Genomic DNA, 72089 nt, shown 5'->3' on the forward strand with positions numbered 1-72089 from the left:
CTTTTTTCATCTTTCCAGACTGAAACCCTCTACCCATAAACACGAACTCCCCATTCCTCTTCTCCCCAGCCCCTGGTAACCACCATTGTACTTTCTGTCTCTATGAGTTTGACTGCTTTAGGTACCTCATATAAGTGGAACCCTACAGTATTTGTTCTTTTGTGTCTTTTATTTCACTTAGCATAATGTCTTCAAGATTCACTCATATTGTAACATGTGTCAGAATTTTCTTTTTAAGGCTGAATAATATTCTATTTTATGTATCTACCTCATTTTGTTCTCCATGCATCTGTTGATGGGCATCTGGGTTGCTTCCAGCTTTTGGCTACTGTGAATAATGCTGCTATGAACATTAAATATTTTTGTTTCTTACCAAAAAAACAAAACAAAGAAAAACAAAAAACACAAATAAAAAATCTTCCAGGAAAATAAATTAAACGTTCAATAGTAAATCTTAGAAAGGTGTGCTTGCGCCACGCGCATGCATGTGTGTGTTGTGTGTGTACCTGGACATGAAAAATGCCATGATCTTGAAATGGTCATATATCTGCGAAGCATTTTCCAACTCCTTTGGAGTTAATCACTCCTATTCCTAGTCTTCCATAATTCTTTTCAGTTGCTTCTTTTAATCATATCACACATTATATTATGCTTGTTTACGTCCATTTACACCATCACCTTCTTCAGAACTGAAACTAGGTATTAGTCTTCTTCATGTCAGCCCTTGCCTATACCATGTAACTGGGCCCCAAACAGGTCATTAACCAACAATTGGAATAAATAAATACAACCCCCCACCCAAAAAAAGTCCAATCCTCAGTATTTTCAGAAAACCCTAGAAAATTATCTTCTGTATCTCATTAAGAAGATAACATTCAGTTGAGGATTTAAATATCTAACAACTTACATATATATAGTGTATATTTCAAAGGAGATATCAAATTTTGTGTACTATCATGTAACAATCATTTCTTAAAAGATTACTATTTGCCAAGCACTATGCTAAGCACTTTATTAATGTTATCTCATTCAGGACTCATAAACAATATTAAATATATGTTGTATTATTGCCATTTTATAAATAATGTGGTAGAGTTTAAGTACACAACTGGGCAGAAGGTGATGGCGACTGAAGTCCAGTCTGCCTGATGTTCAAATCTGTGTTCTTCACCCACATCTACTCTAGGTTTTGTTAGGGCTATACAAAGAAGCCTGTGTGTTCAGAGACTATGAGAAGTTAGGCAGGGAGTCAAATGTGTATTTCATGTTCATAAGCACCTTTGGTTTCCTTTAAGAATAACTGTATTTGTGGGAGAAATCACATTATAAACTGCAGTAAATCTGTTTGCTTACAGGTATTGTAATCTATGTAGTCTAGAGAAGAAAAATGGAATATCAAGAGGAGAAGATGGGTTCAATGAATAAGGATGGATTCAATGAAAATGTACAATTTTGGAGGCCAAAACTATTGACCAAAACAATTTTGGATACTTTTACGCAGCCCTTCTTCTGTTGTTGGTATGGAGTGGGATCTAGCACTTGGTGAAGAAGGGAGAGATGGACACCTTCATACATTCCTGATAGAAGTATAAACTACAACAACCCTTTGGATAAACAGTATGTAGTATGTACTGAAATAGGAAATATCATTGATAGAGTGGTTGCTATCAATGGGAATCTCTCTGTGGAAATAAAAGCATTCTACAATAAGGAAATGTGTATAAGGATGTTTACTGCAATGCTATTAGTTGTGATAAAAGCCTAGAACAATTTACACATTCATCAATAGGGAACAAATGGTACCATAGATGGGTATTTTCTGGATTCAGAATCTATTCTATGTATTCAGCTGTTAAAAGACTGAGTTAGATGCCAATCGACCTTGTCAGATATCCATAATACAGTTAGGTGAATAAAGCAATTGTAAAGTAGTATGTTAGAATTCTTGTAAAAAAAAAAAAAGCCCCCAAACCAAACTAGCTATGTTTTTATAAGTACCGATAAAGTTGGGGAGTGATACACAATCCAGGCAGTTAGCACTGATTACCCTCTGTGGAGTGGAAATTGGAGGTATAGGAGGAAACTTTATTCATTTGCTTTTGGATGGTGCCACTTGTTACAATAAGGACATATTGCTTTTACAGTGTAAAAGATTAATTGAGAAAACACATATTATTCAAATTATTTTTCATATACAAAGATGCTTAATCTTATAGTTTTAACTGTTTTAAGTTGTCATACAAAGAAAAGTCCCAGGGTAAGTCTTTTTTCTAATTCTTCTTTTTCCAGACTTGATTTGATCTGGTGCAGCTTCCATCGGCCTTCTCTTGGAACCAATATTTCTCACAGAAGCTTGACATATATGCTGCAATAAGCCCCACCAACATATCCGCATTTATACAAGCATTGCATCCCTGTGATACTTGTTGACCTTATGCACATTTCTGTTGGTTATCACTCTCAAGCATATCTATCTGTTTTAGAAAAAGCTCTTTGTGTGTAGTGATTCTGTTTCATTCATATTTTACCTGCAGCATCATGTTACTCTGTCAAGTGAAAGGTTTCTAGTCCTCACCTTATAGTTAACAATTCAGCAGATTTTTACACCATTGACCTTCTTGATCCATTCTTGGCTTCCATGACACCTGACTCTCTGCAGCACTCTAAAATCTGAAGCAGGAAGCAACACAATAAAGGGAATTAAGTGCTAATAAAATTTTGGGGAAGGGTGGAGGAGCAGGCTCTAGATGAAGAATAACTCCCAGGGCAAGAATAAACTGCCCCATCAGGGCAGCTGCTGCCTCTGAGGCTGCCCCTCTTACCTCTGACCCAGGGAAAAGGAAGCTGGACTCAGGAAGGAACTACTGCTTCTGCTGACCCTGCAACAATTAACTGTGTCTTGACATCCAGGAAGCTAGTACATGGGCACTGGAATGCTAGGCAAAATGTCTCAAATCTCTGTGCTCTTGTTTCAGCAGAAAAATAGCCAGAAGGTGCAAAAAGCTGGCCTCCATCTCAGTTCTAACTTTCCGCTATCACATGAGTGTATCTCACTAGTTGAACCTATTTCAAGAATAGAATCCTAGCTACAAGTGGACATTCATGTTTGTCTCTCCTGCCTGAATATAAGCCTGTTAGGGCAGAGACCATGTCTATTGGCTCATCACTATATAACCTACCACTGTGCCCAGCACACAGCAATAATTTAACATTTAACATTAATAAGGAAACAGTCCTGGAATCAGGCACTATTCTAAGCTCTTCATGTGTAATACTCATTTAATTCTCATAACAAACCTCAGATATAGGTATTATCATTCTCTCCAATTTACCAATGTAGAACAGGTACAAAGAGTTCAAGTAAGTTGCTAAGACCACATAAAGAAGAACAGGACTTGAACCCACCAGTTCAGATCCAAAGCCTGTACTCTTATTCAATACACTTTACTGCTTTAATATTTATTGAAAACATGCCCATTTAAATGTTTACTGAATTGAATTATGCAGAAAATTGATCATAAACATATTCATAATTATAGAACTCCTCTATAGTAAAGTTTAACATGTTTAACTATTGAGAAGATGGTATACATTGTTAATACTGTTTGTACTGGAAACTCGTGTTTTGTTTTGTTTTTTTTTTTAATCCTTGCCAAACCCATGAGATAATCTGTCCAAAGGTGAATATTATCAGTGATTCAAATAGGTTGAAGTAATATTCAAGGTCTTCACACCCCTTATACTCAGGAAAGCTTGAGAGCTAGAGAAATACGTTTGGATATATTTTGCTAATATCTCAGGAGAGCTGCATTAATCAATGTAAAAAGAGTAATGAACATTAGGCTACATATCTTTCCATTCCTAGCTTAAGTGTTAAATCATAGATAAGTCAATTACATTTTAAATGGTTGCTTTAATCACTCTTGGTTGTCATTTTATTGTGACTAGGAAGAGCAAAAATGCACAGAATGAAAAATTGGGTAACTTTCTCTCCATAGTTTAGCTCTATTACTGACGTGAGATGCTCTCACCTGTGTTTTCATTTTCATGTTTAACAATAAATTAACACTTGTTAACTGTTATAAAGTTGTTCTGAGTAGTGTATGATGTTTGTAAAGTTCTTTGAACTGTTTGAGAAAGGTATTGATAAATATCCAAGCACAAACCACTGAAATAGATTACCATATATTTAAATTCCTATAGATTTTAAGACTATACTATATGATTTTTGAAGCAATATTGAGAAGAGAAAAACAATTGATTCCAAAGGTGGTGACTTATATGGGCAGAGGTTTCTTAATCATACAGACTGGGAAACTGGAATACATCCAATTCTGGCTTCCTATTGAACTTTGGTAAATGGGCAGCCATTATCCCATAGGGGAGTGACTGGGAACTTCCTCAGCATGCTATACCTTCTAATTGGTTGTTTGCACACTGGGTTTCATATGCTTTCTGGTAAGAGAAGTGTCATTCTCGCTGTGGAGGAACCACTTCAGCCAAGGCTAACTTGCCCATGGATAAGACATCTTAGGCAAGCAAAAAATTGGAGTTTGTGTCAGTTTTAGGGCTGTCAGTTCATAACTAAAATGATGTGGAACACTATCCTGTGGCATGAATGTCAACCTCGACTATTTTTTTTTTAAACTCTAAGCCCCCCCTTTTGGTAAACATACAATTTTTGTATTCTCCTTTAACGGTAATTGACATTTAAAATAAATTTATTAATAAATAGAAATCAAAGGAAAGGTAAATTTAGAATATGCTTTTCAAACTACTTAAGCACTCCTATCTTCTGAGATTTTTCATGACTGAAGATACATCCCTCTTGGTAGCACAATCTTCTGTGAATGCTAGGCTACGTAGTCCAGAGAGCTATTCCCAGATGGGCTCTGATACATGGATTGCACCTGAAAACTTGGACTTCGTGCCTACGCCTCCACTACTGTTCCATTTGTCTCTCATTTATTTTCTAGACGACCTGGGCTGCTCTTTCATGGTAGTAACATCAATATGTCTTTTGTCGTGGTGCTTCCTAACAATTTTAACTCAAGTAGGTTTATTTATATCACATTTATTTGTTTCATTTAATGATTTTATCCCCATTACCTTGGCAATCGGTTAAAGCTTTGTTAGCAACTTCGCTACTGAGATTTTTCTCATTTGGCTCAGTTTGCTACATGCCACCGTAAATGATGCAGATGGAATTCATTTCCTGTATGTGAATGTGACAATTGTTTTGGTTTGGGTCTATCATTAATCAAAACTGATGAATAGACTACAGCAACTGAACGCTCTAGATTTTGACTTTATTTTTAGCTTTATACGTGTGCTTGTCAGATTTCCCCAAGGACGCGTTTGCTTTTTAAATGAGGTTCATTTCCTCATCTGCTTTTGCATCACTGGAGTATTCAGGAAGCAGAAGAGATTGGATTGGAATACGACACAGAATTTACTTCTACTAATAGAGGATCGGGTAGGATTAGAAAACCGACAAATCCCGGCATGTTTTCCACAGAGAATATTTTTATTTCTAACCAGGGGAACCTCAGGTCAGTCTCCAAAAGTTTTTGTTTTTCTTTTTAGCGCAGACGAGAGGCCATCGGAGAGCCAAAATGAGTGTCAGCACGCCCAAACCCATTGGCCTCCAAGAGACATTACTCTCCTTCCCGTCCACGAACAGCCACTACTACAATTCCCAGCAAGCATCGCGCAGTGCCGCAAAAAGAACAGGCCGTAGGCAGCGGCTCCGCCCTCCGCACAAAGCATGTTGGGAGTTGTGGTGAGTGAGACTTGACTACTTCTTCGTTCCGTTAGGTATTCCTGTTTGGGAGATGGTGATGCACTACCACAGCGGGTTCTCCAGTTTTGTAATAGCAGCGAAGCGTGAACGAGGATTGTGCCCTCCTGCCTGGCAGTGCAAACCACATTAGTTCCACAGAACTTGGTTCCGCCCCTGTCCACACCCGTTCCCTTGACAGCTGGCTATGCTCCGGGCGCCTACGAGGCCGAGAGTGCGCAGGCGCAACAGCCCGAGCCTCTTAGGGCAGGACTGGAAGGCGGGACAAGTGCTAGGGAGTCCTGGCTCCCGGGGCGCGCACGTAGGCACGCAGAAGCTGTCACGTGGGGTGCCGAGGATCGCAGTGCGCGTGGCCGCGACGGCTGGTGTGAGGTTGAGTCAGTTGTGAGATCCGAAGCTGCTGACCCAGCGGGAGGCCTACCGACCCGGCGACAGAACGGCAAGCGTCGGGGTGCGGGAGCTGTGCGCTGGCCCCATCACAGAGCTCGGGTGAGCCGGTGCCGCCGTCGTCCCCCGCCTCCAGCCAGCAAACCGCCGCCGCGGGCGCGCCCCCGCTCTGCGCTGTCTCCGATGGCGTCCGCCTCTGGGGCCATGGCGAAGCACGAGCAGATCCTGGTCCTGGACCCGCCCACAGACCTTAAATTCAAAGGTAGGCAAAAGGCAGCCCCAGACTGGGGTGGGGCGCGCGGAGGGCTAGATTTGGGGCGGCGGTGGGTGTGGAGGGCAGGTCGGAGGCCCGGGCCTTAGGTGAGCGTCCCCTCCCCCACGGCCCAGCCTCTCCTCGTCCCGCGGCGCCTGGCGCCGGCCCTCTGCCTGCCTTCTCCGCAGCCGGGCCCATTCCTTCCCTCGGCCGCTCGCGCCTCGGTGCGCGCGCCAGCCCGGGCGCGGCGGAGGGGCCCGGCCCTGGCGCCGCCGCCGCCGCCATCTTGCGGTCCCGCGGGGGCGCCTCTCGGTGCTGCCCGCGCTGCCGGCCGCGTCTGGCACATGTCCGTAGTCCTGGAGGCCGTGGGGCGTTGTCTGGGAGGGCGTGGGTGGGCGGTGACCTCAGAGCTCACGCTCTGGGCTGGGAGAGGGGGGCTCTCGGGCGGGCGCCAGTGCCGCGGTCTCCCGCGCGGGCTGTCAGAGGCGGCGCGGGGCGCGGCGAGGCGCGGCAGCCCCTGCACTCGGTTCCGAGAGGGAAGCACTCCTCGGCCGCCGGTGCCTCAGTCCGCCTTCTGCGGAGGGGCTGGGTGGAGCCCGCTCCCGGCCCACGCCGAGGCTTTGGCTCCCTGCCTTTTTGCCCAGTTTCCGAGTGGGCTGTGAGGTCCCGGAGCGCTAGGGAGGCGGGAAGCCCCTGGAGTCTCGGGTTCTGAGCTAGCGGGCTGTGCTGGCGGAGACCCAGGCGCGTGCGGGCAGAAAGCTCTGCGTCAGCCCGAGAAGTGCTAGCAAGTGAGCAGACGTCTTCCTGGCCCTCCGATAGGACGGTTCAGCTTACCTTCCGCGCGGAGCAGACCTGGTATTTGCTCCTTTAGTCCTTTCAGTAAGCTTTCTTTGCTGCGGAGTCTGAAGTGTTTGTGACTTTTGCCTTTTCACTTGCGGTTTTTCAACAAACGCCTGACAAGGGTGATAACGTGTCGCTCAGCACAATGATATTTTTCATAAGAAAAGTTGTAAATAGTTTTAGGAATTTTAAAATAGTGTATCCTGGCATTATGTTAGAGTAATATTATATAATTCCTTTATTTTGCAAGCTCTTTAGTGCATTTGCAAGTATCTTTGAATGGAAATGTAAGTGAGCTGCTTGTTAGGTAAGGATTGGTTTTAAGACAACTACGAAATACCTTGACGGGCACTGAGTGCATTTTACGCTTCAAGTTGGTGCGTGTGGCATGATTATACATAGTTTTAACTGAAAGGAAAAAAAAGCCTGTGGGTAGTCATGAAATTACCTAATTCAAATAGTCCTTATTTTAGATTGGAGGAATTTAATGTAAACCTTTATGGTGTGTATTCTTTCCAGAATTTAAGTATTTTGCTTTTACTTTTTGACAGGCTGAGTTTATAGAGGAAATTTCCTTTATTGGATAACCATGTGTGTTTTGCTGTTAGGGACTTAGAAGCCTTTTTAACTAGGTTTAGGCCAGAAAATATCCAAAGTTTGAAGCTTTTTCCCTAGAGAAGTTGTAATGTTGCCATAGTAAGAGACTAATAATAGTAGAGAAGCAAGTTAACCAAAAACATTATACAATGACTTATCCATATACTTTACTTATTTTATGTATTGAAGAATTATTAGCTATGCATATAGAATAGGCTGTTCTAGTGCTGTGGATGAAAGTAATTCACAATGCCCATTTTTAAAAGTTTGGACATCAATGACTACCTTTTCAAATTGACTGAAAAAGTGTTTCATTGAAAAGTTTATAGGGACACATTCAATTGGGTCATTTATTTAGCAGACACTTACTGAAAGCTTTGTGCTATCCCTGTGTTTATTAAGAGTATTTAAGCAATGAGTAATTCATTCAGCAGCTATCAGCTGAAGGAGACATCAAAGGCATATAGATGTTATGTCAGAGGCAAAACAAGTATGTATGAGGAAAGAAGCCCCTCCTTCTTGCCCTCTCTTTCCTTAAGGAAGCATTCTAGGAAAAAGCTTGTTTTCAATTGAGGAGCTGGGAAAGGGTTGGGCAAGCGAGTTAGTGGTTTGCTCTACTACAGATGTGAGAGAATGTATGGCTTATACTTAGATACCCAGTGCTTTGCTGTGTGTTTCTGTTTACAGGTGGGGTAATGGGGAGGATTGGGAAAGGAGGGATAGGATGAATTAGGTGTCACTTGGTGTTATTTGGTTTCTTCCTCCTTAATGTTGTTCTTTTAGTCAAAAGTAAATACTTAGCTTTGACTGAATCCTCTCTGTATTCCAGTGCGCAGTTTAATAGTAAGTAAGCAGATTAATTTAGAATTAACAGTCTCCTTATGCTTAGTTTGGTGATGATATAAAAACTCATTTAAAAGACTTGCCCTAAATCACCTATAATTTTTAATTGAAGTAAAAGTCTGTCAAAGGATAGTTTGCAAAATGTCATCTTTTAGTACGTTTTTTTGAATTATTTTGACTCAACATTTGACTGATAGGTTTCTCCAAGAGTGACTCATTTAGTCATTCTGAGATTGGGTGAGTTTTTCTGTTATATGCATAACACACTCATGATATGAATTATCAGCACTTAGCACAATTGTGGAGAGGCAGATATCAATTTAATTCATTTTCTGCATATGTCAATATTGTATTCAAAAAATTTGTTGTTTGTTTTATATAATTGTTAATATGTGTAAGTGCTTTCATAATGATGTAATGGATTCTAAAGTAGCTCTTTTTTTACATTAGTACAAAAAAAAAAAAAAGATGACGTAGGTATTTTCAAATTCTATTTAAACCCTGGCAATAATTTGACCTAGAATTAAGATTTGAAATTTGTTATTACATGTGAGAGACTATTTTTTGTCCGTAAAATTTCTTATTTTTTATTATATTACATTTTATTTTTCCTACTTATTTGTAATTTTGGAGGAAAGTTTAAAGAAGAAAGTCTAGAAAATACGAAAACAAATTGCAAATATATTCTTTCTCTTAATGATCAGAGAAAGAGGAAAATAGACCAAAACCATTGTTTTGAAGGTGGTCCATGACAATAACAAACCAATAAAGAAAATTAAGCTCTCTTAGGGACCAAGGGGCCTGTGATGTGTCCTCATTTTTTAATTAACAGCACATCACTAAGAAGAAGCACAAGTGAAGATCAGAATACCTCTACGCTTGGATATTTGGCATGTTTTTAGGTGTTTGAGATGACCTTCTATTTCACAGTGGCTACAGCAAAACCTTGGAGTGATTCTTCTTCCACCCTCCCCACCCCTAAGACATAGATGTCATCTTATTATTCCATTCCTTAAAAGCTTTCAAATAACTAGATTGCCTACTGGATAAAAGTCTGATTTTGATTTTTTTTTTTTTTTTTAGTATGCCATGCAAGCCCTTCTATGATGTGCTATCTCCTCTTGTAACACCTGTTAACTTGCACATAATCCATACTTTCTTCCCTGAGAAAGAAAAATCCTCATATCCAAGCTTGTTATGCTATTTTTTCTGGTTAAGGTAAAAATCCTCATGATCCATACTTAGACCATGTTCCATCAGCAATTTTCCCACTCATGTTTTCAACCACCGGCTTCTTCCTTTAAACATATAAATACACCTAAGTCATTCATTTCACAAGCAAACAAAATATTTCCTTGACTCCCAACTCCTTCTGGTGCATGTTCCTTCGTGATCTTCATTTCCTTTGCAATCAGTTTGGAAAAATAGTCAATGTTCACTGGCTCTCCTGCTCCTTACCTCCTGTAGCCACTGTACTACTGTCTTTGTCCTCACTACTTGTTGATTGCTAACTGCGCTGATCGTTTCCAGTTTTCATCTCACTTGACCTTTCTTTGGTACTTGACGTTATTGACACTTCCTTTTTTAACAAAACTAATTCTTTTGACTTCTATGATACAGTTGTCTTCTGATTTTCTTCTTTGCTCCCTTTATTGTCTGATTTGTGGTCTTCTTTTTCTTAAATGCTGGTGTTTCTGAGATTCTGATTTGGTTTCAATTTTATTTCTGTGAACTTTCCTTGTTCAGTCTCATTGTTTTGAGGGCTTCTCTTTCTCTTCCTTCCTCTCTCTGCACGTTACCCACCCAAATCTATATTTTTAATTCAGTCAGTTTTGGAATACATACTAATTACTTACTATCTGAATTTGAATGTTATTCAGGAATTTCAAACATATTAACTGGGTTTTCACTACCCACACCTACTCCTCTTCCCATATTATTTTATTTTTTAGTGGTATCATCATTACTTACATCAGAAATACTCTGCACATCTAATAATTAAAATGTGTATTTTTGCATCTCAGAGATAACCCTTGAACCTGTCCCCTTTAATCTGTACTTTTAAATTTATTTTAATTCATTCAGTTATACAGTAAAGATTTGAGTTTCTGCTACAGTAATGTGTGATGAATAAATGTTGGAACTATGATTTTAAGTAAAACAGTCTTTATTTTCATGAGGGAATTATAATGGAAGAGATAGACACTAACCAGATTATCAGCAGAAGAAAATGTAGCTATAAGAGATACGTCGTGCTATGAGAATATAAAATAATGGATTTCAGTGTGGTCAGGCAAGGCTGTCACAATTGGACTAAGATTTTCCAAGAATGGCTGGAAGTTATCTTGGTGAAGAAGAAAGGAAAATGCAGTAGGAGCAGCATATATAAAGATCTTGTGGCAGGAGGGAAAATACGTAAAATATTTACGTATTTAACATGTTAAATAACATTTCATGTTATTTATAAGGCTGAAAGAGTCAATGTGACAGTAGTGGAAACAGCCAAGATGAGTGTGATGTTGGTTTAAGTAAGGAGTTTTGTTTCTATCCTAACCCACTGAAGGATTTTAAGTGGGGGGAATGGTATTGGTACAGGGAATGGAGAGACATCACATTTGTTTTTTTGTATCTATCCATCTATCATCTATCTATCTATCTATCTATCTATCTATCAATCAATCAATCATCTGGTAGCAATTGAAGTAATACTAGAGGGGAGATAGAGATGAATTAGGCAGTTGCTGTAGTCCAGGTAAGAGGTGACAACCTGGACCGAGGGAATGGTGTTGGAGATTATGTGCAGTTAAAGAGGGTCAAACCAATGAGAATTGGCAGTCTGTTAATTATGAGCACTGAGAATAGAGGTATCTTGGATATCTGAGATTTCTGGCTTACATAACTGGAGGAATGGTGGTGGTATGCACTCAACTAAGAAACATTGGGTGTCTGGATGAAGACCAAATACGTTCCTTTTATTTGGGAGTGGGGGGAAAATGGTAGGAGGAAGAACATGATCTCATTACATATCTTAGATATGTTCAGGTCCTTTCAAGACATTAATGAAGAGGTGACTAGTAGGCATTTGGTTATAGGGATGTGGTTCTCAGTGAGAGGTTTGGGCTTTGGATGATTCATTTGCTTCAGGTGATTATCTTTTATCTTTTCTCTGCTGGTCAGCAGGCTAGTACCTCTTCAGTGCCCCTCTCTCTCCAGTCTGTTTTCCACACTGCTGCTAGAACTACCCTTTGAAAAATGCAAACCTGATATTGTTGCTCCATTGGTTAAAGAAAAAGAACCCACAGTATTTTCTCGTTATGTACTTGAAAAAGTCCAAAATTCGCTGCCTACCTCTCTATTTCTTTCTTACCCGTAGCTTTGGTTATATAAAACCATTTTCCCAAATACTTTAAGCTGTTGCAAGATTGCACATGCTCTTTACAGAATATTGTTCTCCTTCATTTCTGTTAGACAGTCTCCAGTTTAAGAATCACTTCCTCTTGTGAAGGCTTTGATTCGCCCAATCTAAATTCGTCATTACCTTCTTCATGCCACTGTCGAAGTGTGTGCTTCCCTGTGATAACAGTGCTTACCACGTTATGTAGTATTTATACTTATTACATATTTTCCAGTACCAAACTGCACTGTGAACTACATGCCCATTTTTTTTTTATTTTTATATCAGTAGTAACAAGATCAGTCATGGGATGATTGCCCAGAAAACATCGATTGCATTAATAAGACTAAGATGATTTCTGCTGTAATTCCCATGATTTTAGTCTTAGATGTCTTTCAGTAGGGTTTTTCATCTGCCATTGCAGGTAGGTGTGCTTTCAAAGTTTTGTAGTTCCAGGAAAGGGAGAGTAGGGTATTTTGTTAAGAGCTGACTAGCCATAGATAAATTGTTCATTCTTTGTGCTTCACCTTTTTCATTTTTGAGGTGAGAAGTAGGACTAGGTGATTTCTTGGGTGTTGTTCTGGTCCTAAAGGTTTGTGAATACATATGACAGTTGAGTCCAAAAAACCTTTTTCTACGAAATGGAAAAACAAAGAATTGGGAAACCTTGATTAAGTTCTTCAAGGTTTGCTATTTCGTCATTGTTAGTGTTGATAATTTTGTTGGTTAACTGTACTAAGTTACCTTTTCTATTTCCTTTAAGATCTTTCTTAACCAGGCCATGCATAGATGGCCTGTGAAGAAAATCTAGTCTGTTAGCAAGCACCCTTTTATTTTCTCAGAGGCACTTTCTGAGCTCTGTTTTTGTTGTTGCTTTTGTATCTTGACTGACCCATTCGGTGAAATCTTGTCTTCCTTTCAGAAGTGATAGTAGTTAATATAGGGTAGGATGAGTCTTGCTTTCCTTCAACCAAAAAAAGTTGTTTTAAGAGAAAATTAAATGTTTGCTAGTTTATTATAGTGTATAGACCACAAAATGTAATGCTGTTTTGTATAACTACTAAAGGAAAATCCTTGTTAAAAACATGAAGTGTAAGAGGAGGCTATTATTTGCAAATGCTTAATTTTAACTGAAATGTGATGCAAATTACTCAATAAAAAGTTTGAAACTTAGGAAAACTTGCATTCATACAAACATAATAATGAACCTCTATACACTTAAATTTAATAACTTCATATACTTAAGTTTAATATTACCATTTTACCATATTTTTTAAATTTATTTGCTGCAGTATTTTAAAACAGATTTTGGATATCACAACATTTCAAGCCTAAATATTTGACCTTGCATTTCTAATAAGTGAAAAAAGGGGCATTTACAAGATATATAATCATGACACCATTATCACTTAATAAAACCAAAAATAGTCCTTTAATATCATCTAATATGTAATCTATTGAAATTTCCTCAGTTGTACTCCTGATTTTTAGTTGGTTTGTTCAATCTATTTATTGTATCCAAGTATTCTTAACCTTAAACAGTGCCTCTCCCTACCTCTTTTTTTAATCATGCCATTCACTTGGTGAAAAGACCAGGTTCTCCAGGAGAATGTCCCATATTCCTGATATTTCTGATATGTTATTTCTTTTAAATTTGGAGTTAGATTTAAAGGGCTTGATTAGATTCAGGTTTCAATATTTTTTGGTAAAAATACTTCATAGGTGGAATTGTGACACATCAGGTGTAGATAATGTCTGGTTGTCTCACTTTTAGTGATGTTTGGTGGTGACAGCCCTCCATTGAAAAGTTGCATAAATATGAGCCCATTTATGGTAATATTTGCAACAAAAAAAGATTGGAAAGAAAATAATGTTCGCAATCAATAGTTCTACTTTAGGATTTAGGAGTGTCTTTCGTTTTTATATTTTAACTTTTCTGTATTTTCCAAGATTTCTACAATGAACATTCAGTGCTTTTTATAGTAAGAGAAAAAAATTACTTTGCTGTTAGACTTGATGCCTTTGGTTTCATTTGTTCTTCCTGTATTGCTTTATTCATTTGTCTTTCCTATATTACTTTATTCATTAGTAATTTACCTCTTTACACAGTCTGAAGTCTTTTTTTTTAAATAATAAGGTAAGTTATATAGAGGTAAATAGAAAATAAGTCTAATGTTTGTAACTATGTAGGAACAGTTCACAAATCAAGGCATATAAAAACAAGCAGAAAAACATTTATCGGAAAGTAAATTAATTTATAACCATTTTGTAACAGTTCACAAATAACAACTGTACACACATGTGTTAAGTTACATTGAGCTCTTTCTGACATGAATTGGGCAGTCATACCTTTAAATGTATAGAGTATCTTGTAGCTAGAGTATTTTCTGTTTATTTTCGCTACAAAAAAAATTTTACTTTTATAACTTGTAGGGATAGATGATTGTTTGGTCTTATTTTCTGAATTCTGTTCCCACTACCAACACCCTCAATGACAACATTCTTGGAAGATATGTTTTCTGAATCTTTTCAGTTTTTCCACTATCACTTTACCAATAAAAGGTTTATGAACAAATTAAGCTAATGTGTATACCCATTTAAAAATCCCTTCTGATTATAAAGTCAATAGTTAAATGTTTACCACTTTGTTATGCTACCACCTACTTACTACTATTAACATTTGATATTTCTTTTTATGTTTTCTGTGTGTAACTGCACTTTTATAGCCTGTAATTTTTTTAGTTAATATAACTGTGATCATTTTTTCATGTTATAAATATTTGGCTTCTGAATCTAATGAGAGTTTTAGATCTATAAATGGTACTAGAAGCATTTATTGCACATTCTCCCAAAATATCTATTTGTCTTGTTTCCTCACATCCTACACCTATCTAGATTTTAAAAACTAAAGTCTGAGATTTCAATACATTTGAAAAAATATATAGAAAAAATAAATAAATTAAGGTGACCTCATTTTTAAAATTTATAATGAAAATGTTTCAGGGCTTTTTTAAATAGAAATGTAAAATATTTTCTCAATGTTTCATGCTTGTTTCAGGAAATGTTCATTGTTGACCTATGAGACCAAGAGAAATACAATAATCCATTTGAAAATCTTTTTTCATATATTACTGTTTTGACTGCAGTTTCATGCTTTAATGTTGCAGAACTCCACCTGGAGTGCTTATGAATTAGAAAATAAATATAGCTAGATAGTTTGCATAAAATACATAGAATTTATGAGAGTTTAGGCTCATAGTCAGACCTGATTTGACTTCCTACTTTCATTGCTTTGTATTAGTTGCATTGTATTTGTAATGGTTGTATGAACAAGTTGTTTTAACTTCTCTGAGTCTGAGTTGACTCATCTGTAAAATGAGGATGATACATAGTAAAAGTATCTCATAGCCTTGTTATGAAGGTTAAATGATGTAATTCATGCAGTTACTGATACATGGTGAGTGCCCAATAAAGGCTAGCTATTGTAAAAACTTGTGTTGTTATCACTATTTTTACTGTTACCTGCTGCTACCACGCTACTATTACTGTGGTAATTCTTAGTAGGTATTCTGTATACTTCATATGCATGATTATTTAAGTTAGCATTAATATTACACTATTCAGCAACATAACTTTTATGTAATTGGAAAACTATACAGCTGATAATTTGCTTGTGGAAACACTGAAGTAGTCATTATCTTGGCATTGCTACAGCTACATTACGTATTTGAGCTGAGCATCTAGCCTTCTCATTAGGATTTTTACCTATTCTATTTCAGTTAAGGCAGGATGAAGGAGTAAAAATGTGATATTGAAATAAATGATTTATGAAGACCTAGAAACAATTTGAAACAAATTGAAGACCTAGAAACATTTGAAGCAAATACGCATACTTCTGATATTTTTTGTTGTTGTTGCAGGTTGATTAAAAATAATCTATGTGACTATTCAACCATACTTCCAGTGTATATTCATTCAGCAAATATGTTATCAGCTAGTACGACTTAAGACTTGTGCTAATTACTCATTCAGGGATGAAATGAATGTTTCTTAAGGGACTTGTAGTTTAGTTGGGTGAGATAAAACTTGTACATCAATAAATAATAAAAGAAAGTGAGAAGTGCCATGAGAGAGGTACAGCTTATGCACTATGTGAATTATACTGTCAGCCATGTTTTTCCTCAGAGATTCACCCTTTGGTACTTTGCACTTTCTGGTATTAATTATCCAGAGGTACCTCATAGGTAAGAGCTCAGAAAGGCCTTGTCAAGAACTGAAGGGTCTGAAAATTTAGGCTGCTACAATTTTATGGGTGTTGGTAGAAGACACGAGACTCCTAGGTTTAGAGACAAAGGATGTTACTATTATTCATGGCACTGCATGCAGGCAGCTTAAGTTTCTTATTTGAGTTGGTTTCCTTTGCCCCCTCAAATTCCATGGTGGTAACACAAAGGGGTTCAGTTCAGGTGAATGCTACCCACATAGTGGGTTTGTGTCATAGCTGAGAAACCTTTGAGTTGAGGGAACCTGTGTCTTTCATAATGGGCTGCGTGGAAACCTGCCTGACCTTTTTTCCAGAGGAGGCTTATCTTTATTATACTGGACAGGAAACAAACCTATACTCTCCTCAGGAGGGAGACATTGTCTTTCAGGACTGTTCACTATTTAATACATCCTTGAAAAGATACTCTGGATAAAAGACCCCAGTGCCTCCACTTGGCAAAACATGCAGAAATGCTAGAGACCATGGAGAATTGTCTCACAACAGGCCTCTGAATAGCTAGCCAAAATGGATGTCACAGAGTTCACAAATTAACGTTCATGTACATTGCCTGTTATTCTTAAGCTGCATCTCAGAGGACTTGCTATTTCTGAAATGCTGCGTGCCGTATACAACTACTTATCCTGAATTAATATTTGGTTCTCTTCACAGTAAGCAAATATTGAAATCAAGTTGATCGGCCTGTTGAGGTGTTTAGCAGTGAGTGTGCTGAGGTCTTACTTTAGAATGCATCAAAGATAAGGTGGATAGATGAACGGACAGGCAGAGATAGATAAATACATTGTTATGTCTCAAAGGAAATAGAGCAAAATGTTAATTGTAGAATCTAGGTAATTGGGTATATGATTGTTCACTGTACAATTATTTCAGTTTCTCTGAAATTTTTCAAAATCTTAGGGGAAAAGCTAACTGCTCTCGTCCTTTCTTTCCCCCAAGTGAATTTTCTTTGCCACTAAACTCAGCCTGACATTTCAAGAAAACTTACTGGCAATTATCAAAGGAAGGACGGATGATAACCATTGAAAAAATTGTTTAGTCAGAGTGGTACCATTTTTAGCTTAACGTGAAGGTTCCTCTTAAGATTGGGAGGTTTGGAGAATAAAGGTCCCGCTATTTAATAGGAAATCATTGCTCTGAATGCTAGAATTTTCGGGATATTGCCTGAATATAAAAGGTGTTTCATGCTGGAAATATATCTTTAGGCAGAGGAGGAAGGATCGCCTTCTGGGTGAGCTGCCCTCAACTTTTCCTACCTTTGTGAAATTCCAGGTTCCAAGTTTATTCAAACATGTGTCCAAATCTTGTTACACAGAGACCATGTTTGTATATGTTAACATTTCTGTCTGATTGTTAGAATTTGGGATTGTGAATGGGATTTTGGCTTATTGGCAATGACAACTGTAGTTGAGTTAGGGCAGAATACTTAGTGACAGGAAATGTTACGACTATTTAAAACTAATCTCCTTAGACTAAAGGAGGACAACCAATGTATAATAATTATGTGGTAGAGTTATTTTGATTGTAGGTCCCCCCTTCCCCAGTAAGAGAGTGCAAATAAATGTAACCTGAATTATGTGGAGTTTTCTTGTTTTATATGGAATATTATTACATATAAGCAGTGAAATTTCCTTTTTAACATAGAAAGTATGTATCAGATGGTACTTGTGGTTAGTGACTAGTATACTTGACTATCAGGTGATCTTAAAATGGATTATTGCAATAATTGTTTCTAAATGTTAAACTGCATATATATTGGACAAATCACAGGATTTTCCTCATTTATAGGGATTGAATTTTAGAAATCTTCAAAACGTGAGTGTTTATGTTCTACATAAATTGGTTTAAATGTTCACTTTCTCATCAAAACTGCTTTTCATTTCAGTAAAACTGGGGGGGGGAAATCCCTGCTTTCCACTGTTTTTTCAGGTTTTTTTTTAAGATTAAATCAAAGATCAGCTTTTCTAAAAAAATAAAAACATTTATTGCCTTGCATAAAGGAAAAATATGTACAGTTTAAGGAATTAGCAAAAGTAAATGCTCATGTAATCACTGCTCAGGACAAGAAATAGAACTAGGCCAGCATACCAGAACCCTCCCTTGTAATCTCTCCCTCCTTGTACTCTCTCCCTGTTACCACCTCCTTTCCCGGCTAAGTTAACCCTTATCCTGGCTTTTATTGTAACCATTTACTTGTGTTTTTTTTTTTAATGGATTAGCTATCTGAGCATTGCAGAGGATAAATATTCAATTAGCAGGTTATTGATATAATGCGGTGTTTTTTTTAACCCTATAGGATGCAATATTCTATTTTAATATTTTATATTTTGTAATGGTCTCTTAACCATCCTTAAATAAAATCGTGCCTAAAATTTCCTGCCAACATACCTAATTAAAATTTTAACATAATTTCCTAACTATAATATAGGGAGAAATAAAAAGAAAGTTAATTTGTAGTGAAATATGCATTTGGTTGTGTAAGTGTTTCGGCATGACTGTACGAGAAGGTACAATGAAGTAGCCAGATGCTTGTAAGCTACTTACAACAAATAAGCTTGCATTTAAGAAAAGTAAGGCAAGAGTTACTTGAATAGAGGACTGATCAGTTTTCTTTAACATTTTGAAATAAAGGCAAAAGAATATTTATGCATATAGGTAGAATCATGTGAAAGTGTCACCTACAAATATCCACTGATACAGATATGTTGTATTGTTGATTCAAGTATCATGAGTGACATTGCTGTTGGTAGAATAATTTTCTGCAATGGTGAACTCACCTTTTAAAGTTCTGGAGGAAAGAACAATTTTTTCCTGTTTTACACAATAGTTGTATTTCTGAAAAAGATATTTTTCATCAATATGTATTTTTGGAGGTGTATTTGAAAATTTGGTGAGATTGGGGCATAATGCTTTGCTGAGTGCATCTGCCCTGGCTTTGCAGAATGTCTAACACCTTATTCCTCTTCTCCAACTCCCACCAACAATTGCATCACCCAGTCGTAATGTCAGGCAAAAAAACGTGATAGGGACAGTATCACCCTGGGATTTAGGATTTTTTTGTGTTTTCTTGTTTTTTTTGTTTAGCAAATATAGTACATAGTTTTTCTTTCCCTCTGTTTTTGAGGCTCTGTACAGGTAGTTTTTATCAGGTCTTTTTTTATCTTCGGGTTTTAGGGGTCCACGTCTCCCTCCCACCTCAACCTTAATCTCCCAACCTCACCTTTAACCTCCAACAATTCAGTGTAAAATTATTGTGAATATTCGCCTGTGTATGTTTTTCTGGGGTAGTAAGCTTTCATCAGATCCTTAAAAGGTTCTGTGACGCACAAGAGTGGACCAATACTCCTTCCCAGGACCCCTAAAGCTATTAAATCTGATTATTCTTATTCTAATGGTTATCAGTACTTTCCTAATTTTCCATTTTAACTGGGAAAACAGGCTCAAACTGCTGGGAGCAACTCTTAATGAGAGGCTTGTTTAGAGGGACACAATGGAGCAGAAAATCTCAAATTCATTTTTTAGGTGGGTTTATTATAGGTAATTTTATATTTTATTGATAAGGCTAACGTATCCAGTTAATTTTGTTTTACGTTGGTGTTTTTTTTTTCTTTTGACACACTATCTTCATCTTTAGATAGTCTGCATTTTTATGTCTAGAAGGACCACAATCTATTACTGAAGATTAATGGGTCCTGCTAAGCAATATAAAGTTGAAGTACTATTCCAGAATTCACATGTCGATGAAAATTGACACGTTTATTTTCTAAATCAGCTTTAAAAATCAGTTATTTTACTTTATTTTGGATAATTGGTATTTTCCCCTAAATTGGGGATAATTACAAAAATGCAAAAGTTTTTCAAAATTAAAATTAAAGGTCTAGTTGAAATAGTCCTATAAAACTTTATATGTTTTCAATAATCTGTAGTAATTTATGTACTTTGAGACTGTTAAGAAAAGGAGTCTATGTCTTTAAGACTCCTGGTTTTATCAGTAGTTTAAAATATGTCTGTAGGCAACCATTTTGTGGATTCACGTGGCAAAATGGACAGATTAGTTTTCTTCTTTACTCATATGCTAATGTATGGTAGAGTTGTTAATCTGCTCATCAAAAATTGCAAGCAATTGGGATTGAAGAGGACGCAAAGGGTGTGAAATAACACACAAATTCAATGATTAACTTGACATGTAATTAAAGCAAGTTGTTCAGAAGATCGTACTTCATATATACCTTGTGTATACTTTCCCCCGCAAAATGACATGCATACCTGTTGATTTAAAGGGCTACTTTACATTAACATTTTTTCTTTTCTGTAAGTGGTTCTCAGTCTTTCTGTATATTCTAATGTTCTCTCATTTCTATCTCTGTCCTCTAATCCCAGTTTTAAATCTTCGTTAGAAAATATTTTGTAACTCTAAAACTTTAAACATAGGATAAAATAATTTCCCTTACCAGGACTTCAAATAAGTACCTTTTAATGGCTTTGTGTTTGAAATTTCTCTTCCTTTTGTTGCATTAGGCAGATGTTTGTTTTAAAGTTTTAAAAGATGTGCTTATTCTTGTTTATTTAAATAAAAGAAAGATAGCCTTATAATAGCTGTCTTTGATTTCTGTCTTCTAGGTTTTTTTTTTAAAGCGGTAACTTAAAACTGATTGTTTTAAAAACCGTTTATAATTGCTTGTGTGTTAGAAGTGTGTGGTTATTGCTTCCCATTGGGACATAGTTTTATCCTCTGTCTCCAAATTAACGGGTATTTTGTCTAAATTAGTCTGTACAATCTGTCTGGGTTTTTCTTCAGGCAGGAGTAAAAATGGCTCTAATCTTTCTTTTCCCCTCCTTTAAAAAAAATGATTTGGATTTATTTAATTCAGGCAGGACTGGATCACCATTTTTGGTTTTCTTGTTTTGCCATTTTCTGTTGTTTGGGTGTAGAACCAATGCCTGAAAACTTTGTGTCTAGGGCGTTTGACACAGTGGTCATAATAAACACTTAACAAATATGTGAGTGAATTAATGAGTGAATGAATCAAACCTAATTAAGGTAAAAAAAAGAGCACTGTTGTCACTGGATTTATGTATCTTCAGATATAGACCTTTGCATTTGGCTTAGTAAAATGAATTTGAAGATTGGCACTGGTTTGCAGACCATTGGAAAATTCTGATCTTTTCAGTAATGTACTAAACTACTATGAGAATGTAGTTGTGGAATTATTTCATAAATCGAAACTTAAAATACTTTTTTTTGATAGAAATTATACATGCTCATGTAGAAATTTTGTAAAATATGGTAAGGAATGAAGAAGATAGTAAAACTCATTTGTAAGTCTACCACTTGGAGAAAAGTTCTGTTAGTCATTTGGTATATTTATGTACGTAGACTTTAATATATACTTTAAATAAAATTGAGGTTATATACCTTTAATTTTGAATTCTGCTGTGGGGATGTGTGTCTGTATGTGTATATGTATGTATCCAATTAAAAATTTTTTTTCTTGTTTTTGGTTTTTAAACCTCACAGGCCCCTTCACAGATGTAGTCACTACAAATCTTAAATTGCGAAATCCATCGGATAGAAAAGTGTGTTTCAAAGTGAAGACTACAGCGCCTCGTCGGTACTGTGTGAGGCCCAACAGTGGGATTATTGACCCAGGGTCGACTGTGACTGTTTCAGGTAGCAACTCATATCCTGAATTTATGCAGTTTGAATTTTGATATTTTATGATTATGTTTAATTTGGTTTTAATTAATAGCATTTCATCCGGAGGGAGAGAAAAGTTTTTTAAGTTATTCTGGCTTTGCCTTCAATGCTGTCCTTCTCTTCTCTTATTGTTTGCAAACTGTTGCAGAAAATTTCTCACCCTTAACGCTGTGATAGGGCTTTCTTTATATGGTTGATTTATAAGCTACTGTTAATATAAAATCTTATATCAATTATTTCTGCAGCTCACTACCACATTCTCTGCCCTTATTATTTTATCTTTGAAATAGTACATTTTTGTAATTGATCATTCTTATTCAGATTTCTAGCCAATACCGTGTTTCCCTGAAAATAAGACCTAGCCGGAACATCAGCTCTAATGCGTCTTTTGGAGCAAAAATTAACGTAAGACCCTGTCTTATTTTACTATAAGACCGGGTCTTATTTAACATAAAACCCAGTATTATTTAATATTATGTAATACCAGGTCTTATATTAATGTTTGCTCCAAAAGACTCATTAGAGCTGATGGTCCGGCTGGGTCTTATTTTCGGGATAACATGTCATTACATCTCGCATGCAGCTATAGAAGTATTCCAAATCTTTTGCTTAAAAAATGCTATGCTTCTTTTTTTGCTGGTTGTATCAAATTTGATGGGTATTTCTACCTTTTATTGTAAATGCCAATGGTGCTCTGAACTTGAAAACTTCAGTTTTATTACTCCCTTTTGTGTTTACTTGGAGTCCAAGGAGTATACTTGGTTCCTCCCGTAAATGGATGGCTTAATCTTGCTGTGAAGTCTGTGCTGGTGCCATAGTTAATGCCCTTTATAAAATATTTCTTTCTTCCCTCAGATTTTCCAAGACAGTACTCCCTAAAGATCTTATCTAACATAGCTGGGAAATAGGAAACAAGTAAGAGACTGCATCTTACTTAATGGGAGAACCTCTCAGGCCTCACACAGAGACCATTTACTCTTACTTTCTAGTAGTTCTCAACTCTCACTGTCTGTCGTAATGACACGGAGCAGGAACACACGTGGACTTCTCCCAGATCAGAATCTCTAGGGGCATGGCCTAGACACGTGTACCTTAAAAAAAAATGCCTGGGTGCTTATTATGAGGTATTATAATAATTCTGTATCAGTTTTCTGGTTTTCAAGTCTACAGCAGATTAAAAACAGCAAATTATACAAAGTGAAAGCCTAGAACACAGACCCGTTAAGAGTATTTAGAAGTAGAACCTGACTTCAAAGACAATAGAGGACATACCATGATTAGAGTTCTTGATGACTGTAAATCCTCCCTCAGTTGTACGTCAAAAACTCAGAGGTAGGAGGTCCTAGAAAAGATGTCTTTAGTGAGCCTTGTGGTATGGTGGCCTGGGAGGAATGCTTTCGTATTTGTTTGTCCAGCTCCCCAGTTCATGGGAAAAATGGATGGGAAATAGGAAGATAAAGCAATTAGTACATGCATTCTGGAAGTCGCTCTCTAAATCTGTAAGCCTGTAGCTAAATTGGAAGAAATGGGATTATTTCTCTTCATACGGTTAAAAATAGTTTTGATGCAAATAGTTAACATTCCTAGAAATGCATAAAACTGTCCAGAATGACTTTTTCTTTGATGGTTCTAGGTTGTTGTTTTACTGTATTAATGTTTCTTAAGAAAATGTATACTTTTCAAAGCACTTTCTCCAACATAAACCCCTTGTATTGAACTTCTGACTTATTAAAAACTTATTTGCATAGCATGCCCTCATATTCCTCTCCTTCCATTAGAACTTCTGATTTTTAGTGCAGTGCCTTTCCATATGAGGAGTCATTTAAACTACACTCCCTCCAGCCACTTTCCCTGATTGACTATCTACTTACTCATTTTTTTCCTCTCACCCTTTAGCACTTAGTTTTATGGATTTACTCTTTTAATCTGTGTGTGTGTGTGCATGTGTGTATGTATATATATACATGTCAGGTTGGTGCAAAAGTAGTTGTGATTTTTGCAATTGTTTGTAACCCTTTAAACCGCAATTACTTTTTCACCAATCTAATATTTTTAAGATTTGTCTTTTGTTACATGGTTTGCAACCTTAAAGTATAATTGTTATAAAGTCACAACCATGCTTTAAGTTTTCTTTTTATCCATTTCCTAGTGATTAGCTTACAAAGATTGTTCAGTGAAGGGTATTAATGGAAGTTTATTGTGCTTTGTCTGGATTCTGGGCATTTATAGTGCATTTTCTGCTACTATGTATTTAGCGCTTAAATTTTTTTTAACTTTGATGGACTTCTCAGACGTTGTGCACACGCGCTCGCACACATACAGGGATGGTGAGGGAGGTTGCCAAAAAAATGTATACAAGTGGACACTGATCACTTGTCCCGTAATCAGAAGTGTCTGGACACTGATGGACACTTTGAGCACTTTTTGTAATTGCAGAAGTCAAATGTAACTTGTGTTCATCTTTTGTTACCGGTATATATTAACAATTTTAATACAGTTTTCCTTTCTTAAAAGGTGTATACATTTTTTTGGTACCCTCTGTGTATGTTAGAAATAATTTAAGTATCAGAGGAATGATTTCCATAGTATTATATACATATCTTGTATAATTGCTGATTCATTCATTATTAGATTTATATTACATAATTTAGCATGACTTTTAACCACATGGGACCTCTAAAATCTCTCTTTTGTAGGCTACTGAGAATCATAAATTCTTAGAAAAAATTTGAATATAATTATTAGGATGCTAGAAAAATTCTAGACATCATGAGGCCATATGGTTACCTTGTATACTTTGTTTTCTTAGAATCAGGTTTAAACAAATTGATAAACTCTTGAATGGGTGTTTAACATCTATTTTAAAAAGTTTAGTTGTATTAGAACATATATAATAGTGAGTTCTTCAGTACTTAGAATTTCTCCTTTAAATACGCTCGTTGTCTAATTTTAAGAGGTAATCACTACTAAAATGAAACCTAAAATTATAGTTTTAATAGACAATTTACTAGATTTAATTCAAGCTTGCAGGCATTAAAATAGTTCATGTTGACAAAGTTTTGAAAATTTTCTGAAATTTAAATTTAGAGGAGACAATTATAGATTGTTATTTATTTTTTTTTAAATGGCCATCAGTTTATTTTGTGGGTTGTTAAATACTTAGAAAATCAGAAAGCTTGACAATTTAAAAATAATTGGAAAACATAAAGTTGATTCTGGATCCTTAATGCCAGTAGTCCAGTGTTTGGTTCCTTGAACCCATCCTGGTTTTCTTTAAATTATATTAGTAAATGAGATAATAGGGATAAGAAGCAAACAAATGCAGAAGACAATGTAATGTGTCCTTTCTTCTTACTTAGTAATGCTGCAGCCTTTTGACTATGATCCCAATGAAAAGAGTAAACACAAGTTTATGGTACAGACAATTTTTGCTCCACCAAACACTTCAGATATGGAAGCTGTGGTAAGTATGGAAGTTGAACAGAATTTATTTTGGGGAATGTTGCTTAAACTGGGATTTGTTTAGTTCTCAATTGAGAAACCTAATTTTAAAAAAATCCATAAATCTGTTTACAGATAACCCTAACCCAATGATGAAAGAATTGTGAAATAGTATTTCTTAGAAACAATTTAGAAATGCCATTAAGGAGAAAGTCCTGTAATATCTGTAGAGATAGTAGTGTCATTTTAATGGGTGGTGATAGTAGGTCTTTTTAGGATTATACAGAAACTTCTGTGGCATTGCCAGGTAACTATGACAGAGTGCAGCATTGAATCCTGGTTGAGCCAAAGACTCCTGCTCCTAGCAGCTACACTAATCATTTACTTGTCCCTCGAGGTGAAACCTATTTGACAGGATCATATTACTTCTGTCTCATGTTTGGTTTTGTTTGTTTTTAGTGGAAAGAGGCAAAACCTGATGATTTAATGGATTCTAAATTGAGATGTGTTTTTGAAATGCCCAATGAAAATGATAAATTGGTAAGTAGGAAAATTGGAAGCTGTTTTAACAAGCTCTCAGTTACTTTGAGATTAATTTTTCTTTTGTTTTGACCTTTGTGGGGTGTATAATAATGGTTATTCCGCTTTATAAGACTCAGTGATTAAGTTTTAATAAAAACTTGACATGCCATTTTCATTTTATAACATTTGTTTGTTCAAGAAGAAAAATGCTTTTAGAAGCTACATAATGGAGAATCATTTAATTCTACCAAATTTTTGCCACTTAAACTACTTGAAGTTCTTTTTTTTAAAAAAATGAGATATGTGTATATAAATATAATTAAATGACAGCAGACATAAACCACTTTTTGGCAACTATATACCAGCAGTCTGGCGATAAGAGATTTGATTTACATGGACAAGCAGTTTATTCCAAATTTGGCTACCCCTAGGTATTTTGCTTAATTTTGATTTTGGCCAAAATCCATCTGATTTTATTCTTTAGTAAACAATTTTTAGGTTGCTTTTTTATTTCTATGAGGTAAATATAATTTTGGGGAGTGAAGCATATAAGTGTAGTTTAAAAAATAATCTTTGAATGTATAGAACAGGTTGTGGTCACTTTCTATATGTTCCTTCTGAAATACAAATTTGAATCTTTCTATGGTTGTAGGAGGGACTTGAAAGGTAAGTAGGTGTTTTTCTTGGTGACAATATATAAAGTAATATGGATAAATAGTATTATTTGTCACAATTAGGTTATAGTCTGACATGGCTGTACCCTTGATCTGGAGGCTCTTTGCCCTATTGAAAAGTAAACTTGGAGATTAAATACATGGGCTCAATTGTTGTTTTAATGCTCTTTAAGGATAAGCTGAAATGAAAAAGTCTCTGAATGGTAATTAGGTTTTGACTACATTATGTTTCTAAATGCCCCCCGCCCCCTGTGAATGCATAGATTCTACGGGAAAGTGAGGAGGGTTCAATGGCATGCTTATGCATCCCTTTTGGAATTTACTTTCTCTTTTGCTTAGGGTGCCAGGAATCCGTAGCTTGCAGAGCTCTTTATTGGAGCCAAGAAAATGTGACAGTATATTGTCTGGGTTGACTAATTTTATTTTATTTTTAAATTTTTTCCCAGTTTTGAGATATAATTGACATATAGCACTGTATAAATTTAAGCATGACTTGACATATATATTGTGAAATGATTGCCATAAGTTTAGTTCCCATCCATCATCTCACACAGATATAAAAAGTAAAAGGAAAAAGTGCTTTTTCCCTTGTGATGAGAACTCTTAGGATTTACTTTCTTAACAATTTTCAAATATACCATAGTATTAACTGGAGTCATCATGTTGTACGTGACGCTCCCAGTTCTTATTTATCTTGTAACCGGAAGTTTGTATCTTTTGACCACCTTTATTCAATTCTCCCCTTTCCATTTTCCAGCTCTGGTAACCACACATCTGATCTCTTTTTCTTTGTGTTTTGTTTTGTTACGGATTCCATATGTAAGTGAGCTCATACAGTATTTGTCTTTCTCTGTCTTGACTTATTTCTCTTGATATAATGCCCTCAAAGTCCACCCATATTGTTGTAAATGGCAAGATTCCTTCTTTTTTATGGCTGAATAATAGTCCACTGTTATATATACCATAACTTCTTTATCCATCGATGTCCATTTAGTTTATTTGCATGTCATGGCTATTGTAGATAATATTGCTATATCAACATGGGATGCAGATATCTCTTTGACATAGTGTTTTTGTTTCCTTTGGGTATATTCCAGAAAGTGAAATTCAGTGGAATAAGGGTTGACTTATTTTAAAAACACATTTGGATATTTTCTCAATGTTTATGTCATTTTATTATAATCATTTAATAAACATAGTTAGAGCTATCTTTCATCTGAGCTTCTAGGATGCTCTGGATAGCAGACAATTTGAGATTGTAGTCTGAAAGGGGCTGGAACCCAAGTATTTGATTTTGCTGATCAAGAGTAGCTCTCACTGTTTTGGAAACCAAACCAGAAGTTGATGGAAATGATATGGCTATGGTAGTTGAGCCTAGCCATTTTGCCACATCATAGAGGAGAGTAGCAGGTGTATCTACATATATTTATAGCCTGTAGTAATCCAAGAAAGTGGTTTTGGATCTGCAAAGGGCGTAAACAAATACTGAATGGAGTCCCCAGAGTCCCATGCCAGGGAACATGAGCAGAAGTGGTTTGGCCCTGGAACCATTTCAGAGCAGGTATTATTAGTAAGTCGAAGTCTGTTTAATAATTTCAAGTACTCGAGAGAATATCTGATTTTGAGCCTGTATAAACTAGTTGCAGAATGTATTTGCATTAATTGAACTACTTGGACTTGCAATATACTTCCTGACTGATTAAGCTGTAGGGAATATTTGCTGAAGATCATGATTTTTTTTAACATTTTATCTTGAAAAAATTTAAAGACTTAGAAAAGTAGACAGTACAATGAAGGCCTGTGAACCTGTGATCAGCTTTCACAATTACCAGTCTATGGTTAATCTTATTGCATCTACCCCACCACTTCCCATTTCACATTATTTAAGGGAAATCCCAGGTGTTATATAGTTGCATCTGTAACTGTTTCAGTATAAGCATTGAGATATAAGGACTTCAAGAAAAGGGAAAAATTTTAATGACAACATTACCAGTAAGCATTTACAAGCTTAACAGATAATATCAAACTATCCAGGCAGCATTCAAATTAGTCTCACAAATGCATTTAAATTTTTTTTGCAGTTTAAAAAAAGTTTTTAATTTAAATTTAAATAAAAATTTAAATAAAAATTAAATTGTAATTAAAATTTAAATAAAATTTTAAATTTAAATTTTAAATTTAAATTTTTGTTGGCATTGAGATCAAAATAAAGGCCACATACTCTTATGGATATGTTTCTTAAATCTCTTAATCTATAGATTCCCTCACTGTTTTTCTCTTGCAAATTATTTATTAAAGAAACTGGGTTTGTCCTATATAGACTTTTCCCAACAGACTAGATTTTGCTGATTGCATCCGTGTGGTGTCATTTAACTTTTCTTCTGTCTTTGCTATGTCCTACAATTGGAACTAGAAGCTTGATTAAATTGAAATTTATTTTTGCTGGTGCGGAGAGGCAAGACTGCTTTGTAGGTAGTGGTGTGTTTTCTTAGGAGGCACCTAGTGTCTGTCTGTCGTTTTGTGTGAAGTTAGCAGCCTCTAGTGTGCAATGTGTAGATCAGCGGTGAACTGCCTTCTTCCCCCATCCCCTTTGCCCCCCACGGGGACGTTTATCTGGAAAAATGTCTGGAAACATTTTTGATTGTCACAACTGAGGGAGAGAGGTGCTGTAGGCATCTAGTTGGGAGAAGCCAGGGATGCTGCTTAACTTCCTCTAATGCATAAGACAGCCCCTGCAACAAAATTATCAGGCCCAAAATGGCAATAAAGTTGAAATTTTAAAAAATATGGTTTAGGTCAGTTAATTTATTTAAGGTCACATAATGGCGATATTTCTTTCATTCCTACTTCTTTATATTACTTAGAGTACCTGTGTAGAGAGAAACTGGTGCTCATCTAATATTTTGTTACTCATTCAGTGATAGAGTTTATAAAGGCGGGATAAATGCCTTAGTCTTTTTCTTTAGTTATAGGCTTTCAAAAAGTGAGTTGGTTACAGGTGTCCCTCTGATAAGATGTACAGTCAACCTCCCTTCCTCCCCGTCTCTCTTCTCTTTTCCGTATTGTTATAAACTCATGGACTTAGCATATCTGTGTTTCAACTCCTTGTGGTTATTATCATTGTTAGTGCTAAAATTGGCCAATAGGAACCTCTTTAAGTTGGTTCCCGAGTCCTTTTACCTTAAGTTGGTTTACCTTCTTAAGTTGGTCCTTTGGTAATTTTCTTGATGTCTAAGATGGCAAGATATTTCCAGACCCAGACCTGGAATCAGCCATTTCTTGAAGAAACTCTGGCTGCTTTCAGTGGGAGATGGTATTTCAAGACCATAATCTGGGAACTGGGGAAAGACGATGATTTTTCAGAATTTCTATCAAACTTTTCTTTTGGCAAAGATTAGAACTGAGGCCTGATTGTCACTGGAAGGCAAATGGTAAAATTTTAATGGTAAAATTATGTCTCCATTACATAGGATGACGTGTATCCTTTTATTTCTTGGGGTAGTGATTGCATTTTATGGTTGGGATATATTCTTGAATATCTTGGATAATTCAAAAGTGTAAAATCCAACACTGGCCTCGAGAAGAATGGGCAGGTATTCTGTGAACCAGCTGCAGTGCTGTTTCCATATAGCAACTCACATGGCTTGTTAGCTTTGCCATTATAATTCTGGATGGATATTTTTAAGTGTTGTTTGGATTTACAGTTATAAGTTTTATACAGAAAATGAGACTTAATATTTCAATATATTAGTATTTCAAATTTATATAATACAAATACAAAAAAAGTGCATACTATATACACGAGATGTGATCACAAAATTCAGTAAATGTTTAAATAAAAGAAAATTATTACAATAAAATACACATTGCCATTAATCCCCCTCGAAATACTCCCCCTCGCTTTGAAGACACTTCTCATCATTCTTACCACTTCTGGAAGTAGTTCTGGAGTCCTCTTTTGTGAATGTCTTTAGTTGCACTGTCGTGGCTGCCTCGATGTCCTGAATCTCTTCAAAACATTTACCTTTCATGGTCATTTTGAATTTGGGGAAGAACCAGAAGTCACACCGTGCCAGATCCAGTGAATAAGGTGGATGAGGACACATCGAAATGTTTTTATTTGACAGAAATTGCCTTACCAGAAGCGATATGTGATATGGAGCCTTTCCCGTTGTGATCATAAAATACAGTGAATGCTGCTGCTGAGTGCCATCCAATGGAAAGGCAGGGATCTTCAATATGGGAAGCAGCACATCGAACCTTAGTAACAGTGTGTGTCAAGTTTCAACTTGCTCAGTGCAGTCTGGTGTGAGCTATAGTTGAGAGAAGGTGTGTTTTAAAGTGGGCCCTAAAGCATCTTCCATCGTGATAACACTGTGTCACACATCGCTTCTGGTATGGCAATTTCTGTCACATAAAAACATTTTGGTGTGTCCTCATCCACCTTATTCACTGGATCTGTTACTGGCTCTTCCCAAAGTAAAAAGGATTCAGGACATCGAGGCAGCCACGATAGCGCAACTGAAGACATTCACAAAAGAGGACTCCAGAACTGCTTCCGAAAGTGGTAAGAACAGTGGAATAAGTGTGTTTCAAGTGAGGGAGAGTATTTTGAGAGGGATTAATGATAATGTGTCTTTTACTGTAATAATTTTTATTTTATTTAAACATTCACCGTATTGTTTGATCACACCTCGTAGTCTGGAGGTGGCCTTAGTGGATTCATGTGCATGTTACAAAGAAGGACTGAAACACAGCTGTGTTTTTACAAGGCAGTATTGCATTGGAAGGGTACTATGGTGAAATGAGTTTGGAAAAATGCTGCAAATACTTTCTCCCTATAAATAAGCACATTGTATATTTGCGTACCTTGTTTCCCCGAAAATAAGACTTAGCCAGGCTATCAGCTCTAATGTGTCTTTTGAAGCAAAAATTAATAAGACTCGGTTTTATATTATCCCTAGTATTATGTTATATTTATTATATTATTCTGAGTCTTATATCGTATTATGTAAGACCCAATATTATGTTATGTTATATATTATATTTATCACATTATATTATATTATTATGTATTATTATATTAGACTCCATCTTGTAGTATATTAAAATAAGACCTGGTCTTATGTTAATTTTTTTTAAAAAAGATTTTATTGGGGAAGGGGAACAGGACTTTATTGGGGAACAGTGTGTACTTCCAGGCCTTTTTTCCAAGTCAAGTTGTTGTCCTTTCAGTCTCAGTTGTGGAGGGTGCTGTTCAGCTTCAAGTTGTCCTTTCAGTCTTAGTTGTGGAGGGCGCAGCTCAGCTTCCAGGTCCAGTTGCCATTTTCTAGTTGCAGGGGGCGCAGCCCACCATCCCTTGCGGGAGTCGAACCTGCAACCTTGTGGTTGAGAGCACGCATTCCAACCAACTGAGCCATCCGGGAGCTCAGCGGCAGCTCAGCTCAAAGGTGCCCGTGTTCAATCTTAGTTGCAGGGGGCGCTGCCCACCATCCCTTGCGGGACTTGAGGAATTGAACTGGCAACCTTGTGGTTGAGAGCCCACTGGCCCATGTGGGAATCGAACCAGCAGCCTTCGGAGTTAGGAGCAGGGCCCCCTTATGTTAATTTTTGTTCCAAAGATGCATTAGAGCTGATGGCCCGGCTAGGTCTTATTTTCAGGGAAACTCGGTATTAGGCCTTAAACAAAGAATATGTGTTCAACCCAGCATTTCTTTTTTATTTAATATAATGTAATTTACTTCTCATGGAATATTTGGTATCCTGTAAAAGACACTTTTGGAAACACTGTTACTGCCTAAACTCATCCTCATAGTGCTACTAACCTGCAGATTCTATACAAATTCTCAATTTCTGAGAAATATATTTAAATTGAGTACAACCTGGCACACACCCAGTTCTTTCTGAGTTGTTGATTATGTGACTTTCTATCAAGTCATCAGTTTTGTATTGCAACTCATTCTTTTCAGAAAATACGAAACCTCAACTTAGCCAAATCTGGACTATTTAAAATAGTGTAAATTATAGTTTTTGTTTGTTTACTACAATAATTACGGATGAAACCTTTTATATATATATAAATACATATAAAACACCTCTTTTATAATACTTCATGTGGTAATTAGACTTTGTTAATTGTATCTTGTCACTTCCAGTTCAATGTTGTCTATAGTTGAAGTTGATAAAAATGCTTAAAAACCATAGTGTCTTTGACATACTGGTTTTTCTCTAGTACCGAGCTAGAAATTTAGTTAGAAATCATCTAGCATTTATCTAGCATAGATAAAATTACAAAATTATTTAACATCCTTTTTATGTATGTTTATCTTTAGTGTGAAACTTGTTTGTTAGGAAATTAGGGCATTATTTGAATAGGGTTTTGTCTAGATAAAGTTTGTTAGTTTACTACAGAAAAATTGATAAAATGCTATAAAAAGCTGAATTCTGACTTAAAATTTAATTAAAGGTGATATTTTCATATTCAAGAAGAATACATTGCTAAATGTATCCTTTTAAGTGTACTATTAGTTCTTGGGCACTTACATGTTCTAAAACCTGGGAAAAGGATATGTTACTGTTTTATAGGTTTCTTTGGTTCTTTTAGGACCTTGATACCAATTGTATAAATAAGAAAATGATTGGAGTTTTATAGTCAATCTTGTAGGGTAAGAAAGGTGTCAGCTTTAGAAGTACAGTGGTTAAATAAGTCAGAAAGAGAAAGACAAGTACCATATGATCTCACTTATATATGGAATCTAAAGAAAAGACTATGTGAATGAACTAATCAGAGACAGTTTTGGGGACGCAGAGAAAAAACCGAGAGTGGTTAGATGGGTGTGTGGGAGGGGGTTGGGGATAAGGGGAAAGGTGAAGGGATTTGGAAGCAGCTTGTAACCACAAGATGGCCTCAGGGTTTTTTTGAAAATTAATTTGGGGAAGGTATTCTATAATGTTGTAAAGATTTTGTTGGGTACCCGATGGCCATGCGTCCTATTTGGGAGACCACCTCAGGGATACTGTGGATACCTGATCATGGCATTGTACACCAGAAGCTAAACATTAATGAATGCCAACTATAGTTTTATATATATAATGTGATGGTTCAGTGTGAGGTCGGAGGGATAGTGGATGGGGGGAGGGGGGTTCACAGTATGAGGGATATAAATGATGAACGTCTAAGTATTACCTTGTTTTGTACACCTGAAACTAATAAATAAATTAATTAAAAAAAAATAAAACATTATAAAAAAAAAAAGAAGTACAGTGGTTGAATCCATGTTTTTATTTTTATAGTTTAAAGAAGTCATTTTTTATGACAAATCAATTCTAATTTATTTGAACCATCATTACATTGTGGGCTGCTTTTTGAGAAATAGCTGTCTAATTTGGATCATAGATAGAGTGACATAGAAATCCAGGAACCTTTCTATTTTAGAATAAAAGGAGATACTATTAATAATTATTCCTGGACAACAGGCATTAAGTTACACTGCCTTTAAGCACACTAAAATACATGGTGTCTCCCTAGTTCTAGGTAGTAATTGGTCTTTGACTGGATATATATTTCAGGAAATTAATGGTCCATAGAGTTCAATTGAGTTGTGTTCAGCACTAATACTGAGAACCATTCAGCATGTTGTTGATAGCTGGAGGCAGATGATACTAAAGCATTGACTATTTTGTATTTTACTAAGTGGGGTTTTCTGAATTATTAGCTCTTTTCAGTTATTATCAACTCTGTATTATGAAATCTAAGGTCAGTTAGTGGTAGTGTTTTTTTCAGGATTGAATGTGACTTTAATCAACTTGTTATTTATGATATTTTATCACCTATTCAGTTCTTTGTGTTCAATTAAACCTTTTGTTTGTTTGCTTTTTTGAAGCCTCAAGCTCTACTTATTTTCCAGATTTAAAAAATGTATTGCCCTGCATATAACATATTTATGCCCTGTGTATAACATCTGTTAATGACATATTTTCTAGGAAAAAGTAATGATTTGTTTTAATGAAGGGCTGTGAAGCACAGGGCATTTAAGGAGTCTTATGTATAAATATCTTTTATTATTAAATATACATTATTTTCTATTGAGACAAAGAACAGATTGAGGACAATGCATTATTAAGACAGAGTTCTCTTAGTTATATACAGTGATCTGAATATCAATAACTATTATTTCAGAGTCTGTTCCAAACTTTTTGGATAATACTATTTTTATCTGTATTAGAGGAACTTGAGAAGGTAGGAAGAGAACTGCAGAGATAATTGTATACTACAGTGTTACATGCATCTTTAAATTTGTTTATTGGTCTTGGGAGGAGTGTGTGTGTGTATGTATGTGTGTGTTTTGGAGAGGTGTTGAGTATAGGAGAGGTATATAAATCATTGTAGATTTGAACCTTGGGGAAAAATTCAATTAACTTAATTGTTCAGGTTGAATGGTATCAAAGTTAAGAAAATATGAAGTCCTTGTTCAGATATTGGCAAATGTTGATTAGTAACAAAAATTAAGCATCACAAAGTTAGAAGGTACTCATTTTAGGATAACTTGAGGCTAGCATAAATTTAATAAGGTTTGTATATAATTTGAACATAATGCAAAATCATAGGTAATTTTGTTAGGGAAATAATATAAAAAATTCAGAAATTTTGTACTTTTTGCTTTAACATAGCTATTATTTATTAGTATTGTTTCTTATGTTTAACATCTTTTTATAGAATAAAATGTGAATGTCTTAGAGTCTAATGATTTTTATGTTAGTCATTCCCAGTACCATGCAGGAGAACTCAGAGTTTGGTGCGAATCTGAGAATATGTTTCCCATGCCACCTCAGGGTATAACTTCAGGGACTGCTTCGGCTGTCACTTCAATGAGCAGCATCAACCACACAGTTGCAACTCCTGCCAGTTATAACATGAAGAATGACCCCAGGGGACTCACTGTGTTCAAACAGGAGAAGCAGAAGGTTTGTTTTAGGGAGCTAACAGACATAGGAGTCTACTCGTGTTATTGGTTTTGTTAACGTAGTTACCTAGCACACATGTGGTATTGTGAGTGTGTTGGGTGAAGTAAAAAGAATTGAAATTTTCAATTGTGTATAAAATGACAGTAGAACTACAAATCAGTTAAATATCATATGCACAAACTATGCTCTATTCTAAAAAAAATTTAACAATAAAATCTCAGTATTGAGCAGGACAGATGTAAATTTGATCATTATTATGAAATTGCTATGATTTTTCCTGTCACTGAGATTTTGGGAGCATATGCTAGAAAGGAAGTTAGGAGCATATCTGAATAGACTAGCAGACATAGCAGTAAAGGTAGGAGTTGGCAAACATTGCTTTCCGGCAAGTATTTATGTTTTAAAAAAATAAGTGAAATTACTGTTTTATGTTTTATCAAATACAAATAATAGTAGCACCCATCTTTAACTGTCTTTGTTAGTTATTTACAATGTCCCAGGGTAGGAGAATTTGTGGTACAAGCCCTAAATATCTTAGGTCATCTTTGAATGTATTTTTGTGTGTGCGTGTGTGTGCGTGCGTGTGTGTGTGTGTGTGTGTGTGTGTGTGTGTGTATACACATATGTACCTGTGTACTCAGGAAAAATGATGGTACATCAATAAGGCAATGGTGACTTTTAGGTGGTATAATGATTGCTGTGTGATTCCCTTTACCATTTCTTGCTTTCTGGAAACTTCAGGAACCCTACAGTGTGAGCAGGTTGCTTATACTTTGATCTTGTTTCGCAGAGAATATGTATACTAAGGCTTAAAAAAATCTGGCCTTTTATCTAAATGTCAAATACTTTTTGATTTTGTGATTTTAGGTATTCTAGAAATAATGACCCTAGAGAAACAGTAAATTGGCTGTTTAAAGTGAAAAAAAGTCTTCAATAACCTTATTTTTTTAAATACTGTCTTTTCCTAGATTAATTATGCCTCTGACAGTTTCATACTATAGCTCTTGGCTTTAGCCTTTTGATTCTCTTTTTATATATTTACACCCCTTACTCATAATAGTCACAAGAATGTTGCCTCATATTTATGTTCTTTTGCTCCTCTGTCCTTCCCAAGGCTTCATTGCAAAAATCTATCTTGCCTTGTTTATATTTTATCTTTCCCTTTCTATTTCTAATCTTCGGCTCTGTCTAATTACAGCCAATAGGAATAACTTACAATATTGGAATTGAAATTCTGAAGATTGTTAAAAAAGAATACAGAAGTAAATTCAACTCATAGATGGAGAGAGATTACTGCTTACAGGCTAAAATAAAATAATGGAAAAAGTACAAGACATGGTATATATTCTTAATTGATATCATGGCCTTGAACTTTGAGTTTATTCTAAGTTGCAGTGTTAAACATAATGTTAATGTAATGTTACTATTCATCAATTTCCTGAAGCAACTCTCAAGGAACAAGCTCTTTTCCTGGAGCCAAACCTCATTAAGTGGAGCTCCTAAATGGAAGCATATACTTAAAAGTCACAGCAGCCTTAGTGTTTCCCATCAGGCTCTTCAGATTGTTACTACACAAATGACTCAGCCGCACCCCCACCCTCTTTAACCCTCAGCTAAGTTAGGTTATGTATGCTTATACTTTAAATATACATAAATAAATTAGATTTCTTTGTATCTACTATGTATGTTGACTGCTTTGTAGGGACCTGAATAGTACATGATATAACTATACTCCATGTAACTTGTTTCACGACTTAACTTGGCTCACTTGTGGAACATGTTTAAGCTTCACTGTATCTTTTGCATTCTAGCCTTTATGTCTGTGTTCCACAAATTGGTAATGACATTTCTTCTCCTTTTTGTTATAAAAGTGGTATAACAACATTAAGAAAAATTACAATAAAAAAGAAAAATCTAATTCTGCCACAGTAAGAAGATATTCATTGACATTACTTAAAATCCCAAAGAGTGGGAAGCTACCCATCAAATGTCTAATGAGTGAAATGTTTAAATTATTTTGGTAAAGAACAGAAAAGAATATTTAATGACATTGTGTCATTAAAATGATAAAAATATAAATGAATAAAGATAAAAATATTACTTGTATGTTAATTATACAAAATATGCGTATGAAAAAATGTTGGAAGATAACAAATAATTGTTGTGTTGGGTTGATGAGATAATAGGAGGTAGGTAATTTTCTCCTCTCATAAGTCTGAATTTTCTGGAATTTCATGAATTTATTTAAAAATAAAAATCCAATTATGAACAGTTTGATGATTCCTCATTTTAATGTTTTTCTCTTCAGTTATGGGCCTCATGCATTTCCTCTTAATTTTTTGACTTTTTGGTATAAGCATGATGTTTTCTCCTCAATTCTTAATCAAGACATATTAAGGAAAAGAATAGGAAAGAAAATACTGGTGGAGAGCCAAATATATCTGAAACAGATTTTTAATAATAGAGGGACAGGGAAGGATAATGTGAAAAACAAGAGTGAGAGAAAAACTTAAAACAAGAAAATTGGAGTGGGCTTCTTAAAAACCCTTCACAATGTGAGGCTTTTAAAGAAAAATAGAAAAATATGAATGTTCACAGGTCAAATATATAGTGTTATACACTAGAACCTCATATAATTAATTTTTACATGGATTTAGGCATACTGATCAAATCACATCCCCTGGATAAGAAAATACTAGATTTCCCCTTGAACAATTTATTTGCACTTAATGTAAATTCAGGAGCAGGGATGATGTGACACTGTGTTTCCCCAAAAATAAGACTGGGTTTTATATTAACTTTTGCTCTAGATGCACTAGGGCTTACGTTCAAGGGGTGTCATTCTGAAAAATCATTCCAGGGCTTGAAAATAAGACCCGTTAGGTCTTATTTTGGGGGAAACACGGTAGGTGTGTAATCTATAATTAAAATCTAGACATATATATCTGAATTAAGCAGTTTATTTCTTTTTATCTAACAAGTTAAATTTTTAGCAAGTAAAATTTTAATTAAAATGACTTGTTGCACTAATACTGTTATGTTGTATGCGATGGGATAAATGCTGTTAGGATGGAAGGATGCCGAGGCACTGTAGATCACAGGCTCGAGCACTTGGCACTGCCCTAGGTATGTGTATCCATGCCTGTGCTACTAGTTTCAAATGGGTAAGTGTTGGTAAGAATTAAGATTTGGGGGGCTTGTAGTTATAAAAGTGTCTTAAGTACAGTGATTCCATGCTGAATTTCATGAATTAAAGCAAACAGTGATACTGTTTAGTTTGAAAGAATCATTTATGTTTTGAATTTAAGATCATGAAATTAACTCCCTTCCCTCTTTTTTTTTTTTTTTGCCATAGTATGTTTATGTTCATTATCTCCCCTTCAATGTTTATCTCCTTTAGTTATTTTTTCCTATTAATAGGAGTTAGGTTTTAAGTGTTTTTCTTAGATAGTCTTCTAGTTTTATTGGAAGGAATATGATAATATCTCCCTAACCCTCCTAGAACCTCATTTGAATTGCAGAATCAGAGCACTGAAAATGACCTTCATATTTGGATTTTGGTTGGCATCAGTCATTTAGCATACTTTCACTGAATAACTGTTGGCCAAAGTGCTGGATTAAGGAGGTAAATACAAAGAGAAATGACTCTTGATATCCCAGCCTTTGAAGTACTGTAGGAAAGAACATCAAAAATGCATTGTTATGATAAGTGCTTTGGTAGAGGTAAGTGCAAAGGGTTATGGGAGTAAGGAGGGAGTGAGCTGCTTATTTTGCTTATCTAACTGCTGACATTTACTGATGTAGTCCTAAAATTGTTCACAGATACCAAATACCATAACATTTGGTGTTAAAAATTTTCTTAGTGAAATTGAAAATTGTCAAAACTTTTAAGTAATGTTTTTTTTTTTAAAGAAGGATATGGAGTTTAAATTTTTGTTTAAAACCTGTAAGGAGATTTGGTCAGTTAAAAAACTCCCACTTTCTTTGTAATACAGAATGATATGGAACCTAGCAAAGCTGTTCCACTGAATGCATCTAAACAAGATGGACCCATGCCAAAACCACATAGTGTTTCACTCAATGATACTGAAACAAGGAAACTCATGGAAGAGTGTAAAAGACTTCAAGGAGAAATGATGAAGCTATCAGAAGAAAATCGACACCTGAGAGTAAGTTATTTTTGAAAATAAGTGATTTAAATAAAGACATGGGATATGTGAATATTAGGCCTTTTTATCTGTCAGCTTTTTAATGTATCTTTGGTCAATTCTTCTCTTCCAATTTGATTATGTCCTGTCCTTTGCTCCCTACTTCCCATCTTTTTTTTATAGTTTTACCGTGGCTTCTCATTGCCTGCAAGTTCTTATCCTAGAAGATGGCCTAGTTATTTGTGATCCGGCTAGTGACTTTGCTAGCTTCCTCTCTTGTTTGTACCATTCACATTCTGTGCCCTAGTCATATGAACTGTCTAGAATGGTGCTGTCCCATAGAGTAGCCAGCCACTAGTCATATGGAGCTATTGAGCACTTGGTGTGTGGTTAGTTTGAATTGAGATGTGATTGTAAAATACACATCGATTTCTTAGACTTAGTACAAAAGAAGTAAAATACGCCTTTTTTTGTATTGTTACGTATTGAAATAATATTTTGGTTATATTGGATTGAATACAATATATTAAAATTAATTTTGCCAATTGTTTTCTACCTTTTTAACATGCTATTAGAAAATTTAAAATTACTTCTGTGGCTCACATTTGAAAATCATACTATGTTTGTTTTGGACAACATTGCACTGTAGTATCCTAAAGAAACTTCTCTGTTTTATCACCCTTCTTTTGCATTAGCTTGTGTTCTTCCCTCTGACTGGAATGTCTTGAATTCCTTTCCTACCATCACAGCACATAAATACATGCACATTTGTCTCTTGGTACTTGGTTCTTCTCATCCTTTCAGTAGGACACTCTCCCTCTAAAAAAGAAAAGAAAAATTGCTTTGGAATGCTATCTCCTTTGTTTCCACCATACCTCTGTTGGAAGTATTTCTCCCTCTGGTGGGCTGTAGTTTCCTTGGGGGTGTAAGGACTGTGTTCATTCATCTTTGCATTCATAGCACATGCATATAGTAGCCATTTGTATATTTGAATGAATAAATGAATGGGCCGGTGAATTGAGGAATTTGAATATGTGTGGAGGTTATTAAAAGCCTTTGACAAGTAATTATTTCAAGATCTGAGTACCTTTAAATTGCTTTTTTTAGGCTTTGTCCTTTTTTTTTAATCAAAGTAGAAGATACAAAAATGTATATAAGTAAATAAACTAAATTATGGGACTTAATCTACATTTGGTTGTTCTGTGTGTTAAATGTACATAGAAACTGGGATCAAATATATAGTGATGGAAAGAAAACTGATTCTGGGTGGTGAACATACAATGTGGTATGTAGATGATGTATTATAGAAATGTACACTTAGAGCCTATATAATTTTACTAACCATTGTCACCCCAATAAATGTAATAAAATAAATTTAAAAATAAAAATTAAAAAATTGGAAAAAATGTTCAAAGGAGCCACATTCTGAATCAGAGGCACTATATCTTGAATTGATCTATGTTGAAATAATTTTTCTGGCTATCTCTTCATATCCTTTAGTACCCCCTGGGGACACCCCTACCCTCTTCCCACAGCACCTGTCTGGATAGTGGAAAGAAGATCTCCATTTCACACCCACACACCCATGGATTTTTAAGGATGCAGTTTTTTGTTACTTTTACTTTATCTGCCATGACTTGCACAGTTGTGTTCTTTGATGAAAGATGTGCTCATTAGCATGCTTGGTATATTTGTTCAAAAAACCACTGTTTATCTCTCGGTAGAGAGGGGAGAGTGGAAATGGTAGGAATAGAATGGGTAGGGCAGGGCTGGAAAATAAGAAGAGTGAACAGGGAGCTAAGTGAGTGAGACTTAATTCCTGATCTCTACTCTTTATAGGCTGATGCTCTCTAGGAGATGTTATTTGAAAAAACATTCTGCTGTTCAAACGATAAGTAAAAGATCACTGGCTTGTAGAATCAGTTTCAAGCCCTTTAGCATTTCATACATAAGGGCCATTATAATTTATTGCTAGATTAATTTTCTCGAGCATGTCTAATCACTACCCCTTTTTATTCCTCTACCCCTGTTGTTCTTATTCCAGACTATGTCTCTGAATCTCCCCGAGAGCTTTTTAAAAATAGACCTGGTCAGTCCCTCCTCAGACCTACTGAATCAGAATCACCAGTGTTTTTTAAAGTTCTTGCTGGGATTGAGAATCACTGCTCTTTCCACACAGGACTAATTAGATTAAAACCAAAAAGACCCACAAACCCTCAGAAAATCCAGTAATGCAAATAAAGTGGTATGATAACAAGAGGACTCTTTTACTTGGTATTAATAAGCACCTAGAAAAATCAGTGTGAGAAAATAAAATTAGCTTGTACTGAGGAAGTAAAAATGTGCCCTGCCATTCATCTGGTTGGGATGATGGACACACAGATAAAGCCAACTGCCTAGGTCACAGATACAGATATCAGTATTTTTCCCAAGGTCATACTGCCACTGGTAAAGTGTCATAACAACTTCCTATTTTGAGTGACTACTACTTTCTTACTGAGAAACATTGCCCCTGAAATCATAGACTCAGAAGTGTTGCTGTATGAAACCATTATATCAGAATGAAGCAGCCCATTCTTATTGGAGCGCAGTCACTTTGGCATAGAGAAGCAGCCTCCCTTTTCAGTCCAGGTGCAGAGTTTCAGATGAGAGGTTTCTGTATGCAACATTCCACATCAGTTATAATTTGTAGATTTCAAAGAAACAGAATTCTGTGTCTACGTTGCAGTTCAGCCCCAATTCTGAACCTTTTACACACAGCCCTCCTTTACTTTACCCCTTTTCACTGCATGAATTGATTTCAAGTTTGTTCTTCAAAGTGTGTCAAAAATCCACAAAAAATAATTACAGTGTTTATAGTTTTAAGTAAATACAGTTACGGTGCTACATTTTATTAAAATAAATAATTATTTTAAAGTATAAAAATGTCCTATTACTCATTTTTGAAAAACACAAAAATAGAGAAAAATGTTCATCTGCTTTCCTAAACTTCCTTTCTGGAACACTGATTGACAAGATTTTTTATAGTTTCAGCTCTTGGGGTAAAGTCAAATGCCACAGTCAGTGGCATGGAAATACCATTCAACTGTAGTCGAACTTTTCAGTGAAAGTGTTACTTTGAGTTTATCAAAACAGTGCATTATTTAAATTTCATCCCGAACTTCCCCCTTCCCCCAAATCCTATAAAGTCCTGTCTCTTCCTTTGGTGAGATACTCCTTATGCCTCAGCTGTGTGGGTGCCTTGGTTGCAATGAGTCAGTAAACCGGTCAGATTACAGATTTGTTTCTGGTAGTCTTCGGCACTGATGGGGCTAGGACAGGTATAACAAATATAAAAATACTGTAGGCCACAATGGAAATAAAAGTGCATGCACAGAGTTGTTCTTTAATTGTATTAATTTTACTAGAATTTTTCCTTCTATGTGAATACAACCATATCTGAGTTTTCAGATTTTTTAGGAGTATATTTCTGAGCTCCAGTTTTTAAAATCAGTTTTTATAATGTACATTCTATAAAGACACTAATTGAATGTACAATTCAGTGATTTTCAGTAAATTTACAGGATTGTGTAGCCATCGCTAGAATCCAGTTTTAGAATGTTTGCATCATCCTAGAAAGTTTTCTTATGCCAGCTAATAGTTAATCTTTATTTCCTTCCCCAGCCACATGCATACAGATCTGCTTTCTGTCTGTAGATTTTTACCTCTGTAGTCTTATTATATGCGTGTTTGTTTTTAAAATCTCTTTGCGTATATTTTTTTCTAGGATGAAGGCTTAAGGCTCAGAAAGGTAGCACACTCGGATAAACCTGGATCAACCTCAGCTGCATCCTTCAGAGATAATGTCACCAGTCCTCTTCCTTCACTTCTTGTTGTAATTGCAGCCATTTTCATTGGATTCTTTCTAGGGAAATTCATCTTGTAGAGTAAAGCATGCAGAGTGCTATTTCTTTTTTTTTTTTTTTCTCTTGACCAGAAAAAGATTTGTTTACCTACCACTTCACTGGTAGTATGGCCCACGGTGACCATTTTTTGTGTGTGTACAGCGTCATATAGGCTTTGCCTTTAATGATCTCTTACGGTTAGAAACACAATAAAAAAACTGTTCGGCTACTGGACAAATTGTATATTACCAGATCCTCACTAGCGATGTCAGTTGCACATTCAGTCCTTTATGAAATTCATAAATAAAGAATTGTTCTTTCTTTGTGGTTTTAATAAGAGTTCAAGAATTGTTCAGAGTCTTGTAAATGTTATTTTAATAATACCTTTAAATTTTATCTGTTGCTGTTACCTCTTGAAATATGATTTATTTAGATTGCTAATCCCACTCATTCAGGAAATGCCAAGAGGTATTCTGTGGGGAAATGGTGCCTCTTACAGTGTAAATTTTCTCCTTTACCTTTGCTAATATCATGGCAGAATTTTTCTTATCCCTTGTGAGGCAGTTGTTGACTGAGTTTTTCATCCTTATGATCCTGTCCCATGGTATTTAACATAAAAAAATAAAACTGTTAACAGATTCTTGCTCGATAGCTTGTTTGTGTCTGTTGTGTCATTAGATGGGGATACCAGGGAGGCTATACTATGATAATTTGAAGTTATAATGCATAATTTTATCTTGCATTGAAACCCTTTCAGATATTACAATATTTGAAGGTGAAAGTCCTCGTTCTATTAAGGAAAGGAATTGATAAATTTCCAAGCTACTTTTGGTATTTTGGAAGATCATAATCAGTTTGTCTTCAAGATATAAAATAAGTACCGTGAGAATAAAAGTGCTGTAATTTTTGTCAGTTTATGTGTATGCCTTGTGACACTATTGTGTTTAATTTACCCCAGTCTCACTAGGTTCTTTTAGTATCTTCTCAAGGAAGACTCATTCTCCTTGGTTGTAGTCAAGTCCTTATTAACCAGCCTAATTCCTTTTGTAACAATTTTATAATAATAGTTAAAAGTAGGTGTTTTTCCCCCCGCCCAATTTGACACTCAAAGTAAATTCCCATAATGGAACTTTGGTATTACTGAGCAAGCGTTGGGAATCTTCTTTGTGAAAAATGATTTTATCCTTGGCAAATCTGTTAAGCACATGAAACACATTTTCAATATAAATATGCATTATAGGGTCTGATACTCTCCTGCACTTAGTCTTATGTCTTACTCATTTCGTTTGTACTGGCATAGAAATTTTGCAGCCATAGAAAATATATTCAGTTTTTTTTACTGAGTACAGTCTAATACAACTGACTTGATTTTGAAAATAGGTATTGGTTTTGTAAAAGACACACTTTTATCTGAAAGGGAAATTGGACTTTCGGACTTGATGTGGTGCAGTGAAGTGTGTTAGGCCCAAGTCTGTGTATACATTTTATAAATGAGAGATGTTGTAAAGTATTTTGGTTGCCTTTTCATTTTAAGTATGTTTTGATTTGTCAGATTACATATATTGTGCCATTGGCTCTATGGTATCTTTTATAAAAAACAAATCTCTTGATGTGTGCAAAAGTTACTAAAACAAACACAAGTAACACCTATCTATTACTAGCATGTTACTGCAGGTATGTATCCATTGTTGTATGCTTTACAGTCATTGTAAAATTTCCCTCCCTTTCTGATAACTGGAAAAGCATGCTAGAAAAAGGCTTGCATTTTTGTCCCATAAATGCAGAATCAGTAATTCCTTGGCTTAAAGCTCTCTATATAATCTATATTGTTGGTGATAAGCATCAAGCTTGATATTTCATGGCTATCATTTTTTTTTAAATTGAAGTTCTCAAAAATTTGGCAAAATCCCGTTTTATGGGAATGCTCCTTAGAATTCATTTTGTTCAACCCCTTTGTTTTATAGTTGAGGAATCTGAGGCCTTTATGAGAGTTAAGAGAGCTTTTCCTATGTCTCACAGGTAGGTAGAGGCAGAGCTGGATCTAGAAATCTGCTCTCCTGACTAGCTTGGTGTCTTTTCTGGTAACTACAGAGAAAAAAAATGTGTCTTAATTTGACATGACTTAGATAATGAACATAAGATGTTATTTAATAAGTGTATGTGAAATTTTCTATCATAAGATTGTTGAATAGTTTCAGGTATATGTTTGGTTTTAATGTTTAAGGCTAGAAATCCTCTCTTCATGTTGGTAATAAACACTATGAAATACAATGTATTTTTAGATAGGCATTCTACAAAATGCATTATGTAATGGTTTTGAGATAGATTGTATAGTCTGGGTAGCATCTGCAAAATAAAATGTACATCGGCTTCTTAACTGCTTTACAATATCAGGGGATGTTCTGATTGTATAGGAGACTTAATTTCTATTCTTTTTAATTGCTGTATGAAATGCGATGAGATTATTTTACTACCAGTTTGGTAACATTAAAAGAGTCCAACTGTATTATTAATTGGCTGACAACAATATAGATTAAATTGTCTTCATTCCTTACATGTTTAGAAATTTTTGTTTGCCTGCTTACTTGTGTATGTAAGCATGAGGAAAATACACTCTTGTTAATACTGAAATCACAATCAAATAACTAAGGCCTTAAGTTCATATGTGACGCTTGCTAAATGCACTACCTTCTCCTTCATTCTTTCTATAACTAATGTACCCTAACTTTGCCCATTGTTGTCTTAACAAGAAACAAATTTAAGAATTGTATTCTGGGTGTGTTAACTTAAAAAAAAAAAAGACACTTGGAAGACTGTATCAAATTTAGAAATTCTGGTCAAAGAAAAAATAATCTTAATTTCTCCAAGTATTTTAGGTCAAAATTTCTCCTAAAATTGATATTATCTGTTGTGGGAATTACTTTTGGATTGTAATCATTTGAATTATGCCACTTCGAAAACAAGTGTTATCGATAAGGTAAAAAAACAGTTCTTGTCATCTACTATTTTAAAAACATTCAAGTAACAGTTTTCCTAGAGCTGTGCACATTCCTATTCAGTGATTTTGGTGTGTGCATAGATCTTTAAAAATTGACCTTTGTGAGAGTTAGGGAAAGATCAGTGTTTACCGCATGGAAAAACAACAAAGTAAGGTAAATAAATGATCTTTATTTTCTAGCTTTCTAAGGAAATTAAGCTGTTACGTGAATAAATAAACTGATTTAAAATGTGATGCAGTGTCTTCCTTTCCAAACAAAAAAAGGAGTTTGATTTCAACAGATTATGATAGATTGTTAATGTTCTGTCAAGTACTGATAGCTAATCATTGACTGGGACTTGAGTTCTGTTGGCAGATAGCCTTTTGCTTAGTGACCTAGAGGTTAAGTGCTTTTTAGTGGGAAATTGAGATCAGCTGGTCTTTTAGTTCCACATTTGACAGCCCACTGTTGGTAGAAGCCATGCTTCTGGAGAGTTGTGTGCAGGAACATTATTAGCCTCTTGGCAGTGCTCAGCCTATTGGGGATTGGTGCAAAGAAGTTTGAATATTCACCCTTAAAGAGAAAGAAAATTTTACCTTAGGTTTCTGATTGTAGAAATAAGGTATGCATTTTAGAGAATTTGGAAAATACAGTATGAAAAAATAATGCCAAACCCTGATATCCAGCAGCATCAATTTCTGTGGACATTTCCCTATAATATTAATGCTCTTTAAGCATAGTCATACATACAACTTTGTATCCTATTTTTTTACTTAATCATTTGTCTGATTTATTGAAAACCAAGCGTAAGAGACTGCAAAGTACTTTATTTTTACAATGCGTTTCTTTATAAGGTTATAAACATTTTACTTATAATACAAAGCTTGATTGGCCAGATAATTTCTCGTTATGCATACTGTCCTATTACCATCTTTGTTTTAAAACTCAGTTTATTGTTTTCTGGTTGTTCCTGTATATAACACTCATCTTGAAAGAAAGTGCAGAGAAGTATTAAGATGACTATTGTTAGTGGTATTCAACTACCGCAGTACATTAACTCGTGATGAGCCTAAAGGAAGATGATGATTGAACAGTACCTCTAGAGATACCGACTTAATTGGTCTGTGGTGGAGATCTGGCATGGTTACTTGTTTTTAAGCTCTACGCTCATTTTAATCTGTAGCCAGACAACTGCTTTATAGGTTTTTAAATGCCAAAGCCAGATACAGAATAGGTTTAAGTAAGAGTTAAGTCCCACAATATAGGGCAGCTGCATTTTCAGAATTTTTTGTATACTAATCTTTATGTTGCAGGAGTCACATTTAGATATTGCTTAATGTAAGAACTGTCTTTCTAAGGTTAGGATGGTTAGAACACCAGTAAAAAAATTTTAACTTGTAAATGTGAGCTGTCTGTACAAAAATAAACAATTTGAGAAATTTTATGGGGTTCAGTTTTAATTACCAATTGGCTAATATCCAAAGGGATTATCTTTACCCACTTAGGAAATTTATTTTGCCCATCATATATTTCTCAGAGTGTGTAATGGTTTTCAAGGTGCTTATCACTGGTGCCAGCTATTACGTTTAATGTCAACTCATTTAGTCATCTCCCAGATCCTAGGATATAGGTACTGTTCTTCATTGTATAGGCATGCAGACAGATTAAGAGAAGTTCAGGTTTATACCACTTAAGTAACAGGACAGGAATTGGATCCCGACAGTGTTGTTCTAGAGCCCAGGCTCTTAACTGTTGTAATCTATGCAAAGGAAATGACTTGTACCCTGGTCCAAGTCAAATATTGTCTCCACAAAAAATTGGTATGGTAATTTTGTGATGCTTTTAAGTCCACTTTAAAGGCAGTAGTTACTGATATTTCTTTGAAAACTTTTGCTTTTAACTTTTCAAAGACTCTCCTTGCCTTTATCTCAAAGAAGTGAGAAGAAATAACCATGACCATTAGTAATCTCAGCTCTTACACAAAACCAGCATAAACATTAGTAAGCAAATTTATTAATGTATTATAATAAGGAGGCTATTGAACTTACAGTTTGTGTAACCTTCAAAGCTGGAGAACAGTGACGTCTTCTGTATGGTTCTTTAAATTTAATGATTATTTAAAGCAAAGGTCTGAATTTTGATAATTCATGATCTCAATCTTTATGGTTCTACAAAGAACAAAGGATGTCAAGTAATAGAGAAACGTACGAACTTTGAGGAAAAATACGTTTTTTGGAGAGAAGCTATTGACACCTAAGGTCTAAAAAAATGTGATGGAGAGTTGAAATTGTGAGTAGTTGAAATCTTATACATCCTGAGCAATAAGAATTCCTCATTTTGGTACATTCTTTGTTTCAAGAAGTAGAAGTTTATTAGGAGTTAGAGTTTTAATATAGTGTCGGAGGACAAACTTTGTGAGCTATTTTAATCCAAAGTGTATGTCCCTAAATGTATTTAGGTAAATATGTGAGGGTGTGTATCAAGCTACTTTGAATTAAATTTAGGGAAATACTTCACTTAAATTCAACTTAAAGATAAACTTGAGAATCAAAAGTATTTCTTAGGGTGCTTTTGTGTACTTTGTCATCAAGTCATGAAATTATTGAAATCAAATTCAGGTTTTCTTTGGAAAGTTTAATGATCATGTTTAATTTATCAAATAAGTGAATTCTCATCTCCCCCAGGGAAAAATTCTCTTGAACTTTTGAGACACGCCCCCCCCCCCACTCCCCATGGAATTTGTCAGCTGGAGACATGTCAACTTATACATGTTTTAGGAAATGATTTCTTACCAAGAATTTACGTTCTGCAATGAAAAAAATGCCTTAATAAGAACCTTAATTTTTAATTTGAGAAAGTGGTTCCTTCGTAAGGTAAGTGGTGGGTGGAATGGGAATTTCAGGGAGATAAGTATATTGACTATATACTGAAAGGGTCCCAACATGAAATTTAAAGTGCTAAAAATTTGTTCATTTCCTTTTCTTAACATTTGCATCAGGATGCAATTTGAAGTGAACAGCTACCGTTAGGGAGTACTTAAAAAGTCTTGTAGTAACATCTATGCATTTGGTTGAGGTAGTAAATGGTGTAAATGTTCCCAACAAACAGTGTTTAAACTACTTAAATATGTAAACAATTCTTTCCAACTAATACTTAGTTCTCTTTTAATTCCAAAAACGTGCATTGCAGATGCCAATAGACAGTGAACTTTTACGTTTGAATAATGTTTTTCCCACCCCATGGGTAGTGTGGGGATAAGATGGACTAATGCCTACAGAATGATGTTTTCTTTCTCCTTTGCTTTTATTTCATGAAGTTTTCCTCCCCTTTCACAGAATTTATTTTTCTGTGTTTGTTTTGGATCTTTTGGTTTTTTCTAAGGAGCAAATCATCAAAGTCTTAATACCCTTCCTGGATCACATTTCCCTGTCAAACCACTAACCTGAAATTTATGCGTATCATTCTTGTCCATGTGTCAATATTTTAGTATATTGTAAAGTGTGCATGTTTTAAAATGTAATGTGTGTCCTTTACACAGAAGATTATTTCTGTAGTTCTACTCTCACCTTAAAGTTCTTAGTTGGAGGCCCCCACACTTCCAAGTATATACCTTGGGGTGTCTTCATATGTGTTCCAATAAACTAATACACCATTTTCTCTGCTTTACCAGTTTTGACCCATTGTCGTGATGTTTTCTGTTGCTGCCAATACTAGAATTAAAATTAAGACACCAGTACCTACAAGGGTCTTGGCACTGCTGCTGAAGCCACTTGTGGTTCTAGGACTGAGATGAAGGCTGACCAGAGGATAACTGTTCTGATAAATATTGCACTAAAAGCCACCCGCTAGTATGGATGACTACATATGCACACGTACTTCCAGGAGTAAAGTCTAAGGGAAGAGAGGAGATGCTCGAGTGCATGTTAGGTCATGTTACTGTGCATCCTCACTGTGTTTATGTGTGTGGCTGTGGAGAAGGGTTTGCTTGCATGTTTTGGACATGGAGAAATGTCACAAAAATTTGGCATTCCTGCGTGGAAAAATTCAAGATTTGGAACACGGACTCCCACAGGTAACAAACACTGTTACTCAGTTTAACCAACATTTCCTATCCCTTCTTGTTTTTGTACTCTTATCCCTGTGTTCACCTGAATTTGTGATCCCTGGTTTAGATACTTATCACATGTTACTAAAACTGAGTCCTTGCCCTGTGTTGGACAGTGGTGGAGTGAAGGTGGGGGTAAGACCCTATTGTTAGGAGGTGGAAAATACTTAAAGGCACTTGTACCTAGTCAACAGATGATTTGGCCCAAAATGTCCAAAACATGGTCAACTGAAAGAGGTGTAAAAGCTACTTTTACACAGTACTTACATGTCAGGCCACATACACACTATCTCCTTTTCAGAACAAACTTTCCAACTTTTCAACAGAGAACTTGGAGAAATAAATTTGTCTAGGTTTACTGTGGTAGAGCCAAGTCTTGATCCCAAGCTTGGGCCTATCACTGCTGGGCTGCCTTTGAGAGAAAGGAAGGATATACTGTGAAACTGACTTAGTGGCATTCACTTCAATAACAACAACAGCTTACTTTGGACTCAGTCACTCTGAGTACTGGGAACTTAAAATGATTCTGCTTTTGGCATCAAGAATAATATATATAAAGGTTATTACTGCACTAGAGACTAAAAGTTGGGTTATGGCGGCAATATGGTTTTAGAATTAAGGGCATTTTGAAATTCAGGCTCTATAGCTGGCCTTTCAACACGTTAATCTAGATTAATGGCTATATAAATGGTATTTAACATTATGGTTTCAAATACTAAGCATAAGTAGCTTGAGGAGGAAGCATATCAAAATGGTTATTAGCCTGGGGTCTGGATTGGCACTAGGTTATTTTTGCTCAGTCACTTTACTAGTTATGACCTTGGGCATTTTATGTCACTGTGTCCTAGCTTTCTCCTGCAAGGCAGGATACTAACCATGCCTATTTAACTGGGTATGAAGGGGTTGAAGAGTATAGCACCTGTAGCAGAGCTTGGCATAAAGCAGATGCTTAGCAAATGTTAGCGATTATTATTTATGTACAAATGAAGTGGAAAATTGGGCCGTTACCTGATTATGTGGGTTAAAAAAATAAATCCAGACAGTGGATATTTTGGCTTGAAATTTTATTTTTGAATTCATTATCCAGTTCTGCCGCTGAAGGCATTATCTGAGTGTATGCAACAAAGCTCCAATAGAGAGACAGCAGGAGCCGTGTGAATTTCAGAGGAACTTGGATTATTCGGATTTCAGCTCTGCTCTTGACAAAAGACGTATGCCCTTGAACAAATGATGGAACCTCTCCAAAGTCCAGCTTTCTCATCAGTGACGCGGTCTGAATTTTTGTAACCTTGTAAGATTGTGGTGAGCACTGTAAGACATTTTAAAGAACTTTGCATAGTTTCTGGTAAATACTAAAATTGCATTTTTACTGTGTCCTTTAATCCTATGTCAAAAATATGGCAAGAATTTAAAACTTTTAATAGCTGCTTAATGGCCAATGGATAATCGAATTAGAAAATGTGTTAGTACTTTAAATTAAAGGAGGCTATTTTTGAAAGTAAGCAGACTGTTAAGTGTGATATACTTTTTAAATTTTTTCTTGTCTTCTGAGTATGAAGGTAACTGATTTATTATAGAGGTTTGGAAATTATAGAAAAGGAAAAAAATTCCAATATCCTATTCCCCAAGACACAACTTTCTAAATGCCTAGGTATTAAATATATTTAGTGTAAATACATATTGATAGTATCAAAACAACATGTATTCATCAACCAATGAATAAAATTGTTAATTATTTATTTTACCTGGAAACAGTTTTTGAAATTGTGAAAATAGTACCAAAACACCCATAAACCCTTTAGACATATCCACCAATTAACACTTTGTCCCATTTGCTTTATCATTTACACTCTACATATACACACATAAAATAATACAGTTTATATGCATGCACACATTCATGATACGTATGCATAAGCATGCATTCATAATGTACATGTGTACATGTACACATACATATACGTACCCATTCACACATGCATATATACTTATATATGTATACCCATGATTTTTTTTGTGTCTTTAAACCAGTCAAGACTAAGTTGCATATGGCATGCATATATTACCCCTAACCACTAAAGTCATCTGTAGCATTTCTTCTCTCCAAAACAAGATCCATGCTGGGGGCACATGTTGCATTTAGTTGTCATTTCTCTTCAGTCTTCTTTAATCTGAAATAGTTCCTCAGCCTGCCTTTGTCTTTCATTACATTGCTGTTTTTGAAGACTACAGTAACCCCTCACCTTTTAAAATAGAATACTTCTTATGTGGGCTCTCTGATGTTTCCTCATGATTAGATTCAAGCAACCAATTGCTGGACTACTACAGAAGTGCTATGTTCTCAGGGTAGCATGCCCAGAGGCACATGAGGTTCTGTCCCTCATTTGTGAATAGATACACAGAAAGCTGGGGGAAAAGGACCCATGCACTTTGTGGTTAAGACTAAAATCAAACTACCTGGGTTCATATGCTGTCTTTGCCATGCAACATTTACAGCTTTACCATTGCGTCTGAGTTTCCTCATCTGTAAAAAGGGGATTTCAAAAAAGTGTACCTGGTACCTACCTCATAAGGTTGCTGTTTGAATTCAATGAGTTCATATTTGTAGAGTTCTGAAAACCGACTGGCTCCTCAACACCATATGGGTACTAGCCATCATTATTGATCTTGATTCTCCCAATGATACCATTATTACCATTATTTTGAGAAGTTCAGTAAGAAAAAGTTTCAGAAATGCTGACATGCTACATGCATTGTTTTAGCTCTTTACAGATAGGATTCTAAGTCTCATGAATCTAGTGACTGAGCTCTCCTTATTCATGACATCTTTATTTCGTTGTTACAAGATTCATTGCAAGCTCACCTAATTTCTCCAGAATAGATTTGAAAGACATCAGGAGAGTATATTGTGTCACATGGCGGTTGAGCCTCTAGGAGAGCAGGTCAGAGTCACTCTCATCCTTAGTCTGAGAAGCATGTTCTGTTGCTATGGCTCTGTCTTTGAGAAATGGAGAACTTGTTCATTTGGAATCTAGTGATCATTGTTGAAGTGGCTATTAACAGATGAAACATTAATTTTATTTTGATAAATCTTTGAACATTTGTGGAAAACATTTCGAGCTTTTTAGTGTAAAAGTGGTGCTAATTTCCAAATCGTCCCTCAGGCATTGTGATGAAATTTGAAATTTCTCTTTATATGACATTACCAGTGTGTTTGCATAGAACTGTGATAATTTGGGACCTACATACTTACTTTTCTTTTGTCATTTTGGACTGAACTTCCTTTCTGCAGGTGGAGAGCACGTAAGAAGCAATCTAGTCCTTCTCTTCCCTCATTTGTTTAGTACTCAAGCTGAAAACTGATCTAGATCTCTAGGAATGTCAATCTTTTTATTTTGGGAAAGGATGTGATTCCATTGATTTTGTAGGGGGAAGAGCCAGCAATCTGGAAACTATTCTAAAAGGTGAGGTAGATATATAGACAGAATCAAGCCTCTTATAGGTGAGAGTACAGATGATGTAACGTGGAATTATGGGGGCCTCCCTGGTCATGAATGTTTTCCTCATCAGGCTACAAGAACACCACCCATTTTCTACCTGTGTTGACTCTTCTCTTGAGTTATTAGTGTTAGGACAGTGAGGGTGAAGAGAAGGAAAAGAACAACAAGCTGTGCTTATCAAGAGGAAGAACTGAACAAGGAAAGATAAATATAGATCATTTATTTATGTTTGGAACCAGAGTTCACACTCTTCTTTTTGTAAAAATCCCGATTTTCTTCCAGGGCACTGGATTAATTTCCTATTGCTGTTGTAATATTAACAACAATGTAATGTAACAGCAATAAATTTGCTGTTGTAAATTACAGCAAATTTAGTGGCTAAAAAACAACACAATTGATTATGGTTCTAGAGGAGGTTAGAAGTCCAAAATTATTAGGCACTAATTTTAGAGTATGAGTAGGGCTGCTTGCCTTCTGGAGGCTCCAGAAGAGATTCTGTTTCTTGCCTTTTCCACCATCTAGAAGCCATCTGCTTCCCTGGGCTGGTGGACCAGTCAGCAATCACATCACTCTGCCCTCTGTTTCCAGCATCACATCTCTTTCCTTCACTATGACCCTCCTGCCTTCCTCTTCTAACAACACTGATGATATTGGATTTACCTGGATAATCCAGGATAATCTCCCCATCTCAAAACCCTTCACTCAATCACATCTGCAAAGTCCCTTTCATGTAAGGTAACATATTCACAAATTCCAGGGATTAGAATGTGAACATCTTTGGGGGCCACTATTCTGCAGTGGCTATCATTTTCTCCCTATAAGTCTATGTTCTTCAGGTTGGACTCCACCTCCCGCAGAGGGGAAAGTAGGAGATCTAGCTGTAAACCAGTTAGTACATCCCGCTGGTTCAGAGAGAAATGTGATCCAGTCAGAGGCAGCAAAAAAAAGAAAAAAAAAAGAAAAGAAAAACACTACCCCTTAATTGGAACTCAGTTTCTTCCGGTTTAATCAGTCCGTGTCAGAGTAGTTACATCTGTCTCATTAAACTCAAGGTTCAAGTCATTATCAACACCATTCTTATCTCAAAGACTTGGATTTCACAGTGCTGCTGGTCCTCAGGTCTCAGCAATACTCTGCATCGCCCCTCTGCTCAGGGATCTCCTTACCCTCCACCTTTGCGTCCCCCCATGGCAGGGCCATTGGTTATCAAGTCAGGGCTACTTCCTGAGTCTCCAACAGGACCTTGTACATCCTTCCATACACCAGATGGGTGGAGGGAGACCCTTCAGCCTCTCGGGCTCTCTTTCTTCATAAGGGCACACCACTCTTTCTTTTCTCATTTCTCGAGGCTGCCACCAGTTGGGAAGGGGCATGTTGGAAGAGGTCTCCAGTCTCCAACAGGAAGCAGAGCTTTGGCTTTTCTCCTCATCTGTCTGAAAGTTTTAATAGCTTTGCTCCTCCCCCCTTTTCTTCTCTCTCCAGCTCAGATATCCGGCCTGCATTCTAGGCTTATATAGCCAACCACCTCGCACATCCACTCCACACTTCCAGCTAGATACTTCCTCACTCCTGTGCTTGCTCCATCCGTCGACATCCTTCTGGTTGATCAGGGCACAGAACTTGGAGTTGTCCTGGATTCTTTTCTTTCTTTCACTGCCACAACCAATCTTACCCAAAACTTCTGTTGCCTCTACTTTCAAAATACCCTCGGAATCCAGTTACTTTGTACTACCTCCATTGCTGCCACCCCGGTCTGAGGCTCTTTATTTCCCTCATGTTCTCCATAGTCTAAACAGGTCTCCCTCACTCTACCCTATCTCCCTTCAGCCTGTTCTTAGAAAAGGAATCAGAGTGCACCTATTAAGTCAGATTACCTTTTTCCTATGCTCATGACACTCAAAAGCAGGGGTGTCCAAACTGCGGCCCGCAATCCATTTTTTTATTGGCCTGCAGCAAATTCCAAAAATATATTTAGTTTACTTAAATAAACCAGGTGAGGCAATATGTACTTCACCTCGAGTGAGTGGCCCAGCTGTTTGTGTATTTTACCGCATATGGCCCTTGGTAAAAAACGTTGAAAAAGTTTTGACACCCCTGCTCTAAAGCCTTCCTATGTCATTCTGAGTAAAAATCAAGACCTTACAATGTTCTACAAGGTTCCAAAGTCTCCCCAATCCCCCCTTACCTCTCTAGGCTCATTTCCTGCACCTTGCTTTTTTCCATCTTGCTGGTCTTTGGATTTTTGTGGAACACTCCTCCAGCACATTTCAGGCTCAGACTACTCTTGGTGCTACCTCTGCCCAAATGCTTTCCCCTCTGTGTCCACACAGCTCGGCCCTCACTTCTCTCAGGCCTTTACTCTGGGAGGCCTTTCTGGGCCTCTCTCACTGAACCTGAAACACCGCACCCTCCACACTGTAGCCTCTTTCCATGCCAGTTCCCCCCACGCCCTTCACTTCCACTGAATATGCTATATACTCTATTTATCTGCTATTACTCTATTCTCTGCTCCTCCACCAGAATGAAAATTCCACAAGAGCAGGATTTTATATGCTATGCTCAGTGCTGTATCCCCAGTGCCTAGAACTGATGGGCATATAGTAGGTGCAGAAGAAATTTTTGTTGAGAGAGGGGTGGCGCATAATTGTGCATGCATACAGGTTAGCAATATAAAATGCATTTTTACTACAGGTTTTAGTTCAAAGAAAACTCTGACAGACCTGCTTTGATTTGATCCTATCTCTCACCCTGCTCCTTATCCTAATTGCTGCACAGAGTTCTGGAATTCACAGTATGTGATCAACACACTTCCTCTATCTTCACCTTCTAGGGGCAACATTTGGCCACGGTGCTCTGACAGAAGTCTAGGTGTCAAATTGAGAGGGAACTTCAGAGCCAGGACGAGGGGCTGCGTTCCTTCCTCATTTTCATGCCTATTCGGAACTACTGTCCTCTCTTCCTCTTGCAAAAGCTATACTCATTTCTAACTCACTCCATCCATAGTCTAGTTGCCTCCTTGCTGCACTGTTGTTCTCTAATCAGACCTCATTGCTTCCCATTCATGTAAGATGACAGCTCCTGACTCCCAGCCCTCCTTTCCACTCTGCTCTTAATGACTACCCGTGACTTCACTGTGCAGGTTTCTAGTTCTTGACCTCCCCTCTTCAGTGGCCTTGTTCTCACCACCTCTGCCACCTACTCTCCCAGTCTCTCCCTGAAGGGTGTCACCACAGGACAGAAATATCTCGGGAATCTTGACTGCAGATTTACCACTTTGCTATCACACTTTCTATTTTTTCATCTTAGTTGCAGAAATATCCCCTATTGCCATAATTTTTTTACCCTAACTCTTCCACACACAAAATCTTACCATTTGCTTGTTAAGGACAGCTTTCCCCCCTGATTTCCTCATTCAGATTTGGTCCCACAGTCAAGATCCTAATTCCTGCTTAGACAATACTCTTTTTTTTCCTTCTTATTTTATGCTCCTGCCTTTCTCAGGGGCCAGCGTCTCCTAAGGTCAGCCTGTGACCTGCTTTCATGGACCTGCATTCCCTTAAGCAGCAACCACAATCTGTCCTTATTCCCTCCTCCCATTCCCACCCCCACCCCCCCCAAATTTTTGGCTCTTTGAAAGTACTTAGGGATCCTATCTCATTCACCATTTACCTACTCCCCCTACTCCCCACCACCACCACCACCACCACCACCACCATTGCTAGCAATAGGGTCTGGCCTGTATCAGGAGCCCAAAAAATATTTTGGGAAGGCAAGTATGAATGAATGATGAATGAATGAATGAATACAACTATTGACAAGGTTAATGAGTCAGACAGATAAGATAATCTTACATCGTGTTCTATAAGACAGGCATATTCTAAAGGCTTTTCCTAAGCTTAGAGTTTTCCTGATAGAGAGGGTTTCTTGGTCTTTAATACCCAAACTTTCTAAAGGAGTATGAACCTCTCAGTTTGACACATTCCAGTTGTTCATATAAAGAAAAAAAAAATTACATCTCCAAAACTCAATACATTTTAAAGTAGAATTGTGTGGAAAGGAACAAGAATGAGGGACCAGGATAGAGAGTTATAAGAAGAGCAGAGCTAAATCCCTAAACACTAGTGGAATAAATTTCCCCCAAAGAAGAGACTGTCATCGATCTTAAACTCTCCTGTGTTCTCAGAGGAAAAGAAATCACAAACATTAAATTGATTTGTCACTTTTATGAGAGACGTAAAGGAAAACTTTTTGAAAATGAAATGATATACCATTATCCTGAGAGATCAAATATTCTAAAGATATTTATTTACTTCAACCAAAATCCCATTGGAATTAATCTTGGGAGGAGGGAAGCAGAGAGCGAGGTTTTGATAAAATAATTCTAAAGTTCAAAATAAGTAAATGAGAACAATATTTTTTTAAACAGAGGAGTCGAGGCAAAGCTTACCTGTTCAGATATTAGAATATGCTCTAAAGCTGCAATAATTAAAATGTGCAGCTCAAAACAAAAAATAAGTGGAGATGAAACAAATTCTAGAATATGTAAAAATTTTAAATATTGTATAGGAAACTTCATCAGTAAAAGAGAGAAGGGGTATATTATGCAAAACTTATTTTAGTAAAATTAACAACTTAGGGAGAAAAAGAAATGAGAGGCTCACATCTTATCCTAACATTAATTCCAAAACTAAATTATGAAACAAAATGTAAGGGAAAAAACCCAACAAAACAAAACAGAAAAATAAGTGAATATCTGATTTATTGGGATTGTAGGAACAACTTTCCAAATTTAAAATCAATGGAAGAAATTTCTTTTTTTTTTTATAAATTTATTTATTGGGGTGACAATTGTTAAAGAAATTACATAATTTCAGGTGTACAATTCTGTATTACATCATCTATAAATCCCATTGTGTGTTCACCACCCAGAGTCAGTTCTCCTTCCATCACCATATATTTGATCCCCCTTACCCTCATATCCCTCCCTTACCCTCTGGTAACCACTAAACTATTGTCTGTGTCTATGAGTTTTTGTTTCTCATTTGTATGTCTTGTTTTTGGTTTATATACCACATATCAGTGAAATCATAGGGTTCTCTGCTTTTTCTGTCTGACTTATTTCGCTTAGCATTATACTCTCAAGATCCATCCATGTTGTCACAAATGTTCCTATATCATCTTTCCTTAACGCGGAATAGTATTCCATTGGGTATATATACCACAACTTCTTTATCCATTCATCTATCGAAGGACATTTTGGTTGTTTCCATGTCTTGGCCACGGAAGTAATTTCTAAAAAAAAGAAAACAGCAAATATAATTATATAAAAATTATGTATCTAAGATGACCAAAATTTAAAGGTAAATAGAATGTGGATAAGAAAATTGAGTTTGATCAAAATGGTGGCGTGAGGTGAGCCTCTGTAAAGCTCTCCTGGAATTCACAACTAATCGAACAACAATAACTCCACAAAGGACTCCCTGCACAACAGACAGGCAAGACGAAGAGGCCCACTACTGAATTCACCTAAAGGTGGGAGAATTGTGCGAGCAAGGGAGGAGGGAAAGGAGAAGTGCGGAGACGGAGCCGTGTGGGCGCTGGATGCAGACCTGGTTCAGTGCTCCAAGCTCGCTGCATTCCGGAATTACCGCAGCTGTGGGAAAAGGAAGAACTTGGACTGCTAGGGCTCCGCTTATGGCCGACAGGGCTGAGGGGGGCAGCATATAACACGGCTGAACACAACACACATAGCGGAGACCTCGGAGAAAAGACTGAGGGAAGAAGGCTGAAAACGGTGGTTTAAGCCCTCACTGCCGAGCACAGAACGGAAGCCTTACGCACTAAGACTACCCGCACCCTCCCTACTCTCCAGAGCTCGCCTTGCCCCCACCTGCCTGGTGCTAGAAGCCGAAGAGTAGCAGTGTCAGATCAAAAGAACAGAATATTTGCTGCTCTGAGAACTGTGGATCGCAGACACAGATTCGCAGTCCAACTAGTTCCGGCAAAAGGGAGGGAGCTGTGGAAGTGGGACCGGCTGTGGTGGTGGTTGCCACCATTGCTCTGGGCCACCTCTCACAACTCACCCCGCCCCTGGCCCCACCTATCTGGGCGGATCCCTGAAGGAGTAAACAGAACTGCTGAAATAAACAGAACTGCTCTGAATCTTGTGAAGAAAGAGCTTTGGAACTTAAAAGCTCACCGCATCCCCACAGGGACTTGATGCCCTATGACAGGTGAACTGTTAACAGAGGAGAAGCCCGTTTCCCAGGGAATCCCCCCGTTGTGTGAGAAGCTGGAATAGTGAAGAGAAAACATAGCACTACTGTGTGAGAGAGGAAAAAAAAGGCTGCAGTCGGAGAGAAAATAAAACATTCTACCAACAAGTACTGGAAAACAAAAGAAAGACCTCTTCCTATCAACCTGTTGCAGAAGCCACTCCTGTAGATGTCTAGGAAGAGAAATAATAAATCCGTAATTGCCATGAATAACCAAGGCAACAAGACAGCTCAGAAAGAAAGTGAAGAGACTCCAGAAAAGAAACTTAAAGATATGGTAATATGTGACTTAAATGACAGAGAATTCAAGATTGCAGTTCTGAAAAAACTCAATGAGATGCAAGAAAACACAGAAAGGCAGTTTAATGAACTCAGAAACGCAATCAAAGAAAAACATGAGCATTTCACAAAAGAGATTGAAATTTTAAAAAAGAACCAAATGGAATTTCTGGAGATTAAGAAATCCAATAGAAGAAATTAAAAATGAAATAACCAGTTCAGGTAGTAGAGTTGACCAGATGGAGGAAAGAATCAGTGACATTGAAGATAGAAACCTGGAAATTACACAGATGGAAGAAGAAAGAGACTTGAGACTTAAAAGAAAGGAAAGAACTCTACAAGAACTTTCTGACTCTATCAGAAAGAGCAATATAAGAATAATGGGCGTACCAGAAGGAGAAGAAAGAGAGAAGGGAACAGAGAATATATTCAAATAAATTGTTGTTGAGAACTTCCCAAACTTGTGGACAGAACAGGATCCTAGAATCCAAGAAGCAAATAGAACACCTAATTACCTCAATCCCAACAGGCCTTCTCCTAGGCACATTGTATTGAAGCTGTCTAAAATCAACGACAAAGAAAGAATCCTCAAGGCAGCCAGGGAAAAGAAGATGGTAACGTACAAAGGAAAGCCCATTAGATTGTCATCAGATTTTTCAGCAGAAACTCTACAAGCCAGGAGGGAGTGGAACCAAATATTCAAACTATTAAAAGAGAGAAACTATGAGCCAAAAATAATATATCCAGCAACGATATTCTTTAGATATGAAGAAGGAATAAAGACCTTTGCAGACATACAGAAGCTGAGGGAATTTTCTAATACACGACCTGCACTACAAGAAATACTAAAGGAGGCTATTCGACCACAATCAACAGGGACAATTTGTGGCAACATAAAAAGGGGGAGACAAAAGGCCTGAACCGGAATATGGGAATGGAGAAAGTAAGCGTGCTGAAGAAAATCGAATACTCTAAATATCAAACTTTCCTTTACATAAACTTAAGGGTAACCACTCAAAAAAAATCGAGAACTGAAATCTATACTGTAATAAAAGAAGAAACAGAGGGAAACATCATAGAATACCACCACAGAGGAATAATAGACAACAACAAAAAGGCAAAGAAACAATGGAGACACAGTCTTACCAGAAAATTAAAGATAGAATGACAGGAAACCCTCACGTATCAATAATCACCCTAAATGTAAATGGACTGAACTCACTAATAAAAAGGCACAGAGTAGCAGATTGGATCAGAAAACTAAACCCAATCATATGCTGTCTCCAACAGACATCTCAGCTACAAGGACAAACATAGACTCAAAGTGAAAGAGTGGAAATTGACACTCCAAGCAGATGGTACCCAGAGAAAATCAGGTGTAGCCATAATGATATCAGATGAAACAGACTTCAGGGTGAAAAAGGTAGCAAGAGACAAAGATGGACATTTCATAATGGTAAAGGGGACTATACAACAAGAAGACATAACAGTCATCAATATTTATGCACCCAATCAGGGAGCACCAAAATGTACCAAGCAATTACTAACAGAACTAAAGGGAGAAATTGACCAAAACACAATTATACTAGGGGACTTAAATACATCTTCGACAGCTATGGATATATCATCCAAACAGAAAATAAATAACGAAATAGCAGCCCTAAATGACACATTAGAAGAAATGGACATAATTGACATACATAGAGCACTTCATCCTAAAACATCAGACTATACATTCTTTTCGAGTGTACATGGAACATTCTCAAGGATAGACCATATATTGGGACATAAAATCAGCCTCAGCAAATTTAAGAAGATTGAAATCATACCAAGCATATTCTCTGATCACAAGGCTTTGAAATTGGATATCAACTGCGAAAAGAAACCAAGAAAAAACACAAATACATGGAGATTAAACAACATACTTTTAAAGAACGATTGGGTCAAAGAAGAAATTAGAGGAGAGATCAAAAGATACATAGAAACAAGTGACAATGAAAATACATCCTACCAAATATTTTGGGATGCAGAGAAAGCAGTTTTAAGGGGAAATTTATATCATTACAGGCCTATTTCAAGAAACAAGAAAAATCCCAAATAAATAACCTCATGTTACACCTTAAAGAACTAGAAGAAGAAGAACAAGTGAAACCCAAGGTCAGCAGAAGAAATGAAATAACCAAAATCAGAGCAGAACTAAATGAAATAGAGAACAAAAAGACAATTAAAGAAATGTCACAAACAGCTGGTTCTTTGAAAAAATTAACAAAATTGACAAACCCTTGGCTAAGATAAAAAGAGAGAAGACGCTAATTAACAAAATCAGTAATGAAAAAGGGGAAGTTATCACGGACACCACAGAAATAAAAAGGATCATCCAAGAATACTATGAAGGACTATGTGCCACCAAATTCAATAACCTAGAAGAAATGGACCAGTTCTTAGAAACATATAGCCTTCCAAGGTAGAACCATGAAGAACTGGAAAATTTAAACAGACCGATCACCAGTAACGAAATTGAATCAGCCATCCAAAAACTTCCCAAACGCAAAAGTCCGGGACCAGATGGCTTCACTAGTGAATTCTACCAAACCTTCAAAGAGGATCTAACACCAATCCTGCTCAAACTCTTCCAAAAAATTGAAGAAGAGTCAGTACTCCCTAACTCATTTTTTGAGGCCAACATTACCCTGATACCAAAACCTGGTAAGGACAACACACACAAAAAAAACTACAGAGTAATATCTCTGATGAATACTAATGCAAAATCCTATATAAAATTCTAGCAAATCAAATACAACAATGCATTACAAAGATTATTCATCACGACCAAGTGCGGTTCATCCCCGGGGCACAAGGATGGTTCAACATCCGCAAATCCATCAATGTGATACATCACATAAAAAAAATAAAGGACAAAAATCATATGACTATATCAATTGATTCAGAAAAAGCATTTGACAAGATACAACATCCATTTATGATTAAAACACTTAATAAAATAGGTATAGAAGGAAAATGCCTTAACATAATAAAGGCCATATACGACAAGCCCTCAGCTAATCTCATAATTAATGGGGAAAAACTGAAGCCCTTTGCTCTATGTTCAGGAACATGACAGGGCTGTCCCCTATCACCTCTGCTTTTCAACATAGTGTTGGAAGTCCTTGCCAGAGCAATCAGGCAAGAGAAAGAAATAAAAGGCATCCAAATTGGAAATGAAGAAGTTAAATTATCACTCTTTGCAGATGACATGATGCTATCTATAGAAAACCCTAAATATTCCACCAAAAAGCTGTTAGAAACAATCAACAAGTACAGTAAAGTTGCTGGCTACAAGATCAACGTACAAAAGTCCATTGCATTTCTATATACTAACAATGAAATCCCAGAAAAAGAAATACAAAAAACAATTCCCTTTGCAATTGCAGCAAAAATAATAAAATACCTAGGAATAAAGTTAACAAAGGATGTGAAGGACCTATATGCTGAAAACTATAAGACATTTTGGAAAGAAATTGAAGAAGACACAAAGAAATTGAAAGACATTCCGTGCTCATGGATTGGAAGAATCAACATAGTTAAAATGTCCATATTACCCAAAGCGATATACAGATTTAATGCAATCCCTATCTAAATCCCATTGGCATTTTTTAAAGAAATAGAACAAAAAAATGATCAGATTTGTTTGGAACCACAAAAGACCCCAAGTAGCCAAAGCATTCTTAAGAAAAACAATACTGGAGGTATCACTCTCCCTGACTTTAGCTTGTACTACAGGGATACAATAATCAAAACAGCATGGTATTGGCAGATAAACAGACATATAGACCAATGGAATAGAATTGAGAACCCAGAAATAAAACCACATAAATATGGACAGATAATTTTTGACAAACAAGCTAAAAACATACAATGGAGGAAAGACAGCCTCTTCAATAAATGGTGCTGGGAGAATTGGATAGCCACGTGCAAAAGAATGAAACTGGACTGCTATCTGTCACCATGTACCAAAATTAGTTCAAAATGGATCAAAGACTTAAACATAAGACCTGACACAATAAACTGCATAGAAGAAAACATAGGTACTAAACTTATGGACCTTGGGTTCAAAGAGCATTTTATGAATTTGACTCCAAAGACAGTGGAAGTAAAAGCTAAAATAAACGAATGGGACTATATGAAATTTAAAAGCTTCTGCACAGCAAAAGAAATCATGGACAAAATAATGAGGCAACCGACTGAATGGTAGAAGATTTTTGCAAACAGTGCCTCCGATAAGTGGCTAATATCCAAAATATACAAGGAACTCATGAAGCTCAACAACAAAAAAACAACCCAATTGAAAAATGGGCAGAGGACCTGAAGAGACATTTCTCCAAAGAGGACATACAAATGGCAAATAGACATATGAAAAAATGCTCAACATCACTAATCATCAGAGAAATGCAAATAAAAACCACATTGAGGTATCACCTCACCCCAGTCAGAATGGCTATAATCAACAAGACAAATAGTCACAAGTGTTGGAGAGGCTGTGGAGAAAAAGGAACCCTCATACACTGTTGGTGGGAATGCAGACTGGTGCAGGCATTATGGAAGGCAGTGTGGAGGTTCCTCAAAAAATCACGAATAGAATTAGCATATGACCCAGCAATCCCTCTCCAGGGTATCTATCCAAAAATTTGAAAACATTTATGTATAAAGACACGTGTACTCCAATGTTCATTGCAGCTTTGTTTACGGTGGCCAAGACATGGAAACAACCAAAATGTCCTTCGATAGATGAATGGATAAAGAAGTTGTGGTATATATACACAATGGAATACTGTTTGTCAGTAAGATGATATAGGAACATTTGTGACAACATGGATGGATCTTGAGAGTATAATGCTAAACGAATAAGTCAGGCAGAAAAAGCAGAGATCCCTATGATTTCACTGATATGTGGTATATAAACCAAAAACAAGAAAAGAACAAGAGAAAGATAAGAAACAAAAACTCATAGACACAGACAATAGTTTAGTGGTTACCAGAAGGAAAGGGGGTGAGGGGAGGGAGACGAGGGTAAGGGGGATCAAATAGATGGTGATGGAAGGAGAACCGACTCTGGGTGGTGAACACACAGTGGGATTTATAGGTGATGTAATACAGAATTGTACACCTGAAATTATGTAATTTCACTAACAATTGTCACCCCAATAAATTAAAAAGAAATTGAGTTTAAAATGACTATATAAGGATTTCATATGACTGCCACATCTAGTCAAGATTGAGTAACCAGGAGCAAATTTATCTTCGTACCAGAAACAACCAAAAAAATATACAAAATCAAAAGAGCAACAGTTTTCAAGAACCTGCCATTAGATAATGATGACTCATGACCACTGAAAGATGGGAAAGAATCTAGGTGACGCCCACATTTACCCCAGATATGGCTTTGAGAAAGTTTTCAGACAAAGGCACAGGGAGGGGTTAATCTAAATTAAGGCTGGAATACTTTCCAAATTGAAAAGATGTAGCTGAGATTCAGGGGAGACCAACAGGACATAGCAGGGCAGAGTATCAGAGAAGAGAGAAAACTAAGGAGATCTGCGAGGAAGGTCCCTCAAGAATTTAGGGTGGTACTGATCAGAGTGTGCTTGTGAGATACACCCCAAGATCAGAAAGCCTCAGAGCATTCTCATATCCTAAGTGCCTAATCAGCACAATATAAAACAATATTCTTTTATCTGATGAAAGTGAGGTAGTTTTCAGAAGAAACAGACACCATTCTCACATGATAAAGAAAGGTACGTAGTTTGATAGGAAAAGAATATTGAGATGAATATGAGGAAAGCCGGTTTCTAGCCCTGTTTGCATTCTTACAAGCTATGAAATGTGGACAGTAGGATATTTACCCAGCATCCATTCCTGGACAATACTGCTAACTCTTGCTTCCGCTTGATAGGGGCCAAGTGAGTGGCCCTCCCTCCGATCCCTTGAAAAACTAAGTTTTCTTTCCTATAGGGATTTTAATCGTTGAAGCCTAATGTTCCTTCCAGTCTATTTTGGGCTCAGTTCCTGGACAACTGACACCACCTGAGTGACTGGTTGAATGGCCACAGGCTCCATAGGAGCTGATAGATTTTCCATCAGGCATCAATAGCTTCAAGCTCTGCTCTTTAAGAAATTTATTCATTAAAATCTATTTTTCCTCATTCAGGGGCCTTCAGGATACAGATGATACTCCAGTAAGACTGAAGCCAACACGGTCTTCCAGGTAGGTCTTGAGACCCCTTCCTCTCATCTAAGATTTAGATAGGGCGAGAGTTCTGTGAATTCCCCGATGTGTAGGGACAGCTCTGCGCCCCAGCAGGAAGAAGATACTGAAGAAAAGACCCCCTGTGTCTGAACTTCCTATAGAGATTTTGTGGGGATCAAGTCTCTCAAGGGGAAAACAAGGCAGGCAGTGAGAGACAGGCATTTAGTCTCTGCATTCCTGCATGTCCAACACAACCCACAGAATGAGACCGCCCCAAACTTCCCCTTTTCATGTTAATTATCTACCCCTATGAGGAAACAAATAGGTACAAAATACCCAGCTAAATTAAACCAGTCACACCTGTGCAGTAAATGCTACAACGACCTTCATTTCACCTGGGCCTCATTATACCATCATTATAACATCATACATATGCCCAGAAGTTCATTAATATCATTATAACATACTGAATTCTGGGAAGGAACATGGCAGTCTAAAAAGATGAGGTAATAGCGGCTTGTCAACCACAGGTGTCAATCAAGTGATCACACTCCTGGAAAGGAACAGCCCATTTTATTTTTTTATTTTTTTTAATTTATTGGGGTGACAATTGTTAATGAAATTACATAATTTCAGGTGTACAATTCTGTATTACATCATCTATAAATCCCATTGTGTGTTCACCACCCAGAGTCAGTTCTCCTTCCATCACCATATATTTGATCCCCCTTACCTTCATCTCCCTCCCCCCATCCCCTTTACCCTCTGGTAACCACTAAACTATTGTCTGTGTCTATGAGTTTTTGTTTCTCATTTGTCTTGTTCTTTTTTTGTTTTTGGTTTATATACCACATATCAGTGAAATCATAGGGTTCTCTGCTTTTTCTGTCTGACTTATTTTGCTGAGCATTATACTCTCAAAATCCATCCATGTTGTCACAAATGTTCCTATATCATCTTTTCTTACCGCTGAATGGTATTCCATTGTGTATATATACCACAACTTCTTTATCCATTCATCTATCGAAGGACATTTTGGTTGTTTCCAGGTCTTGGCCACTGTAAACAAAGCTGCAATGAACATTGGAGCACACGTGTCTTTATGTATAAATGATTTCAAATTCTTTGGGTAGATACCCAGGAGAGGGATTGCTGGGTCATATGGTAATTCTATTCGTAATTTTTTGAGGAACCTCCACACTGCCTTCCATAACGGCTGCACCAGTCTGCATTCCCACCAACAGTGTATGAGGGTTACTTTTTCTTCACAGCTTCTCCAACACTTGTTACTATTTGTCTTGTTGATGATAGCCATTCTGACTGGGGTGAGGGGATATCTCATTGCGGTTTTTATTTGCATTTCTCTGATGATTAGCGATGTTGAGCATTTTTTCATATGTCTATTTGCCATTTGTATGTCCTCTTTGGAGAAATGTCTCTTCAGGTCCTCTGCCCATTTTTCAATTGGGTTGTTGGAACAGCCCATTTTAGAGAAAGGGGATAAAAAACTCCAAGTCCTCACCAGTCAGGGCCTTTTGAATCCCTTCATTCGGTAGGCCTGCTCCAGACTCTTTGGCGTGTACTTTTTCTCCTAGGAATGATGCCCTGGCCCTGGCTCTGGCCCTTGGCCCTTGGCCTTTTGGGCCTTTGAGCCCTTTGGGCCCTTGGCCCTTGGCCCATTGAGCCTTTGAGCCTTTAAGCCCACTTCTAACCCTTTGGAGTGTACTTTCTTTCCAATAATGACCCTTGAGCCCCGGCTTTCTGCTCAGGCCCGCTTCTACTTATTTTTTTTGTGTATTTTTTTTTCTAACAAACTGCTCTTTCATCACTTTATTTCTGTGTGTTATTCAGTTCTATGCTCGAGATGCCAAGAACCTGGACACTGTACCAAGGAGGGCCCATCCTTTGGCAACCAAGAGGCTAGGATTCCCAGTTTTGCAGGAGGCCAGGGTTCGACCCCTGGTCAGGGAAACCAGCCCGGACACCACAGGGTTCGACCCCCGGTGTGGAAACAAAGCCTGAACATTGCTCCGAGAAGGGTCAGCTCTCCGATTAACACACTCACCACCCCCTTCTAGCAAACACCAATCGTCTATAATCCTGAGCATATAAGACCAAACAAACCTGACTTTAGGAAATGCTGGCTTCTTCACAGTTGTTGGGACCTCAGGACTGGGTTGAGACTTTTCTGGAAAGGTATTGGTGTATCCAATATTAGTCATTCTGCGAAGTGGTTATATGGAAATGAAGCAAGCCTTGAGTCTTGGAAAAGGAGGGACTTCCTCTGCTCTCTGGGCCCAGTTCTAAGAACAGGAAGGCAGGGGCAGCTTGAATGGTAGGCGGTTTGCCTGTGCTCTTGTGGAACTTGGTTTCTTCCCACCAGGGGAGATGGTGGTAGCAGACCCCTGGAGGGTCCTTCCAGCCTAAGGAGACATGTATTTGTTCTGGTTCCACTCCACTCTCAAACAATGAGAGGAAGATGAGGAGAGCAGGGCCCCTTCCCTGACCCAGGGGCATGTCGCTTAGGTGAGAACCTCTTAACTTAGCCACCAGAGTTCATGAGCAAGTCTTGGGGGAAAATGGCTGCCAGTGAGCAAATATGAAGAGCAGATCTTGAAGAGCTGGCAGTTTTCCTGAGGGAAACCCTTAAATTTCTTCCCTCATCCAATGAGGATTTGCTGGCTGAATCTCAGGCCTCTGGGAAGGGCAGTGAGCAGAAATGGGGTTTGAAGACCAGCAAGTCGGGACTGACTTTCCAGGGAAGAACTGGAGGGATTCCATACACATGGAAACCCTTGCTCTCCCAGAAGATTGGCAGCAGGTGAACTCGAGGGGGACTGGGCCGGTGAGTGCATTACTGTGTGTCCTTTTGAGGACTTAGGGAGTGAGCCCCAGGGAAAGGCTCGGCGCTTGGTGTTTGACTCTGTAATCTAATTATGAAGATATATGTGGCCTTAATTTGGATAAATGGGTCAAAATTATACAACTATAGATAGATATAAATTATATTGGTTTAAAATAGGAATCATCTTGTTGAGTTTTTTAGGATCATAAAACTTCTGTCCTCCTGAGGAACAGCCAAGTCACTGACGAACCAAGACTGCCCCTCACAGTAGACCTTTCAGGAGGCTTCAGACAAGTGCACATTTTCTATTCCACCCTCACACTTTCCCACATAACAATAATGTGGGAAAGATGTCACTGGGTGTTCTCTCCTAGTCTATAAAATATTGGCTATTGTGCTGAATCACTTTTTCTTATGACTATCATGCAGGGTGTCATGCGGGGTCTCAGCTCCCGCTCCCCACATAAGAACGCAGGACATGGTGAGGCCAAAAAGGAACACCCACGGAGCCATCGATAGGGGAGTCATACCACTTCATTCTCGCTGGCGGCTGGGTTGGAGACACAGGAAGCAGGAGCCACACTATCCGCAACCTGCTGTTCACTTCTCTGCAATCTGCAATTCGTACTCCGCTGTGCTAACTGCAATCTGCTCTTGCCCCCTCAGCCACCATCTTCTTGCTAGCCCCTATTTTCTGCTAGCGTAGCCACGGCGGTTATATTAGTGGCCAATGGCTCACTGGTTACAGCTGATGGCCAACTAGCCACAGCCGATGGCCATCCAATCACAGTTGATGGCCATTTACTACCTGAGCCAGCACCTTTCCACGTGAGGCCGAGAGCCTGGAAACTGCACTCCTGGCTCTTTCCCCACAATGACATTCTCTTTAATATCTCAGCCACAATATTTTAACTATTGTGATGTGTTTGACAAGGAACTCACAAGCATTTATTAGATTCAAGTAACACCTACACTTGGAGCTTCCTTTATGCTTTTTACAACTAGGTAAATAACTATATTTGGTTTCATAACCTCCAAAGCCTTACTGATTTTATTTTGGCTAAATGGCACTGCTGAATTTCAAGGCAAACAAAGGAGGGGTCACGTGAAGTGAGCTCAAGTGGAGTTCCAGGTTGTCAGTGGGGTGGGGCTTTGTTGCACAGAAGGAATTGGGCTAATGGCTTTTCTAAGAAGATTTGGCACTTAAATAACATTTTCTTTTAATTCAGTACTGCCAACACTTTGTCCTTCAGCCCCTTTCATTTTTCTTGAAGTTAAAGGATAATCACCTAAGACACCATCCTTTTTACTTTTTAAACAGAAAGTTAAGGCTGGTGAGCTCTCAAAATGAAGTGCTGCAAAATTTGATCCTGCCACCAGGTGGCAATGTGGTTTTATGTCTTGAGGCTTTCTGGATGGGGAAACCCCATAAATAGATGGTTTATTCCATCTATACTGATATGTGAATTCCTTTTAAAAATCCACATTTCAAACATCAAACTGTTATGTTTTTTATTCAAACTAATTACCAACTGAAGAAAGAGTTTGTCTTGATTCTAAGGATAGATGTAAAACTTTCCTCCTTTCCCTTAGAAGATATCAGATAATTGATATAAAGTTCATTTTTCCATCATAAAATTGGCGTGATTATAGCAATAATGTGGGAAAACCCTTGTAGGATATTTGATGAAAATATAGAATAATATCTTTAATTTCTTTACTTTCTTCTGTGTGACTTATTTTGTTGCAAGCAATAATTCTTTTATAATGCCTTATAAGTGCATAAACTTTTATTTGTATCTGGTCCTTTACTCAAATATTGAATAACGTTTTGATTTATTAATTTAAATGGTGAAATTCTGGTTTCCATATTCCCCCTCCACCCCTGTTAACATGTAAATGGCCTGTCCTATCCATCAGTTTTCAAATTGAATCTCTGGCCAAGGGGGGAACAAAGCCTGAATAAGGAATTAAAATAACAGTAATTTATAAATAAAAAAACTCCTAAATTTTTTATCATTAAAAATGTTAAAACAAAAAATTGTTTTCAAGTTTACTGTTTTGGAACTCTAATGAGAGTAATTTCATTAACTTTTTTGCTTTTGAAATTCAATTTAGTTCTGGCTTTTCTCTGCTCTC

The 72089-nt window shown here is 36.8% G+C and overlaps 1 protein-coding gene across 2 annotated transcripts; it reads left to right on the forward strand.

The window, feature by feature from the left end:
* Nucleotides 1-5758: 5758 nt before the first annotated feature.
* On the forward strand, nt 5759-44373 carry VAPA (VAMP associated protein A). Of its 2 annotated transcripts, XM_081077985.1 has the most exons (7): nt 6140-6449; nt 21912-22064; nt 25451-25554; nt 25992-26072; nt 35561-35692; nt 39688-39861; nt 43607-44373. In XM_081077985.1, exons 1-7 carry the CDS (start codon nt 6371-6373, stop codon nt 43763-43765), a joined length of 882 nt encoding a protein of 293 aa, XP_080934111.1. In that variant the 5' UTR covers nt 6140-6370; the 3' UTR covers nt 43766-44373. The 2 variants fall into 2 exon arrangements, with proteins under 2 accessions (XP_080934110.1, XP_080934111.1); XM_081077984.1 differs by lacking the exon at nt 35561-35692 and having other exon boundaries at nt 5759-6449.
* Nucleotides 44374-72089: the final 27716 nt, after the last annotated feature.

The sequence above is a fragment of the Rhinolophus hipposideros genome (assembly GCF_964194185.1).
Source record: "Rhinolophus hipposideros genome assembly, chromosome: 17".
Taxonomy (NCBI): domain Eukaryota; kingdom Metazoa; phylum Chordata; class Mammalia; order Chiroptera; family Rhinolophidae; genus Rhinolophus; species Rhinolophus hipposideros.

What these genes read in the sequence shown, in the direction of transcription:
- VAPA (XM_081077985.1), top strand. Translation starts at nt 6,371, where the DNA reads ATGGCGTCCGCCTCTGGGGCCATGGCGAAGCACGAGCAGATCCTGGTC. An exon ending in TCAAACAGGAGAAGCAGAAG is followed by an intron (nt 35,693 to 39,687) that starts GTTTGTTTTAGG and finishes TTTGTAATACAG; the next exon opens with AATGATATGGAACCTAGCAA. An exon ending in AAGAAAATCGACACCTGAGA is followed by an intron (nt 39,862 to 43,606) that starts GTAAGTTATTTT and finishes ATTTTTTTCTAG; the next exon opens with GATGAAGGCTTAAGGCTCAG.